The sequence below is a fragment of the Euprymna scolopes genome, chromosome 12 (assembly GCF_053919585.1).
Source record: "Euprymna scolopes isolate OS-2025 chromosome 12, ASM5391958v1, whole genome shotgun sequence".
Taxonomy (NCBI): domain Eukaryota; kingdom Metazoa; phylum Mollusca; class Cephalopoda; order Sepiida; family Sepiolidae; genus Euprymna; species Euprymna scolopes.
In genome coordinates this window covers 493,189-565,277 of record NC_136493.1, presented here as the reverse complement: position 1 = coordinate 565,277, position 72,089 = coordinate 493,189, and the positions used below count along the sequence as shown (strand labels likewise).

The window sequence follows — 72,089 nt, the reverse complement described above, 5'->3', positions numbered from 1 at the left end:
TGGATGATTTTGTTTTTGTGTTTTGAGACGTTGTTGCAGTCAGACTGGGAACACTGTTTGTATCAATCGTTGCGTTGCTATTTTTGGTAGGAGATGAGACTGACTGCTTTTTATTATTCTTTTGAACTTCCCATGTTGAACTGGCATTTGATTTGCTGCTTGCCTGCACTTGCCAGGGAGATGACTTACAGCTCCAGCCGGAGGTAGGAGAGGTTGATAACACAGGAGAAGTACGACCCCATGCGGCAGCCGACAATGGCATAGAGACTTTCGGTGTTGGTTGTTGAGATTGGGCGTTGTTATTTTTTTTCTTTTTCTTCTCCTCTTCCAATTGTTTTGCCTGTTCCTGTTGGATTTCAAGCAACGATTTTGCAGCTTATTTCGACACAGTTACTTTATTGTTGGCCCATATCTTCGCCTGCTGTGCAGATGAATTGGTTGCTTGTTGTTGTTGCTGTTGCTGTTGTTGTTGCTGTTGCTGCTGCAAAAGAAGTTGTTGTTGCTGCTGCTGACGGGCTTCTTGCTCCTGCTGCTGTTTCCGCTGCTGTTCTTGCTGTTTCCGTAATTCTTCTTGTCTTCGTAATTCTTCCTGTTGTCGTAATTCTTCCTGGCGGCGTAATTCTTCTTGACGCCTTAACTCTTCCTGCCGATGTAATTCTTCTTGTTTCTGAATTTCTTCAGCCCGGATCCGTTCTTCTTCAAGCCGTTGTCGTTCTTCTTCTTGTCTCCGCACTTCAAGTTTCTCTTCATGTAGTGGTTGCGTTTTCTTGAACTCACCAATGCGGTCGAATCTGTCGGGGTATAAACGCATCAGATCATCTATGCTGTTGATAGGTGGTTACTGAACGGATATGGCACAGTTCATTGTCACAACGTTGAGGGCTACAGATGTTGGCAGGCCCAGTATAGCTGGTCCTGGAGTGTTGACCACATAAAATTGCGTGTTGAGCCATGAAGAGTCCTTGTATTTGCACCTGATGTTTGTGGTGCCATAGCATTTTATTTCAGTGTTGTTGTATGCTGTCAGTACGCATTTCGTTGGGTTTAGTGATCCAGGTATTGGGTTTCCATCTTCGTTTATGGCGGAGAGGCACATACTGCAGAATATGCGTAAAGGTAGTGTGTTTGCCTGTGCACCCGTGTCATCTACCTTCAGTTTGAGGCTGTGCGTACCTGGGTGGTCTGTCAATATAACGTTGATATTGACAAACGCTTCATTTTGTGTTGTTTTTTGTTTGTGCAGTGGATGTTCACTGTTAATAGTGCTGAATGTGAGGTGCTCCATCGCCGCATGTAGTTTTGTTGTGGCTCGGTCGTCATGTTCAGCAACGCTGTCGACTTTTCAGCCTGTTCCACGTTGTCTGTGCCTTGGCTGGCTGCGGCTTTTGTGCCAGGGTTTTTCTTGTTTCCTGGGTCTGAGTCTCGCTGAGAAGCACAATTTGGCCCAATGGCCCATTTTCTCGCAGGAGCTGCATATGTCGTTCTTGGCAAGGCAATGCTCCTTGCCAAAACGGTGGTCCCGTCCACAATTTTTACACAAGTTGCTGGTATTTCTGTTGCCTTCCTGGCGTTCGCGACCACCGCGATTTATGGTGTCTATCTGTGACAGGCCATGTAGTTGGTGTATTTTGTTTATATACACGGCTGAAGCCTCATATGTGCGTGCTAATTTCACAGCCTCTTCTATTGTGTAGCCCTTCGGCTTGTTCAACAGTTCTTTTTGTAAGTCCGGTATGGGTGTGTTGGCTATCAGTATTTCTACTAAACGTTCGTTCATTTCATGGGCTGTGAAATCGCATTTCTTCGCCTGTAAGCGACACCTGTTTAGAAATATGTCTGTCGTCTCGGTAGGTTTTTGTTGGTATCTACTGAGTTCGAGCTTACATATACGGTGGTTGGTTGCCGGTTCCAGCTGCTCCAAAAATGTGTTGAAAATTTTGTTGGCGTCTCTCCGGTCTTCGTTTGACATAGACCAACTGTTGTATCTACGAATTCCTTCCTCGCCAGTTGCGAGTACAATGATAGGCACTTTCTCTTCTTCTTTAGTTCCCTTCGCTGTAAAATAAAGTTCCAAACGTTGTCGGAATATCTTGAATGACTCTGCAGTGTTAGGCGAGTCCCAGTCGAGAATGGGACTGGTATCGATATATTAGCCATAGTAGTAGCAGTGTTGTTGCGAGCTTCAACGAGCATGTGTGTGTGTGTTTTACGAAGTTTTGATTCGAAAAGAAAAGAGAAAAAAAAATATAACGTCTTACTTTTATCGTTGTTTTATTTTATTTTTCCCTTTATCTCGCCGCTGTCACCATGTCACGCTGTGTTTGCTCGTGTTGTGTGGTTGGTTAATAGAGCGAAACGAAAAGACGCGTGTTGTTAGTTTTAAATATAAAATATGGAGGCCTTTATTTCCAGTGCGCACCATTTTGCACGACATGGGATACCAGATCAGGTGGTCACTAATAATAGACCACAGTTTAGTAGTTATGAATTCTCCACCTTTGCAAGAAAGTGGCAGTTTTGCACATACACCTCTCAGTCCTTACAATAGCAAGACAAATGGAAAAGTAGAATCTGCTGTAAAGATGGCAAAGAACCTTTTCCGGAAATCAATAGAAGATAAGGCTGATCCATACCTAGCGATGCTGGATCACAGGAATACGCCAGCCAAGGGTCACTTATCACCTGCGCAGAAGCTAATGTTAAGAAGAACAAAGACACTTCTTCCAACCAGAGAGGACCTACTCAGACCAGAACTACACAAAAATCTAAGCAAAACATTTTTATGTTTTTCATTCTTTTTTTTTTTTCTTTGGCGGGGGAGGGGTATTCAATTAAAAATTATACAAGTTCTATAACAGGTGCTTCTGCAGTTTAATTTACCGTTTTTCATATTACCTTAAAGTACTTCCTTTAAACTCCTCGACCTAACGCTTACAGGGAACATGAACTGGAATAGATACATTGAGAGCATTGCCAAGGCTGCTATGAAGAAGGTGGGCTCTCTCTACTGTGCTAGAAAGCTACTTATGTCTGAAAGTATCCTTCGCCTCTATAAGGCCACCATTCGCCCATGTATGGAGTACTGTTTTCACATAAATGAGATGAAAACTATTTTTTTTTATTTTATGAAAAATATTTCCTGTCATTTATGTATTCATGCGCCTTGTGAAAGGTTACGTGACTAAGCATGTGCACATACATTTCAATAAGAACTGCTCATGTGTAACGTTAACGAATACGGTGATGTGGCGCAAAATAGTGCGATGGTCCAGAGGTTAATACCATGCAAACGGTAAATTTTCGGCGGGTTTGAATATCAGATTCATTGTCAGCGACCCCGAAAACCTCTCAAAAAACAAAATTTATTAGTCGGTGTTCCGTTGTAGTTAAAATAAACATTTACCAAATTTCCTAATCATCAGCTATTTGTAGTAGTGGAGAACTTATGGGAACACTCATGGTTTGCGAGGCTAGTTTTCCGAGTAAGGATAGGTGACCGTGAGCTGGTTAACATTTATCTGTTTCTTAGGCCATTTGCACCACGGTTTGTACGTCCTTGCCTGTGCAGCAAAGTAAAGATATGCTCTCTACACAGGGGGGGAAATAGTTTTCTGTTCCTGAAAATATGGTCTTAGTCCCAACGAAACAAACATGATGCTTTTATTCATAAATATATTTTTTCGTATTCTGTTAAGTGATGAATGATGTTTCATTAATGGTTTATGCAGCAAAGACATGTTTATCCGCTACTTTTACAAGTTCTGTAGAATTTAACACCTTTTGTGAAGCAATAACTAGGAAAAGTGTTGCTGGTAGAGCGTGAAGTAACTTGTGTAGCACAGTTTCTTCTCCGATACCTATTTGTTTTCCTATCGACAGCATTACTTCCGCAGAAACACTTTCATTCCGCTAAAACCTGATATTGTGCATAATCTCCTGAAGAGGAGGTGAATAAACACACCGGTATTAAATCAAGGAAGGTGTTGCCTGTCGTCTCTTGTTTTCTCGATTAAAAGATTACAATATTGCAATAAATAATATATATATTTTTTTTTACCCGTATTATTCAGAGATTGGTCCTGTTTCAAAATGGTTTATTTAATTTTCATTTTCTGCGAACCAGCTTTTCGGTCGCCATCTTGAATGAAAACTTTCCACCCATCAACTTAGTCATATTTTCTAATCTTATAATCGTTTCTTTCTGAAAACAAATTGACAAACAAAAAGTAAGTATTAATTGAATTTACTTTCTTTTTGCCGTTCTCTTTTTATAACAGAGGCGCACCTTTTATTTTAGATATTTGTGTCCCAAATTAGCGAACGTTCCAATTTTACATGCAAACAAAAAACTGATTTGTTTTACAATACACATTGTACAAAATGGTAAAAAAAAAAAAAAATATAACAAATAAATGTTATCAAAGATAAGATAAGTTACTCTTCTACCTATCTGAAAAAGTTTTAAGTGGTTTTATTCGCTTTACAACGTTTATTCGATTTGAAAAACAAATAGTGTCGGTGTCGGGCGACCGGGCGTTAGCTGAAAAACAAAACAAAACAAAAACAACATCTAAATATTTGAAGTTTAGATAATGACTTAAACATAAAACAAATACTGATAGAAATCCACCCAATGAATGTTACTGTGATATTTTTTTTTAATTAGAAAAAAACCCCAAAAAACCGCCACCATTGCATGTTTTACTGTTGTCCATTGAGTTTCATAAAACTTTTTTTTAATAAAAATGGCGCTTTTCATCCCCTTTATTTATGTCTTTGAACTAATGTGTTTTATCAAAAAGAAAGAAAAGAAGCTTTTGATAGTTTTATGCAGGTCCATCAGGGGTCCATTCTGAGCCTAACTCTCTTCTTGATCTACATTAACGATCTTCCAAATCACATCCTTACATCATTTGTAGACATTTATGCTGATAACAGTACTATCTATGGATCTTGAACATGTGGTACAATGGGAAAAGAGGTGGCTTGTTACTTTTAATGCATCTAAAATCATTTTTTTATCTTTACATCATCAACGCTCTGATCCCCATCTGTCATCAATTGACATGAATGGCTCTCGTCATGTTTTGACAAGTTTCTGAGCTTGACCTTTACTCCTGATCTGAAATGGAACACATACATTAAATCCGTTGCCAAGACCGCTGGAAAAATGGTGAGATCCTTCAATCGATCCAGTAGATATCTCACTGCTGATGCAATTCTCTATCTATATAAGAGCCAGGTACGTCCAAGAATGGAGTACTGTTGCCACATCTGGGCAAGAGCTTCTAGAAAGGACTTATCCTGCTTTGATAGAGTTCAAAATAGACTTTGTAGCTTCGTAGAGGATGTCCTTTCCTCTTCCCTGCAACTTCTTTTTCACAGAAGAGATGTTGCGAGCTTATCTCTGTTTTATTGTTATTTTCATGGCAAGTGCTCGACTGAGCCCCAATCTATGGTCTCTCCTCATCAAACTTTCACAAGTAACCCACGTCTAGCAGAAAACACTATCAATAATTTCCCCCCACTCTTTAACTGTAAATGTAAAAAATAAGGTCAGATAATTTATGAACCCGATGTGCAGATTTACTTTTTAAAAAAGTAATCTACATTTGAAGTAAGGTAAATCGGTAGATGATGACTCTCTATTATCCCTTCCTCAAATAAATACCTCACGCTAATCATACTTAACTGATATAAGAATAAGGGAAATATTACTTAATGTATAAAATTTACACCATGGGCGGACCTTTATTATAATTTGCTGTGAATACATATACATTTGTAATTTGGTTGAATTTAAGAACAGTAACACAGAAATTTTTTCATACTTAGAAATTTTCTCAATCTTCTTTTTAGTGAATATACATTAATACTCAAGGGAGATAATTCCAGATAACCTGTAAAGAGTTATGTCCCCTTAACTGTGTCTTGTTTTCGCATGTTAACTTAAATAAACTTTTAATTTAATCCATAGATCCCTCTTCCTTTTTATTTATTTTTTATTTTTTCTAGTTTTTTGTTTCTACTTTCCTCTTATCTCATATCAGTCACTAGATAATATATCCAAAAATATCTATATGAAAATTTAAAAACTGCATCTTGTTACAAATTAAAACATAGATAACACATGATTTAACATTATGTCTCACTGGCAATCTTTTGTAAATTTAGATTTTTAAAAACTTACAATTAGTTAATGGATCTAATTAAAATTTTAGTCATAAATAAATTGGAAATAATACCCTCTGGTGTTTTGCTTGATAACTTTATTGACTTTATAATCTTTTTTGTAAATTTCTTTTATACTAGAACCAAAAATATGAAACCTTGTAAGTGTAGAGTTAACATGGCGACTTATACACCTCAAGAATGGTGGAGATTACATCAGTTAAACCATTGTGCACATAACATTCAAGATGATAACAATTGTCTAATTAATCTAAATAATACTTCAAGTGACTTTAACTTTTAAAACAAGTAATCACGTTTTATTATAAGGCCAAGCTTATTTTAACATGTATGTTAATTACGCAAATTTATTAACAAATTGGATGTATAAAACCGTTTATACTGTTTTACTGATGTATTGTATTCATTAATGAAAACTTAACCTGAAATTATCTATTAAAACAATTATAAACATTCTTTTCCCAGTTGCAATTGCATATATACGAAACAATAAAATTATCTTAAAAATGTGATCTCAACTATTAAAGTTATCTCAATTTTAAATTTCTAATTAGAACAATGAACATCTCATTTGATTTCAATTTTTCAGGTAAAGTAGATATTTTTCAGGGCTAATAACATGGCCTAGGAAAACAAGTGAAGCACTGACAATGAATTTACCAAAGCTAATTCTAACCTGCTATTGCTGAAAGGTGTTGGGCAGAGATGACTGAAATATTTTTCAGGTGAGGCACATGCCACAAGATTGTCATCTATACAGTTATTGACATTATGAAAATTTAGCATTACTTCATCCATGAAGCTGAATTTTATAAACCGGAAGACTTGTAAGCAATTGAAAGTTGATATGGAGGTTTTATCACAGTTTTGGGTATATCAACTGGATTCACTAGGATTTAACAGTAACCCTTAACTGTGTCGAGTTGGGAAAAAGTCTTCCAACAAGGCAGACATAAAGCAAAATGCTTTATATGTAAAACTGTGTAACGATCAAGTATAGTCATTGCATTCAGTCATCGAGAGTTCTCAATTCGATAGCAATTTCTGGAGTGTTTCAAGACCATGTTAAATGGTCATTAACTGGACGAATGTTATATTATTCCATCTGCAGTGTATGGTTGAACTTTGTGACTTTAGGAATTCAAAACGTAGTCTTGTAAAACTAAATATTTCTTCAAACGAAAATACCTAAAGAAAGAAATTATTGGATTGGAAATTAAAAAAAAATGAATTTCATTATATTATCATACTTCTTTACATGAAAATCTTTTACAAAGTAATTGTTTTGACTTAAAATTTTTTTTTTTTTAAATTTTTTTTTTAATTACATTTTCACCCCAAACAAGGCACATTGCCACTTTGGTGTAGGGGGCTACTATCAGGGGAAACATCTACTGGGGTACTATGTAGGGATTAGGGCAGCGAGATGTTGGTTCACGTTGCACTTGAACTTATGCATGTCAGTACAGTTGGGGAAGCAGTGACCCGGAATGGAATTCCAAAGTCTAGCAGTTCTGGGGAAGAAACTACTGGAGTAGAAGGATCTTTTACATCTAGGGATCTCTACAGTGTGGGGGTGGGATTTTGCAGCTTGTCGGGTCTGTCGAGGGTGTTCACGTCGTGGGGGCACAAGTGCTTGCAGTTCTTCAGAGCATTCACCATTATAATACTTGTAGAACAGGCAGAGGGATGCAACGTTTCGACGATGGGACAGAGGCTGAAGTTTTGATGCCAGTTTAGGGCCTATCAGATTTGCGACTCTCTTTTGAACCCTGTCAAGGAGCGAGAGACAAGTAGCTGAGGCACCGGCCCAAATATGACAGCAATACTCCATACATGGGCGAATAGTGGCCTTATAGAGGTACAGGATACTTTCGGGTGTTAAAAGTTTTCTAGCACGGTAGAGAGAGCCCACCTTCCTTGCAGCGGCCCTGGCAATGCCCTCGATGTAACTGTTCCAACTCATGTTTCCAGTGAACGTTAGGCCAAGGAGCTTGAGAGACGTACTCTCAGATAAAGAGTCGTTGGCCATTGCTATAGGTGGTAGAGAAGGTTTCTTGTAATTATTGAATGAAACCAGTTTTGTCTTGGTGGCATTGAACGTTACCATCCATTTTTGTCCCCATTCCACTACTGATTGGAGGTCATCCTCTAGTGTTTCTGCCATTACTTTAGATATATGTTCGTTTGTTTTCCTGTCGTGCCTGCTATAGAGTGTGGTGTCATCAGCATATATCCCCATCTCAGAGGCAATCTTGTCGGGGAGGTCGTTTATGAATATCAGGAACAGCAGAGGTCCCAGGATAGATCCTTGGGGCACTCCCGCATTTATATCATATTGTTTAGATGTACGACCGTCGAGGACAACCTGGATTTTTCTCTTATCTAAGAAGGATTTAATTACGTTAAGTATTCTACCAGTGATACTGTAAGATCTAATCTTCCTGAGGAGACCCTCATGCCATACCCTGTCAAAAGCCTTAGATATATCTAGAGCTACCGCTCGTCCCTCTCCCGCTTTGTCCAGTGAATGGTATATGCGTTCAGAGATTACAGTGAGGATGTCTGCCGTGGAACGGGCTTGTCTAAATCCATATTGACGGTCAGTCAGAAGAAGAGCATGGTTAATTAAGGTCTCAAATATTTTGGCAAAAAGTGGGAGGAGGCTAATAGGGCGATAATTTAATGGGTCAGTTCTTTCGCCAGAATTCTTGAATACTGGTACTACAGAAGCAGTTTTCCAACAGCTCGGAAAGCAAGATTCATTAAGGCATTTGTTGTAGAGTTTGGAGAGAACTGGAGCTACTTCGGCTGAGCACTTTTTTAATAGCACAGCTGGGATGAGGTCGGGTCCACATGCTTTTGAAGTGTCAAGGTTTTTTATGATAGCATGCACCTGAGCAGGGGTGATTTTCAGGTCGTCTAGCGTGGCGTCTGTCCGCATAGGAAATTGAGGTAGGGGTTGGTTTAGAGGGTCCAGTGTGGAGTTTGAGGCAAACCGACTGGCAAGCATGTTAGCCTTCTCGGTTGCTGAGCAAAGAACCTCGTGATTGTTGGTTAATGGGGGAATTGTTGATTGCCCATTATTTACTACACTGTTGTAGATTTTCCAGAAGTCACGAGTTCCTAGTTTTTGTGCTTCGATGCGTTTTTTCGTGGTTTCCGTAAATTCCCTCTTAGCTGTCGCTATTTCTTTCTTAACGTTACTTCTAGCTTCTATGTACTTCTGTCTGTTTGAACTGGACTTATGTCGATTAAACCTGCGGAATGCATGCTGCCTTTGAGCAATGGCAGTTGCGCAAGTCGAAGTAAACCATTGGGGAGAGTGGGGCTTGCTATAGAATTTCCGCATGGGAACATGCGCTTCGATTGCAGTTTTGAACCATTCAGTGGTCTCGGTTGCACACTGTTCAGCAGGAAGAGAAAAAATATTTCCCCATGGGGCGTCTCTGATAAGATCTCTGATAGCTTCCCAGTCAGCCTTTTTATAATATGTCGTTGTTTTGAGCACTGGCTCTTCAGTTTTGGCTCTAGAGTTTAGGGCGATTTCAACCATTATCACCGCATTATCGGCGTTCCCAAGTGGGCTGTCGGCTTTCGTTACACAATCATCAGGAACTGTGGTCAAAAACAGATCTAATAGTGATGCGTGTTGTTCTTCCTGATCAGGGAAGCGGGTTGGAAAAGTAACAATTTGCGATAGGGAGTGAGATACAGAGAAGCTATGAGTTGCGCTGCCTGCTGCATCTGTGTAAGTAGAGAATCCAAGCCAGTTTTTGTGATGGACATTAAAGTCGCCAAATACATGTACTTGGGCGCTAGTGTCGAAGGAGAGTGCTGTGTCTATGCTGTCAGATACTTTGTTTATTATGGTGCAGTCTTGGGTCGAGGGAGAGCGGTAGAGAAAGTAAAAGTAGCTAATGTTGTGTTGCATGATTAGTCTAAAGCACATAAAGGCTTGATCATCCGTTTCTAGGTTTGTTTCTCTAGTCAAGGGAAGGGTATTACAAATGTAAACTCCAAGTCCGTGCATATGTCTGTCAGAGTCCTTACGGCAGAGTGGGAGATATCCAGGCATGTTAAAGTAGTTAGAGGGGATGGAGGAGTGTAGGTTAGTCTCACTTAGTGCTAAGATATCCGGGGTATTTGTTAGGAGAAATGCTTCAACATCAGCTAAATTAGTTCTAAGCCCACGGATATTTGTGAATGCAAGCCTCAAGGGAGGAGGCAAGTTGGATTTGTTTGACCCTAAGCCTGGTTTAAGCTTATTTTTAGATTGTACTGTCATCATGTTTTTTTAACGAGTTTCAGTTGGGTTAGGGGAAGCCGAACAGGAGGTTATGCAGAATATCACACATGCATCACAAGTAGACCATCAGCTGACCCTCCATCAACTAGGACTGTGGCCTCAGGAAAGCCCACCGGGGATGAGTGCAGGGTCCCTTTCCATGCGTGCCATGGCACTGCAAACATCCCGATATTATTCAACTGTTGATGGAGCAGCCGCTCTAAGCGCTACCAAAGAGTTAGGGCTCCTGTACTACCAGTCGGAAACAGCAGCCAGTAACTGTCAATCCGGTACCCTCAACCCTTCGGAGGAAGGTCAACCCAATCTAATTGCTCAGGCATATGTGGTACTCAAGCATTCTCAAGTTCCCAGCTTTAGGGGTGGGGTGTGTCGGGAGTGGGGAAACGGCGTTCATTGCCCTAGACAAGAAACAAGATCTACCACTGGGTGTTTCTGTCGAATCACTGTGATAGTATCTCTGCGCCTGACTAATAGGCAAAGAAGGAGTATGGAAGCCGGGCGATAGGCAGAACCTATCTACTCCTTAAGCATTTTAGGTTTGCAAACCGGTAATTTGATTGAGTCACCAGCTCTAGGAAGGTTGTCATCCAAGACTGAAGAGGCCTCCCTCCTCTTTGGTTTGGTTTCAGAGTTTTCCTTCTCTTAGACGGATGATCTGGAAAGATCTACTGGGTCCGTCACCACTGAGAGGGTTTGCTCCGCGCCTGGGTTCTAATCCAGGTATTTCTGCGACCCCGCGTGGTTAGTTAATGTTATTGGGTTAGTTTGTAGAGGTTATATCTGCTAAAATAGTTACACTCCTCAAAGTGGATTAGGGACATTGTTATTTCATTGTTACTGGATAAAGAGGTTGAGTAGAGCTCATGCAGTGTAAGCAACTATGATTGTAAGGAGGCTTGTTAGGAGGAGATAATGTGGTTTGAGGCTTTCTCTTTTGTATATATATATATATATTTTATTTTTTCCTTTTATTTTTATTTATTTATTTATTTATTTTTTTTTTATTCATGTGAGCTTGGGTCTAGTATAATATTAGAGTGTGAGTAGGTGTTAAGAATTGAACTACGAGTTGTGCCCAAGCTATATTTTAGATGATAGCAGGGCATGAGATGCGAGTGCAAATATAGTACGGGTAAAAACAGTAAGTTTTGAGTCATGTGTAATTTGGTAAATAGATATATGGGCTGGTTTTAGTAGGTAACCTGGTTAAAAAAGGCATTACTATGCTTCCATTTCCATTGTTACTGGGAGAGGGTATAGGTAAAAATTCGTGCTGTGAAAGCAGCTAAATTTGCTACAGTATTGGATTGAGAGAGACGAGTTAATGTATGGTTAGATATAGTTTTGTAAGTTTAGGGATGGATGATTAGATATGGTTTAGTAGGTTTAGGAGAGGGATAAAGTGTTAAGGTATGATTTACTTATTAGAAATTCTGATTTGGTGCCCAAACCGAATATTTAGTAAGACTGAAATATAAGATATGCTCAGTATAGGTACAAGAGAACATTTGATATGGAGTACAGTTATACCTGATAGATATAGGTTATTGCATATGTTGTAAATATAGTTAAATATAGATGGATGGATAAGTAGTAATGTATACGAATGCATGGAATTTTGGACACTTTGAGTAAGTTGCCTTTAGACTACAACGGAGGAGAATGACTTCGCCTTTCTCTTAATATCCGGAAGTTTTTATTTCAATGAGTACCGGTTTAGTTTGTGTAATGATTATTGCAATACTATCTCTTAATAAAGAGATATTAATGGTTGCTGTTCATTATAGATTACTTTAAGTCAATGTATAGGACTATGGCTAGTAAGTATTTACTTAGAAGCTTGGTTATGGGTTAGGAGTTTTAATCAGGGGCATACCTAGGAAATTTTGGTTGTTAATGGGTATCGATTTTCGAGTCTGTTAGGGTCAAGGGCGGAGAGCAAGGACCTCTCTAAGTTACGTGAAACGGATTAGGTTTAGTGGCAACTTGAGAAATAGAGCAGTTTGATTTGTTAGTGATCAGGAGAAAGAGAATTTAAGTAAAAAATAAAAAGGTTTGTCATGCAAAACAGACGATGCAGTCATCTTGGAGGTAAAGTATCTATAGGGGGTACTTAGTATACAACTAGCAGTATTTTTCAGTTTTGAGAGGAATTTTAGGTGCAATAGTTTCATGGTTTCTTGTACAAGTCCGTAGTCTAGGTCAGGGACGAAGCACTTCTAATATTGCAACTGGGTGTATCTAATTTTAAAAGTAGTTGAATAGAGTATTATGAGGTGTTCTACTTAGCTTAGGGATAGAAAGGAAATTTAAGGTAATATTCAGAGTGATATAAGCAATTTCATGAGGATCAGATATATGATCACTGGATGTTATGCTGCTCAGAAGAATTCTTGTATCTATTCAGAAGGATGTCTTGGTGATATAAGGTCTGATACATTAAGAGTCTGAGGATACAGGAGGTTGTGAGCTGATGAGGATTCAGTACAGGCGATTATATATAGTTAACAAAGGTGGTTTAGTTAGTACGCACGTATTGTACATATAAGTATACTGCTTCAGTTCTATCCTCTATTGTAAAGGAAACCCCGTCTGCATTTCGATTGGCAATTTTGTCAAAAGAGGAAATGTAAAACAGCTTATCTAATTTTTCGTATTTTGATGAAATGATGGATCAAGAGCATAGGTGTCCGGAAAGGAAATGGCAGTGTACAAGTAAGGGGGGGGTCACTGATATCTTATTAGCGTTATTTTAATTGAGTAAATTAAAAAAAAAAAATCGCCTTGCGATGGCTGATTTATATTAAGTAACGTACTTAAATAAAGTTTTCATATCCTCTAAATAAATTAGCATTTTTTTTTTTTAACCGAGTTTATCTTTACTATAGCATTGACTTATTATTTAAGTGAGATGGGTTTTGTAAACTGCGAAATGGTCTATTTAAATGGAGAAAATTATCGGTTACAATATGCCTGGAAATGTAAAGAATATTTGCTTTAAATTTCATGCTAAACAGTTAAAGATTTTACTTATCTTTGGTTTTCTTTTCTTGGACACTCGAGACTAAAGACCAGGGTGGTCGTTTCTCTTGGCCCCGAAAGGTCAAATGGCATTTGTGGTACCAAGATGCTATCTAATTCAGTAGAGGACTGGGTAGGCTACTTTAGGGGGAGGGGGGGTCACTTGGTGAAAAGTTTTCCAATTGGCGGCGCGACGATGCTTCCTCGCTTGTGTATCGTTTTCAGAGATATTAATGTTAACAATTGAAATACGCGTTCCAAACAAATATGATGGAAATAAAATAATAGCATATATAACGTAAAATAATAGCATATATAACGTACAAGGTGAAAAGCGGAAAAACTGAAAAGGAAATGTGCAGTTACTACAGCTTTCGAAAAGAATTTAAATCATATTCACCGTAAGGATTTGTTGAAATAAGTTAAACCGCCGTGAAGAAAAACCATCAATAAATTAACGAATGGTAGAGTTTCAGGTTTAACTCAATAAATCTAATTATTTATATACATTTTTTTTTTTTAAATATATGCAATAATTGGACATGCAATAAGTCTAGATTTCTAACACGGTGGAAATGATTTTGAAATAAAGTTTTCATATCCTCTAAATAAATTAGTATTTTTTTTTTTTTTTAACCGAGTTTAATACAATTTAAAATGCATTCAAATTAAAATGTGTTGATTCTACCAAGTTAAATATACAATCAATTATGTAAACCACGTTTTAATGCACGTGACTAGGCTAAAATAATGAAAGATGATTTTAACTTTTTTAGGATAATTGATAAAGTATTTGTGTGGTATTTAATATTATCTAATTTTTTCTTTCTTAAATTATAAAAAGATGGAAATTATAAAACACTAAAATCATTATGGTATTTTGTTTCTCACTAATGAAATGTTTGGTGATTTGTAGCCTACTATCTTTTGAAAAAGAAAATTCATTGTAGTAATTGTTCTGTATATCAAATGTCCTAATATTCCAATATTCAGGAAAAACGATTTGGAGGATATTAAAAATAGTATAAATAAAGTGTTGAATTTTTTTATGTTTACCTACAACATTACAGCAGATCTCATTTAATCTCTTCAAAAATAACTTTCAACATCAGATGGATATTGAAAAATATATTTTTGTACTAGGAACATTTATAAAACATTTTATGAAATGTATCATTATTTTTTATATTTGCAGAATCTCCACCAATCAAAACAAAAGCATAAACAAATGCATTATTGAATTTGAATAGATCTTCTTTGACAACTTGAATATGAAAATATTTTCAGAAACAAATTTAAAAAATGTATTGATGTAAATCGCATAAAGTTTGAAGCTTGCAAGAAGAGAAATACTTTTTTGTGAAATGTATGAATATTCTTTTCATCAACTTTCATATTGTGATAATATATTGAGAAAACATTTTATTGTAAATTGTTCATGTATTTCGTTCCCCCAGTCTTATTCAGGAGAAAAATAACTGAAAATTGAGGAGAAAAGTAATAAAAAATTTCAGACATCCACAATAGTTTAAAAATCCAAACAAGTTTTCTGCTATTAATGAAAACTGAAATTATATTTTAATATGGCTTTGCAAAGCTCTGTTTTGATGAATAATCGATTAAGATACTTTTAAATAGCCTACATTTGAACCAAATTTTGAGAAGTTGTTCTCTGTGTTTGTTTCCTGAATATGGAAAAATACAGAAAAACAAAGAGTAAAAAATCCTCAAGTACTTTGACTTCTAAACTGAAATTAAAAGCCGATTCTGGAGAGAGACGGTATTCTTGTGAAGTATGTGGCTCTTCTTTCACACAGAAATCTAATATGGTTAGACACATGCGAACACATTTTGTAGATAATCAATATTCTTGTGAAATATGCAACTGTTTGTCTTCAAGAAAATCTGATATGGTGAGGCATATGCGAACTCATAGTGGAGAGAAACCTTTTAGTTGTGAAATATGCAGTTCAGCATTTTCAGAAAAATCTAATATGCTGAAGCATATGCGAATACATACTGGAGAAAAACCATATAATTGTAAAGTATGTAATGCCTCTTTTACATTGAAACAGACGATGTTGCAACATATGCAAACACATACAGGAGAGAAACCATATTCTTGTGATTTTTGTAGTTCCTCATTTAGACAACAACACCATTTGTTGCGACATATAAAAACACATTCTAAGGAAAAACCATATTCTTGTGGAATATGTGGGTGTTATTTTTCACGCAAAGATCATATGTTCACTCATATGCAGACACATACAGAAGAGAAGCATTCAAGTTCTCTCCAGTGAGAGAAGCCATATTGTAAAATATGTGCCTCTTCGTTTCTAGGGAAGCACCATCTGTTGTACCATATGCGAATACGTACTGAAAGGAAACCATATTATTGCAAAGGACCGCATATTATTGGGGACCGCTTGTGAATTTCATACTCCCATGAAACTTCCTCCCTTGGAGGAAGCCGGTTAAACCCTGAATAGGGTTGGTGCTGACTGCACACACACACAAGGTATGTGGTTCTTTTATATGCAAAGATGATACATTGCAACATATGCAAACACATACAGGATAGAAAAATTATTCTTGCGAAATATGTTTATCATTTACATTGAATGTATCTTTGTTTCAGCATATGCGAACATATTTGAAAGTATGAATTACAGAACACTATATTCTATTGTCCTTGCTCAAGGACTTTTCAAGACGACCTTATATGAAAGTATATCACCCTTCAAGTAAATTCTAATTAAATATTCAAAGCCCAAACAAGACACTCTCTACACAACTATACATCGGTTCATACAGAAAATGTTGCACTTTCTAGTCATCTATTACTCATATAGAAATCAAGTGTTATCTTCAGAATATCAACCATTTGATACCTAAGAACTTACACTGAAATAAAAATAAGAAAAAAACAACAAAATTCTTCTGAAGAATCTTGCTCGCCTATTTTTTCAGAAAATGCATGGAAAAATGCGAAAACATGCAGAGAGAAATCATATTCTTATAAAATATATCGGTTTAATTTTACAAATAAAGTTGAAGTTAGTCACAAGCAGATCCATATGGGAGAGATCTGCAAAGTAAAGTACTGAATAAATGCAAAAATGCTTAAAACCTGATCCAGGACCGCCAACAAAACCCAAACAAGAGTCGAACATCCACTGATCATGAATGACTTAAAGCTGTAGACCAGCCCCCAATGATGACATACGTCCACGTGATGAAAGTTGTGCATACTTTCTTTAAAGATATTGGAATGAACTTTGACTTGGACAAATGTGCAAGCATTTCTTTCATTGCTGCGAAGATCAAAACAAAAAGCACACAGCTTGATGAAGTCACTAACATTAAAGTTCAAGAAATGCAGGAACAATAAAAATACCTTATCATAAAGGAAACGATACAATTCAACATACTAAGACGAGAGAAAAAAGTGTCAGAGACTATGCCATGTAAAAAAATTGCAAAATACAATTCCCAAACAAAAAATAACTGCCATTACTCAACTAGCCATGTCCATGATAATACAGCTATTGTATTATTGACTGACTACAAAATGACCTACCTAATCTAGACAGAAACGAGGAAAATGTTGACACTGTACAGAGTAATGCATAGAAACTGGTGTCTACAAAGGCTTATTTGGCAGGAGGAATAAGAGGTATGCATCTCTAAGAAATTCACAGTAAGTGATTATAAGCATTAGTCAATATCTTATGATCTAGAGCTTAATATTTATGATGACTTATTTACTGAAATAATTAAAGACGCCCACAAACTCAATAAGGATAACCCACCACATAGCAGCAACAAACAGCCCACAATAACCCATCTCAACACAGACTTAATGGATTTATCTTGAACTCAAATTTTCCCTACTCGAAGATTCAATAACATCATCAAGGTAAACATGAAGACGGTTGTGCAGAACATCTTACCACCTCAAATAACCAGCTACCAATAATCACATAACACATGACCACTAAACTGACAGGTTTCCTCTATACAAACTTGATTACCCACTACATCTGCCACCAAGTATCCACAAATACGACCTGAAATTCAAACATCTAAAGCAGAACAGATTCTCTATGATACAGATGAGAGAAACAAACATGTTACCCAATTTTGACCAGATCACAACAAACAACACTTAAAAAACTGAGAGATAAAAACATCATCTTTTGAAAAATGGAAAGAATTGTGTTACTTCAAGTGTTACATATGATAAATACACTTTTCACAGATTTGATGGATTCTATTTCATAATCTTGGACCATGATCTTACTGATCCATACAAATGCTGTCCTATTTTAAAAAGGGTTCTGGAAACTTTATCCTAGACCTCTGCATTATATTCCCTGCTACTAAGTTGCTTCTCTTTTTACACATCATATTTAAAAGTTAACGAAGATGGCCAAATAAAAAAACTTGTTATGAATATTAGAAATGGACTCTGTCCTTTTTACCATAGTGCATACAGCAGTTTTTCAACTACATTAAACAGTTTCGTTATTTCTTTTATATTAAAAGTAAATTCAGGTTTATAACAAGTAAACACAACTCTATTGTTTTCATAAAATAAAGAGAAACGTTAAACTATATCTTTCCAGTAATAATTGTTACGATACAGTCGGTGGAAGTATATTTTAATAATTACAAAATTTTAAAGAACAAAACACAAAAATATTATTGCCATTTATTTGATTTAATTTTGTGGAGATTCGATTTGATAATCTTATAGACGTAATTATAATCAATTTTCTTTTGCACTAAGATATAGCTGAATAATATTAAGCTAAAATAAATATGTATATAAAATAAAGTGATTTTAAAATGTAAGAAATTTATGGAGAACTAATTAGAAAGAGAAAATTAAAAAAAACTTGTAAGTTTTTTTTTTGGTGTTCTATGAAGAAAAGTTATTTTAAATGGGATATGGGATAATTGACTGCTATTACTGGAAGTGATCACACAAACAAAATAATGTTCATTCGAGGTAGGTGTAATATTATATTGCCCAAAGTGTTAGTTCAGTTTTAGGAAGGAATAAATCAAACATGGAGGTTAGAAACATATCCGAGTATGCAATTCATTTTCCATGCCTGATTTGGAAATCTTGAGAATGTTAAGATATAAAACAACAAAGTTGTTCAACTACAGCTTTCATTCGATCACAATCAATCATTTTTGACCAGCCAGGGCAAAGAGTGTTTTCGGAAAACAAGAGCAAACAATTCTTGACACGTCCATACTAGAACAACATTCATTCCATATACATGGCATATCTTTAAGCAGGTTTATGTAACCTTTGCCGTTTTTCTAGTAAAAGCAGCATCAGATATCGGTAGTGCTATGTCTGCTATTTCATTTATAAGACCTGAAATACAAGTATGTAAGAACTCACCAGCTTGGAAGCTTATCACACACTGATGTGAACATACTTGTTTCACTAAATACAAGATTTGAAACAAAGGTTTGTGTAGTGTTTCTCACCGAGAATGCAAATGCTGGGTTTGAGATTTTATTCAGCTGAGACTCTGCTGTAAGTATTTACATTCTATTTTAGCCCGAGCCAGAATTCCCTGCTGTCTTGCTGGTGTCTGGCTATTATAGTCCCCTGTGTACATACGTACATCACATCTCCCCCCCCCCAAATACTTTTTTTTCTGAAGGTTAAGAAAAAGTAAAAGGTAATTGTTCAATCTTTAGTCAATCTGAACTAAAACGATTCGGTGGTCTTATTGTACGGCCCGATCGTAGTGGCTGGGCTGGTGGGGTATGTTCACTCACTTGTATATTTGGCTGCTCATAATCAGGCGAATTCCCATGTGTCAATGAAGCTGTGGATGTGTGTTATTTTCAATAGCCATATCTGGAGGCATGTTTAGTTCCATGAAAATGCGTTCTGAATTATTTTCACTTGGGGATTGAGGTGCTGGCTCAGTGGTGAAATGGAGAGACCTGATGTGATCCTGGTGACGGCGAACTCACCAGCCATCCTGCAATCTGATTAGAAAAGATAAGGGAGATACTCTTTCCAGAATATGACCAGCCAACCACATGGGTCCGGAACCAAAGTTCTGTGCAAATACTGCTTGATCTTCATCAAATGAATGCATCTGGGCAGATTTGTCATGGTAAAACTTTTTACTTTCTTGGTTGTTATATACAACACTTGAGGTAGCAGGCTTGAGGTAGTTAAGCTTGGTGAATTTTTTCCCTGTGCCAACTTTGCATACAAATCATCAATCCTGGGGATGGGATACTGGTCGAGATTTGAACATTTGTTTATTGTAGTTTTATAATCTCCACGCAACCGTATTGTTTGGTCAGTTTTGACAACTGCTACTATTGGGGCAGCCCATTTTGAGTATTGTACTGGTTCGATAATACACAGAGACTCCAGTCGATCCAGCTCCTTGTCAACCTTTTCATGCAATGCAAAAGGCACATGTCGAGCCTTGCAGAATATGGGCTTTGTTCTCGGGTCAACACTAAGTTTTGCTGTGAAACCCTTCAGTGTGCCCAACTCATCCTTTAAAACATTGGGGTATTCTGCAATAATGCCTTAAATTGCAGGTGTTGCATTTACTGCTTTTAGCTTATGGATGCCTTTCCAGTTTTTGAGTTGCACTACTCATAGCCAGTTTCTACCAAGATGCAGGGCCAGAACCAGGAACAATCACTAATGGTAGACTAAACTGTCGGCCATCATAGTCCACCGACACTTGACATGCACCACATGGCATGATACTTTCTCCCATGTAGATTGCTAGTTTCTGTGACATAGGCTTAAGTACCGGCTTATCAGATTCGCACCATAGGTTTTCAAATGCATTGTGGCTTATCAGTAAAGCAGCAGCTCTGGTGTCAATCTCCATCTCAACATTGCGGCCATTTATGCTCACCAACACCATCAGGGGCTCGGTTTTGCTATTTGCTGTCAGGTTAAACAGCCCATGCAACGAGGCACAGTCGCTACTAGTATCTTCTTCTACTGGTTCTTCACTGGTGACCTTGTGGGTTTTCCGATTTCCAGCTCTGTCTTTGTACTTCCGGTCAAACAGGCTGGTAAAATGTGACCGGTTTTGTGACAAAAATTACATGTTGCCTCTTTAAAACGACAGGAGTCGGGGTAATGTTTTCCGTTACATCGGAAACATGGTCTTTGTTTTTGTCTCCGTAGTTGAGTAAGTTGTTCAACCTGGTTGAATTTCGTCTGTGGTATAAAACTGGACGTTGAACAGGCTGCCATGTCACTAACATCTGCACTTTCCATGTCGTGCGTAAGGAAATGTTAGTTTCCTCTTGGAAAGCAGTCGCCGACGAATTCGGTCATCCACTAATCCAACGAGTAAATCTCTCAACATATCTTCTATCGTATTTCCAAACTCACAAAACTTCGTAATTTTTTTAAATGTGCAATAACATCCGTTGGTTGTTGACGGCACATGTAAAAGTTGAATCGCTCAACAATTTACAATTTTACGTTCAAAATAAAAATGCTGACTTTGAATTTTTAGTGCCCAATGATAATTTAGGTGGAAATTAAGATACTGAGCAGGAAGGTAGAGATTTTTTTCTCGACTGCGAAAACCACAAAGGAAGAATTAGATTACATATTTTTATTTTCTCCGTGAATAACAAGACTCATAGAAAATAAGGACAACATAAACGAATAAAAATAAAATTAGTTATCAAAACTATTTCAATAAACTATTTATATGAAATTAACAATAAAAATGTATACATTTTAAAAAATCGTATTCACCCAAACAAACATCGTATCACTTTGACATATGGGGTTACTATATGTGACTATGTCTACGGGGACATTATATAAGGGGTTAAGTAGCGAAAATTTCCTCACATTACACTTAAATATCGGCGAAAAAAGTGACCCCCTGTTGAAAAGTGCCTAGTTGAGTGTGAAGAAATCAATGTTTTTAGCCAATTTTTCAGTATTTGTCATCTGAAGGGTCGAGCTTCAAAACGATACTGATCTTGTGAAAATTTGCCGCCTCTGTCGAAGTTTTAAAACTTTGACCCCTTGTTATATAGGGGGTCTTATTAAAAGAGCGTCTTAGAGAGAGATGCTTTTATTAAGAGGGATGTTTATGTAGAGAAAGAGAGAGAGAGAGAAGTTGTATGTTGATTTTATTGTAAGAGACTTAGAGAGATTGTTCATGTTAGGAGAGATTCTTATATATTAAATGTTCATTCCTTAGATGTGTAGAAGAAGAAACTCTTGGAGTGAAGGGATAGTGTTCAGACAGTTCGGACATTGTGTAGACATGATGTTGAGACGTGTATGTAAAGACATTTTAACACAAATATATAATACTACAATTTCATTTTACCTTTTTGTAAGAATCATAAGACAAGACGAGCTTTACAGAACACATGATGGTTTATTTCGTCACGGCCGGCCGTTTCCATCATCAAGAATTCAAAGTCTCACATTTTAGTTTCAAAGTGACGTCTCGCTTCCTAGACGCCTGACTGTCTCTGAGTTTTCTCACTGACTGTCTCTCTCTAAAGTTTTTTCTCTATTCCTAGAACTTTCTATTTTCCATGACGTCATACACATGTTAAAACATGTGCCTTCTTTCACGTGTTCTGGACATACGTGTCCAAAACTTTTCCTATTTCTCAGTAACCTATTTTTCCAATATGTTAAAAACATTATCTTATAAGCTGCATTCTTTCAATTTAAAATTTCATAACAAACTTGAGAGTTCACATTCTTTCTTTGAAATATTTATCTATATTCTAAACAAATGTTTGTTTTACATTTTTAAATTCTCACACGTAATCTATTTCTAAAACTAAATTACGAGGTTCGAATTTGTCTATTGCTATTTTATTTTCATTTTAAACTAAATTCTCTATTTTTATACTTACATGAAAAGGGGGACAGCCCTTATGTAACACCCTTATATGACCATTTAACATTTATTGTTTTAGGCTCAATTAAATCATGTCCAAGGAATCTATGTCTAAAATTTCAAGTGTTTAAACCCAAAATTGGCGGAGGAGTTTGGTAGAGTTCTCCAAAGTCTAATCGTTAAACGTTGACCCCTTAATAGCAAAATTTCTTCCCGAAAATGGCTTACAAAGATTTTCCCAAATCTCACTACCCTGTATATTAAATGTCGAGTCTGTAGATTGAAAATTGACATAGTTATTGTGTAGGGGAATGTACACAGAAAGATAGACAGACAGACACTTTCACTTTTATAGACATACTAGCATTTCAGGCTGGCATTGCCCGGGTATTTGGATGTGTGTTGATCAAAAGAAAAAGTGGTAGTAGGAAGGCAGGCTCGAACTCGTACCGCAAAGGAGGAAAAGAACGGGGAAAAACATGACGTCTTGGCTGTTACGACCACCGCCAAACAAGTAGTGACGTAAGTTTTGATTAAGGCTAGTCAATCGAAGAGAGGGTATGACTTTCAAAAATATCAGCGAAAAAGGCGACCCCTCCCTGTTGAAAAGTGCCCAGTTGAAGCTGAAGAAATTAATGTTTTTAGCCAATTTTTCGGTATTTGTCATCTGAAGGGTCGAGCTTCAAAACTGTGCTGATCTTGTGAAAATCCGTCGCCTCTGTCGAAAGTTTTAGGCAGACATGCAAACATACATAAATTTATATATTGATAACTCAAATTTTCGACCCAAAACGATTAAAAAGCCTGCCTTATCTTTGAATGCCCTTTATATAAAATTTCAAATGTTTAGACCAGAAATTGTTTGAGTAATTTGGTAGAGACTGCAGAGGTCAATTTATTTTTAATTTGACCTCTATTATGACCCTTTAACATTTATTGTTTTGAGCTCAAATCAAGTTACATTAGATCCATGTCCAAGGAACCTACATCTAAAATTTCAAGTGTTTAGACCCAAAATTGTCGGAGGTGTTTGGTAGTTCTCAAAGGTCAAATCGTTGAACTTTGACCCCTTAACAGCCAAATTTCTGGCCGAAAACCGATCACAAAAATTTTCCAAAATCTCAGTACCCTTTATATCAAATTTCTAGTCGGTAGACTTAAAATTGACAGAGTTATTGCGTACGTAAATGTACACACACAGACAAGTTCACTTATATATATATATAGAGAGAGAGATAGAGATAGATTGGTTCCATAGTATCTTATGATTACATTTTTATACGGTTTTAATGCCAGATTTTTCACACTTTATGCAGTGCATGTTATATGGGTTAAAACATTACCGTCATGGTATCCACAGTAGAACAAGCTTGCCTAAATCCATACTGTTGGTCATACTAAATTTTAGTATTTTTAGGGGATTGGTGAATGACTTAAATATTTTAGCGAAGGAAATGGCGAGACTGATGAAACAATAATTTAACGGGTCAGAATTCTGTAATACTTCACCCATAGACGCAATTTTCCAGCTATCATGAAAGCAAGATCTGGCAAGCCATTTTATGTTGAGTTTAGAGAGAAATGGAGCTAGCTCAGTGGAGCATTTATTTTTAACATTGTAGGGAGGAGATAAGGCGCTCATGAGAGGTATGTAGTTTTTTTTTTATTTAAGATGGGGTTGTATTTTCATCTCTTCGGTTGTTTAACTCATAGATAATAACACTATAACTCAGAAAATGTTTAGTAAATTATGTTAAATTATTGGATAATTACATTGATCAACGTTAATTTCAAATCAGTTACAATTCAATGTTGTGAATGTTCAACTTATAAATTGGTGCTAATGTGACGCCACGTGGCACCACCGACAAGTTGCAGAGCTTTACGTTGTGTGCTGTGGATTTCTCTTTTACTTTTCTCTCATTCTGCTTCTGAACGTGTAATCATCTTTTACATATTGGCGATCGTCGAGAGGAGCGAACGGGCTCAAAAGTAAAAAAAAAATAACGGTCAACAGAAAAATAAAAGAAAAATCACAAACGCTGAGGCTTTACACATATATCGTTTGGACTCTGGATGTTTTTGTAATCATCGACCTCTACATGCTAGTCCACATACACGTTTTCTTGAAGCCATGTTAGTCAATTACTTCAGTTCATCTCCCCATCTTCAACTGTGTCCAAATTCCGACTGTTAAATTAAATTGTTAATTCCAACTTTGTTGTCTGTCAATCGCTTCTATTTTCGTTAACTCATAACCACTCTCCAAATTGCCCACAGATCAAACCTAAATATATCTACAGGTTCATTGTTCAATCACTTTGATTGTCATGTATTACGCCTTAATCAACAGTCCCATATAAACTTTCTTTAGTCTACATTATTGTCTGTTGCCTACTGATAAATTCTATGTTTTTTGTTACCTGATGACGTACTTTTCTTTTGTTAACTTTGTCCTTTTCTCCCACGCCCTAACACTTGGGAGCAGAAATGCCTTTAGTATCGCATTTTCTATCAAGAATCGAGTTTAACAACGCAAGCATTAACGACAGCCTAGATTACCACAGAAAATGCATGGGTGTATAACCACTGTATCTTATAGTATATACTGTTGTAAAAACCCGCCACATCCAGCCGGAATAAATGACAAGCAGGAACATTTCTACAGCGATCACTGCTTTGAATCACTGCTATGCATAGGAACATGACATTGTGATGCGACTACATGCACACATAAAAGCAAAGGAACTATGTTTACGCTTCCTTCTATTTAAATATAGTGGTCAGTCCTGAAACAGCAGATGGGCACTATAAAGGCATTCACCTGCCCAAATCAAAGCAGCTTCTCTCCAAGTTTGCAAGTGCAACACATGTTCGAGGAAGCTCGTTGTCGAAGAATATTCTTTTCCTTTCAAAAATTCGGTTTGACTGCATACTCGTCACAAAAAAAGAGCATATAAAAATATGCACTTTTCACAGAAAAGCAAAAACATTCTTCAAATGTCGCTTACTCATCTATGAGAGTTCTCTAGAACACTCTTCTACCACCGGGTATTCTCTTTGCTGAAAACAAAAACAAAATATCAACGCTGGACACTTAAAACTAAAAAAGCTGAAATATTTTCAAAGACACGTGTCTCATAAACAAAGCTAAAACATTTTAGCGGAAACACATTTCATTAGAAATACTTCCCGCATTTTCACAGAAAATGATAAAACGTTTCGACCTCATACATTTTCTCAAAACGAACAAAACCAAGAAAAGAATCTTTACTTTTACAACGGCTACATACAAAAAAAAGAGTAAATATTTTCTTTGTGTATGAAAACACTCTTAACACTTGACTTTTATTTGTTTTCGTGCTACCTTTTTCTATTACCAACTCCCTGCCTTATATGCACACCATGGATATTAAAACAACAACAAAAACATGGGTCAACTCGACTCCATTTACACACGTGGCGTAAATATTCTCTGCTACGAGAAATATTCCCCTCACAAAATTATCACAAAAAATTCTTTTCATAGAAAAGCAACAATTTTTTTTCCACAGAAAAAATAAATGACTGTTTACTGAAAAGTCGAGTCTTTTATATGATGGGTTGATACAGGTGAATATTAGTTAGAATCATGTTAGTAATTTGTTAGGGAAACATTCATTGAAGAGGCAAAACGCACGTGGTATTGTATCGAGGAATTTATTTACACTGAATAGAAACAAAGCAGTTTACTACTAAAAAGAGTGTCACTCAACGGTAGTGGGAGGTTGCAGCCAAGAGTGACGGTGGCAGTTACTAAGTCAAAGGGAGATGGTTAAATATGTTTTCATAGTCATGTCTGACTTTAAACGTTTGATTTTCTTTTGTTTTTAAAATATGATTCTGTTACGCCGTACATATTTTCCTTGTTCTGTTTTTATTAGATATGAACGAGGCTCTTTTAATTTTTTCACAATCTTACCTTTTAGGTTCAATTTTTCTTGTGAAAGAATACGGACAGTATCGTCTTTCTTTAGTTTTTGTAGTTCTTTGAACTTTTTATTTATTTGATACCTTTTCATTGTTTTGTTATGCATGATATTTGGAAGATTTGTCCTTAGCGTTCTTTTCATCAACTGTTGGGCTGGTGACGGGGTTTTATCTTTTAATGGTGAAGTCCGTAACGCTAATATTGCTAGGTATGGGTCTTGCCTACTTTCAAACCATTTCTTTAATGTTCTTTTAATTGTTTGAATGTTTCTTTCTGCTAAGCCATTGGACTGTGGGTAGTTTGGACTTGTCGTGATATGTCTGAAATCCCAATCTTTAGCAAATTGTCTAAATTCTGATGATCAGTACTCGGGTCCATTGTCATTAATCACTATTTGTGGAATGCCAAAGTTTGCGAAGGTGTTCTTTATTTTATTGATCACCGTACTTGATTTGCAGTCATCAAGTTTGTGGATATCGAAATATATTGTCGTGTACTCTATTATCACTACATATGCTTTACTATATAAGTAAAATACGTCTGTCACAACTTTGGTCCATGGTGTTACAGGTATTTCATGGTGTATCTAGACAATGTGTGCATGTGCTAACCATTTCTTTTATTTGATTGTTTATGTTAGGCCAATATACGACCTATTTCGCTCTTGCAATGCACTTTTCTATGCCTAAATGTCCAGTATGTATTTTTTGTAGGGTTTCCTTCCTTAAGGAGGTTGGGACAACTATTCGTGTACCTTTCAATACTATTTCTTTCACGACCGATATGTCATCGCAGACTGGCATATATGGTGCTATTGTGGGTGTTACGTCCTTATTTTCTGGTATGAACTTTCACAGGTAGTTGGTCATTCCCAAAAATCGTTGGATATCTTTTTTTATTTTCGGGTAGAGGCATGTGTATTAGCGCCTTTATTTTGGGAGGGTCTAGTTTTATTCCTTCATCAGTGATCAAATGACCTAAATATGTTAGTTGCTTTGTTGCAAATTCACATTTATTTTTGTTTAATTTTAATCCAGCTTTACGTAGTTGACTAAATACTTTATCTAATGCTTTTATATGGTCCTCTAATGTTTCTGACCATATTATTATGTCGTCCTGTGAGTTCTTCGTTCCAGGTATGCCTTCTATTATTTTTGCAACTTGTGCTTGAAAAATTTCAGAGGTACTATGTATTCCATATGGCAGATATGTGAACGAATAACGACCAAATGGTGAATTAAATGTTAATAGCTTAGAGCTTTCTTCATCAACGGGTACTTGCCAATATCCATCTGATGCGTCTAATTTCGTGAAATATTTTGGATTTTCCATTTCTGCAAATATTTCTTCGGCGGTTGGTAATTTGCAGTGTTCTCTTTTTATGGCTTTGTTTAGGTCTCTAGGGCCCAAACATAGTCTTAATTTTCCGTTCGGTTTCTCCACTATTACAAGAGAATTTACCCAATCTGTCGGTTCTTTAACGGGTTTTATTATTCCCATTTTTGTCATTTTTTCTAACTCCTTTTTTAATTTTGGTTTCATCCCAAACGGTATGTTCCTTGGAGGATTTATGGACAGGTTTTATGTCCGGATTTATGGTTATATGATGTGTGACTGGTTATTTTCCGATGTCACCAAAGCATTCTTTATATTTTTCTTTTAATGTTTCTATGTCCGTCTTTTTTTATTTCATACGCTCTTCCGCTGTTTCTGCGCCAATTACTGCGTTTGCATTTATATTCGCCACAATGAAATGCGAACTTATTTTTATATTTTTATTTTGTAATTGTATAACGCAGCTCCCTATCGTGGGAATTTGCGTACAATTGTAGGCGGTTAATTTTGTAGACGTTTTCTTTAATTCTGGCTTTGGTTCAATAGTTTTATATATTTTTTGCTGGTAATACATTTACTTCAGCACCTGTATCGATTTTGAAGTTGTTGGGTGTTTCATTGCCTCAAATGTTTACTTTCCAATTTGTCAGTTTGTAGTGCGTCTACATCTTTTTTCAATATGGCGTCCATTTTAAAATGGTTTTGCTCCACGTGGTCTGAATTGTATGAATGTCCGACATTGTATAGTTTTGTTCTTTTTCGTTCGACACATTCGAGCGAAATGTCCTTTTTTACCACAATTTGTGCAGTTTTTATTGTATGCTGGACAATTTGCTTTCTGATGTGACCCAGCGCAGTAGGTACATGTTTCAATCCATTGTTGTGTTTTGGCGGGCCTTTCGTCTTTACGTTTGAACATGACGTTGGAAGACAGCTTGTTTTTCTTTGGATTGCGAATTGTTGAAATATTTTCTGTTTCGTATGTAGCCATTATCTTGGAGTGCCTCTTCGTTTCTTCAGCACTCAGGCCTTGTATCGCCTTCTGTAAATCCACAAATTAGAATGTCTTTTATTAATCTTTCAGTGAGGTCACCGAATTCACATTTGTTTACCTTTTGTTGTAATTCCATGACGTACTCATCAAATCTCTGTGTTTCTTTCTGTTTGCACGTGAGAAATTGATATGTGAGAAACGTCAGGTTTTGTCTTGGTTAGCAGTGCGCGTCAAATTTTTCTATTACTTTTTTCAAGTTTAGCTTCTCGTCGTCATTTTAAAAGTTGAACGTATAATATATTTCCCTTCCCTCGTTTCCTATGCAGGTCAGCAATATTGAAGTTTTCATCTTCTCCGGTTTCTTGTCCGACTCTGTAGCTTGCAAGAACAATTGAAATTGGTTTTTCCAAGTTTCCCATTCCTGTCCAAGATTATGCGAAGAAAAAATTTAATTCTTTTGGATGTGGTAAAATTTCCATTTTTTTTTTTTTAGAAGATATTGATATACGGCTGTGAGTGTTGATGATTCGATGTTTTATTCTGGCACCATTTTATATTATGGGTTGATACAGGTGAATATTAGTTAGAATCATGTTAGTAATTTGTTAGTGAAACATTCATTGAAGAGACGAAACGCACGTGGTATCGTAACGATGAATTTATTTACACTGAATAGAAACAGCAGTTTACTACTAAAAAGAGTGCCACTCAACGGTAGTGGGAGGTTGCAGTCAAGTGTGACGGTGGCAGTTACTAAGTCAAAGGGAGATAACTCGTGTTTACTCCATATGTAACAGAGTCCAACAAAAACGCGTTACTGGCGACTAGCCATCCAAAACACTCTTCACAGAAGAACACACTCGAAACATTTATTTTTTCACAACCCTCACCGAAGCAAACTCGTCAACAAAACAATTCGCCACTGACGTTTAGCAACGATCAACTTAACAACTTCAATTTCCATGGAAATAATTCAAATTTAAAGAAATTTTATGCAATTTTACGAAACAAATTTGAACACGGTCACAAGCATCAAACCTCGTGTTGACACACAAAAAATGGACTTTATGACTGTCATAGACGGACATATTACTAAATCCTCACTACTTCGAATTTTCTAAATTACAACTTACCAACATAAAAGAACCTGAAGAAAACCAAGTTCCTGACGAGCAATCAAGGGAAGGCTGCACGCGTGTCGAAACCCCTCCAGAAAATGAGATGCGGATGCATTGAAAGCGACTTTGATTGTTTCTTTTTTTTTTTTTCTCTCCTCTTTTTGTTTTATTGGATATCAACCTGATAGTTAAATCGACACTGACTAGCCGACCAACGAGATCCCACTGTGCCGATAGGACTTGCAGAGAATTCCCTGTGAAAGACGATCACAACGCATGTGTGAGGGTTCACACCTGTTACCAGTGACCTGGAAAGGTCACATTTGGTGACCTGTGATAAGGACCTGTTCACAATAGGCCATGGAGGAAATTGCTTTATCCTGATTTCGCAGGAGCACACAAAAAAGAGGCCTGCACTCAGCTGCACTATTTGTGATAATCACATCGGGGGAGGGGATAATGCACAACATGACTTACATAAGTGATAGTGACTTCGTCTATCCTGTGGGATGAAGGAATCAAGGGAGGAAAAAGAAAAAAAATTCTTCTATAGGAAGTTTATTAATATACATGTGGCATTCATTTGCATACAAGGACAATGAGGGATGTGAAAATAAATAATGGGAAAGCACAGAAGAGTCTTTTTGGGGGACAACTGAGACAGAGATAACAGTCGCTGAAGATTACAGTTGAAGTCAGGAATTAGCATGAAGGAGTTTGGACGAACATTTAGTATATTTTTAAATCTTAGTTTCATTCTGATTCCAATCTTAGATATAAATATGATAAAAAAATAACCAAATCGATGAACGGATGAACATTAAAATTAAGAAGCAACTACAATACTTAAAAAGAAATGCAAAATATTTTCCCAAATTGATGATAGGTAGCAAAGTGTTAGTTCTTCAGGAAAATGACACGTGACAACCAGCGGCGGTGGTAGATAAATGCACTGAACCTCCCAGCGGCATCGTCAAAATGCACAGCAGCGGAAAACTTGACCCATTAAATTATCGCCCCATTAGCCTCCTTCCTCTTTTCGCCAAAAACTTATTCAATCAAGCACTAGGCCACCATTTCACTGCTACTAAACCTCAGTTCAACCAACAGAATTGATTTAGACAAGCATGTTCTATTGCAGATATCCCAACTGTAATCACTGAAAGTATATACCATGCACTAGATAAGGAAGGGGTGGCTAGAGCAGTAGCCTTAGATATATCTAAGGCTTTTGATAGGGTGGAATTACCTCCCTGGGACTGTTAACCCTCTTTCCTCTTATTGAACTCTTTTGGAACGAGAGACAAAGAAATGTAATGCAATCGAGCTCCACGCGGGCTGTAAGAGTGAGTCAATAAATCCGGTCTTATTTCATATTTCTCTTTTTGTTCTGTTCTTATACTAAACTCTTCAATGCCTTCCATGGAGTCAGAAGTGAGATCGAAAAAAAAAAAGAAAAGAATTTTATATATAAAAGAAAAAAAGAAAAACATCAAAACAGCAAACAAACCCGGATAACCGAAGTAAGTTACAAAAAAAAAAGAAAAAAAGAAGAGTTTCGTCAGAAAAATAGTATGTTTTATTTTTACAAAAAAAAATAAAAATGAAAAAATAAAATAAAATTATGGCTCAAAGAAATTTCAACGCCAATATACCGCCCCCGGCAAAAATGTCTCTGTCAGGAAATATTGCGAACAATTGGAGGAAATTTAAACGAATTTTTTTTAATTATTCTGTGGCCAGTCGATTGCCAAACGAGGTTGATTCAATATATCAGACTTCTGTTTTCCTTTCTATATAATCGGCGAGGAATGTTTCGATATTTTTGAAGGGTTTCATTTTAATTCAGAGGAGGATCGAAATAATCTTCAAAAAGTCTTGCAAAAATTTGAGGACTTCTTTGTTGGAGAAACGCATGAAGCGTACGAGCCATACAAATTTCACCTTCAAAGCAGGAACCGGAAGAAAATATAGAAACATATATAGCGGTTCTACGCCAGCTTGCAAAAAGTTGCAATTTTGGACAATTAACGAACAGATTAATTAGGGATCAAGTTGTTGTTGGGGTGAAGGATGATATTTTAAGGCAAAAATTTTTAGCCGATAAAACCTTAACTCTAGACAAATGCCTGCAAATGGGTAGAGCACATGAAACCTCAAAGCAACAGTCGCAAGCTATATCCTCAGCAGAATCAGATACACAAATAAACCGTGTATTTAGAAAAAAGAATTTGCAGTACAATAATAAAATGACTAAAACAAAGTGCATACGATGTGGATATTTTACCTCACACGGCAGAGATGACTGCCCAGCGATACATGCAACATGCAATAAATGTAAAAAACTAGGACATTATGCATCGGAATGTAGAACAAAATCGGTAAGGGGAGTTGCAAAAGAAGAAAATGACTTTCTAGGGTCGATCTCATTGGGAAACATTAAAAACGGTGAAGAGGAAGGAAAAATTGACTGGCAAGCCAATTGTTGTGCAGATGTATGACGTAATGAGACTGAAGATTTATAAAGCTTGTATAAAGCTTTATTCAGCTAAAAGAGCGCCGGCAAAAAACAAGGGAGAAAGAAAGATGGCCGATCGCTGCTACTACTGTCTCCCAGAAGGAGAGAGAAACAGGGGAGGTAATTCGGGGTAGGGAAGAAAAAAGAAAAGTTCTTTTATTTTCAGGTCATTCTCCGCCGCCTAAGAAAGTCCAGTATCACAAGGTTCTTCCAGAACATATTTTCGGACAGCTTCTGCTCAAACTGAAAACAGAGAAAAGGAACAAATTCAAAGCTGGTAATTTTCAGCTAAATATGGAGGTTTGCGACGAACTCGAGACGAGCGTCTAGGATTTAATGCATCAGCATCTTCAAGGGAAGTTCTTTGCAAATCATCTAAATGTGAGCGGCGAGGAGATGAAGGAGTGCCAGTTTCGGGGGCATAATTTTCGATGTCTGCCAGAGTTATCATAGCAGAGTCTTTAGTGGCGCTTGGTGGAGGAGGATGATCAAGGCTAGACTTGATAGGGTCCTCCGTAACAGCAAGTTCAGGCTGTGAATAGTTGTTTCCGTCACCAAGTGGTGCAATATGGCGTAGTCACACTGTTGTTTCTCGCCCATTATTAAGTCGCACATACGCATAGTTCGGATTGACATTCAGAATTTCCACTGTCTCAACTAAGGGTTCATATTTACTTCCGCGTACATGGCGTCTCAGGAGCGCAGATTTTGATTTGGCTAACCAAGTTGGTATAGAATTGCCAGACGCAGATTTCCTTTTGAAATTAAACAGACGTTCATGAGGGGTGCAGTTGGAGGCGGTAGAGAGCAATGAGCGTATGCAGTGTAGTGCTACATCTAGCACCTTTTCCCAGCTAGTTATGGGGAGATTGTTCGATCGTAGAGCGAGGCTAACTGTTTGCCAGATGATTCCGTTATATCTCTCCACTTGGCCGTTGCCTTGTGGATTAAATGCAGTTGTTTGACTGGTATCAATGCGCCGAGAGAGAAGGAATTCCTTGAGTTCGTCGGACATGAAAGCAGTACCTCGATCCGAATGTATGTATGAAGGATTTCCGAAAATAGAAAATTGACTAGTAAGGTGTTTCTTGACAGTTGCTGCCGAGACATCTGCACAAGAGTAAGCAAAAGGGAAACGGGAGTATTCGTCTATTACAGTTAGCAAAAATCGATTTCGAGAATTTGTTGGCAAAGGTCCCTTAAAATCTATACTTAACCTCTCAAAGGGTTGACTTGCCTTAACGAACGTTTGAGGCGGAGTTTTAACAAATCTAGGCTTTATCTCAGAACAGATCTGGCACGATCTGGTTACCGCTCTTACATCATCTATGGAGTATGGTATATTCTTGCTTCTAACAAAGTGCACCATTCGGGTTACTCCAGGGTGACACAAATCCCTGTGCAGAGCGTATAGTTTCTCGATAGAAATTGTGGCTGAGCAAATTCGAGATAGAGCATCCGCAACTGCATTTTGTTTTCCTGGACGATAAGTTATGTCATAGGTGAAGCAGGCGAGTTCTAGCTTCAATCTTGTGATCTTCTCATTTTTTATTTTGCTCTTGCTTTTGGGTTTGAACATAAAAGGAACATATTTTTGATATGTGACAAGTTTAAAACGCGTTCCAAGTAGTAGGTGTCGCCATTTTCGAATGGCTTCTACGATAGCGTAGGCCTCTTTTTCAACTGAAGATGGCATGTTCTGAAGCATCTGTTTCGACCTCAAATGGTAGAGTTGAGTCTATGGCTACCAGGGATGCTTTTGCAATTTCTTTCTTTAGATGCTTGAAGGCATCCGTTTGTTCCTCGTTGAGGAGAAAGTGGGTGACCCTAGTTAAAGGATGTAGTTTTTCTGAAAAGTTTGAGATCCACCTGGAGTAGTGGGAAAACATCCCCATAGCTCGCCGAAGAGAAGTATGATCTAGAGGTAGAGGGAGGTCCACCAATCCCTTAAGTCTGTCGGGGTCGGGTCTTACTGAACAACTGCTTATTGTATATCCGAGCAGATTCACAGAGCTAAGCAAATAATAGCATTTGCTTTTATTCAGTGTCAAACCGTATTTATCCACGCTATTCATGAACTGCTTCAGATGGTTATCATGTTCTGCCTGGTTTTGGCCACAGATAGTGACATTGTCAATGTAGGCATAAGTTCCTTTGAGGTCTTCTTGCTTGATTATGTCATCCATAACTCGCTGGAAGCTAGCTACCCCATTGGTCACTCCAAAAGGTATCCGACAAAATTGGTAGAGGCTCCCTGCAACTTCAAATGAAGTATATTTTCTTTCTTCTGGTCTGATGGCAACCTGGTGATACGTACTGGTTAAACCCAGAGTGCTAAATACTTTATAACCAGCAATCTCGTTTACCATGTCCTCTATCCGAGGTAGGGGATAAGCGTCCAGAAGAGTAAATCTGTTTATTGTCTGGGAATAATCTACTACGAGTCTCTTCTTGTGGTTATCAGGGGATATCACAAGCATTTGAGCTCGCCATGGAGACTGAGAGGGTTCGATAATCCCTTCCTTAAGCATGCGTGATATTTCAGATTTGATGAATTTAGCATCTGGTAGGCTGTGCCTCCTTGATTTTACTGCTATTGGACGACAGTCGGGGGTTAGGTTCGTAAACAGAGAAGAATAAGGGATATTATTAATTGCTGTCAATCCACAAACCGTAAGAGGGGGGAGCGGTCCTCCAAAAGGTATTTTCACAGAAGAGTGTTGGCGTAGGAAATTATGTCCGAGGATGACGTCGTAGCATAAGTCGGCCATAACAGCTAGTTTGACATCATCATATTTTCTTCCGCCCATATTGAGGGATACTATGCAATGCCCGAGAGTAGAGGACGAATGTGAACTGCTAGCCATAAAATTTTTTCTCGAACTTGCCATGGTCGACGGTCCCAGCCTTTTTACCTTATCAGGATGAATGAAGTTTTCCGAGCTTCCCGTATCAATGAGTATATTAACAGACTTGCCCTTAATTTTACCACACAACGATGAGTGAGATAGACTCCCTGTAAAATTGTAAGATGGAATAGAAGCAAGAATTGACTCATCGTGATTTATAGCGGCTGCTGCAGGGGATCGGCAGACATGAGCAAAATGTCCATTCTTGTTGCAATTCTTGCAAACGGAGCTTCGGGCAGGGCACCAAAATCTATCGACTGGTCATCACTCTCTGTAACTTCGGTCCAGACAGTGGAGGCAGATGCATTCAGAGAGTTCTGTAGGGAGTAAGAGGCTAATTGCTTTTGCGCCATTTCGAGGGTTAAAGCCTGGTCATACGCCGTGCTTAAATCCAGCTTCTTGTTCTCCAGGAGTCTCTGTCGTATATGATTGGAATAAATTCCATTGATGAAGGCGTCTTTGACGTAGTTATCCCTCGCCTGAGTAGCTGTGACAGCTTGGAACTAGCAGACCTTGGCGAGTTTATTAAGGGCCTGCAAATATTGGTCTACACTTTCGTCCGTTTGTTGACGACGAGTAGCCAGTAAATGTCTGCAGAATATAGTATTTTTAGGCTGCACGAACACAGCTTCGAGAGTATCCATAGCAGTGTTGTAATCGTCCATGTCCGATATATATTTGAATATAGTTGTAGAGACAAGGTTAATTAGTAAACGTAGTTTTTGTCTGTCTGTTAGAGGAGTCTGTTGCGTTTCGCCGACCGCGCCAAGAAAGATGTGAAAAGATTTTTTCCAGTGACGCCATGTGTCTGCCGCGTCCGATTTACTGGCGTCCACATCTAGTCGGTCTGGTTTCAGATATTTTTCCATCTTTTACTTTTTAGCTGAATAAATTGTTGTGCAGATGTATGACGTAATGAGACTGAAGATTTATATAGCTTGTATAAAGCTTTATTCAGCTAAAAAGAGCGCCGGCAAAAAACAAGGGAGAAAGAAAGATGGCCGATCGCTGCTACTACTGTCTCCCAGAAGGAGAGAGAAACAGGGGAGGTAATTCGGGGTAGGTCACCAATATAAAGGTAACCACCGCGAAGAACAGCAGAATAGTCAACTTCAGGTTGGACACAGGCGCTGATGTTACTGTAGTGCCGGACCGGTTCTTTAGGAAAAATTATCCTATAATAAAGCAGACGGATAAAAGACTATATGGACCAGGTCAGAACAAGATAAAGGTGATTGGAAAAGTAGATGCTACACTTTGTTATAGACAAAAAAAAAAAAAATTCACTGCAAGAGTTGTACATCATTAAGGACTTGATGGAACCATTGTTGGGTGGACCAGCAATTTAAGCTTTGAACCTGTTGAGCAAAATTAACTCTATAGAAGGCAGAGATCACCAATACAAAAACATTTTCAAAAGTATTTACGGGACTAGGAAAAATGAAGCATGTTTATAAAATACATTTGGATAAGAATGCTCAACCTTTTTCAATTACAACTCCCAGACGACTAGCACTTCCTATGAAACAAAAAGTCCAGGATGAGCTTAAAAGATTAGAAAGTGAAGATATCATCCGCCCAATCGAAATGCCTTCTGATTGGTGTGCTCCTATTGTAGCAGTTTCAAAGAAGGATGGCAAAATCAGACTTTGTGTTGACTTCACTAAACTTAATGAAAGTGTGAAGAGTGAACATTTCCCACTACCTTCTTCAGACCAGTTATTAGCTCAACTTGATGGAGTCAAGATATTTAGTAAACTGGGTTGCAACAGTGGATTCCATCAAATTATGTTGCATGAAGATTCTAAGAAGCTTACCACTTTTATTACGCCATTTGGAAGATATTGCTATAAGCGCCTACCATTTGGAATAAGTTCAGGCCCTGAAATTTTTCACCGCGAAATGACACACATTTTGTCAGGAATACCAGGAGTCATCTGTGACATAGATGATGTTCTTGTCAGTGGGAGAAGCCAACAGGAACATGACCGGCGTTTAAAAATAGTGCTAGAGAGAATGGAGGCAGCAGGAATAACATTAAATGATAAACGTGTATTCTCTGTCAGTAAAATTAAATTTATTGGGCAACTCATTTCAGAAGAAGGTATCCAAATAGACCCAGAGAAGATTAACGCAATCATGAACATGACTAGACCACAAAACGTGTCTGAACTGCGACGACTGCTAGGGATGGCAAATCATGTTGGTAAATTTGCTGAAAATTTAGCAGAGACCACAAAACCACTCAGAGATCTCCTGAGGAAAGACAATGCATGGATTTGGGATAAGCCTCAGGAAACTGCATTTAAAACACTAAAAAAAATCCGAGTTCTGCACCGGTACTGCTCCATTATAGTGTTGATAAGCCAACAAAAATTTCGGCTGATGCATCTTCCTATGGCTTGGGAGGAGTACTGCTCCAGAAACAAGGGAATGACTGGAGACCTGTATTTTATGCATCTAGAGCACTTACTGAAACGGAACAGAGATATGCTCAGTTTTAGAAAGAAGCCCTTGCAGTCACTTGGTGTTGCGAAAAATGTGCCGACTTTTTGATTGGGCTGCATAAGTTCATAATTGAAACGGATCACAAGCCATTATTGCCATTATTAAAAACAAAACAGCTTGATGAACTAACCCCAAGAATACAGCGTTTCCGTATGCGCTTAATGAGATTCACCTATGAAATCATGCATACCGCTGGGAAAAATCTCATTACAGCAGACACTCTATCTAGAGCTCCAAACAGCCTACCAACCAAACATGAATTTGAGCAGGAGACAGAGATAGACATGTTCATCCGTTCAATTATACAAAACATCTCAGTTACCGACAGGAGATTGGAAGAAATAAGGGTGAAACAACACTCTGACAAAATCTGCAGTCAAGTCATGAACTATTATAAAATGGACCATTGGCTTGAAACCGCTTCACAAGACCCTCAGCTAAGACCCTATTGGTTTATAAGGCAGGACCTTACAGTCTGCCAAGGACTTTTACTGTATCAGAACCGACTAATCATCCCTGTGGATATTCAAAAAGACATCTTGGATCGTCTTCATGAGGGACACCAAGGTATAGGTAAATGTAGAGCGTTGGCACGGAGTAATGTTTGGTGGCCAGGACTTTCAAAGCAAATAGGGGAGAAAATAGAAAAATGTAGTATTTGTGAAAGAGAAAAAAGATATCCGCCAGAACCCCTACAACCAACCAAGTTGCTAGACTACCCTTGGCAAAAAGTTACGATGGATTTATTTCCATTGAATGGCCACAAATACCTCATAGTTATAGACGATTATTCAAGATGGATAGAAATATCACATCTTGAAAATACCAATGCAAGTTGTATCGTAAGCCACTGCAAATCAATATTTGCTAATTACGGTATACCTGAAATGATAATAAGTGACAATGCCCCTCAATTTATATCTAAAGATTTCCTGGGGTTTGGAAAAATCTATGGTTTTATTCACCTTACCAGCAGCCCACACCATCCTCAAGGCAATGGCGAAGCAGAACGTGCTGTTCAGACAGTCAAAAATCTTTTTAAAAAGTCAAAGGATCCTTACATTGCTTTACTTAATTACCGTACTACTCCACTACAGCATGGCCAAAGATCTGCAGAATTGTTGATGAATAGGAAACTCAGGACTCGCATTCCAGCACTTCCTCGCCAAAAGGAAAATTATCAACAAAGTGTCGAAAAATTCAAAGAAGCAGACGCTCGGGTCAAAATGAAACAGAAGTTGTATTTTGATAAACGTCATAGAACTGGAGAACAAACCCCTGTTACCCAAGGTCAGGCAGTTTGGATGAAAACACCCAAAACGAGCCCAGCCAAAGTGGTAGATACTGTTACTTCAAGATCAGTACTGGTTGAAACGGACTCAGGATTGTTTCATAGAAACAGAAACCATCTTCGAAAAAGAAATGAGCACATCGATTTTCCTCAAATAGCTGCACCGATAGAATTGTCTGCCTTACCAAATGCATGCAGAGGCATTCCTGTGTGCAGCTACAATAATTTAATGGGACAAACTAACCATACAGATGTGCAGTCAACTGTACACGAGGATATCAAATCCTTTAACTCAGAAGGTCCCAAAGTAAAATATACAAAGAGTGGTAGAAAAGTTCAACCACCAGAGAAACTTTCAGTATGAATTTGGGACTTGAAAGGGGGATGTGGAATAATCGGAATTACCTCCCTGAGACTGTTAACCCTCTTTCCTCGTATTGAACTCTTTTGGAACGAGAGACAAAGAAATGTAATGCAATCGAGCCCCACGCGGGCTGTAAGAGTGAGTCAATAAATCCGGTCTTATTTCATATTTCTCTTTTTGTTCTGTTCTTATACTAAACCCTTCAAAACCTTACACGGTGGTCTTCTCATGAAAATCAAATCGTATTACTGGACGAATAATTAGCATAATTAAAAATTCATCTATATATATAAAAGCCAAACGTCTGTGTGTATGTATGTATGTTTGTTTGTAACGCTAAAACTTTTGAAAGACGGAACCAAACTTGACAAATTTGGTATCATATCGAAGCCCCATCACCCGGATGACAAATATCGAAATTTCACGTCAAACGGACCACTAGAAGTTGGTCAACTGATCAGTTATCTTCGAGGGGGGGCCCAAAAAAAATCTGTCATTATCTATATATATAAAAGACAAATGTTTGTTTGTAACGCTAAAACTTGAGATGAAAGATTCCTCTCCCCTAAGAATAAAACATATGTTCAATATCTGCTTTTGTTTTTTCATTGTTTATACGGTCCCGAGCAACGCCGGGTAGCCCTGCTAGTCTTCTATATATATAAAAGCCAAACGTCTGTGTGTATGTATGTTTGTTTGTAACGCTAAAACTTTTGAAAGACGGAACCAAACTTGACAAATTTGGTATCATATCGAAGCCCCATCACCCGGATGACAAATATCGAAATTTCACGTCAAACGGACCACTAGAAGTTGGTCAACTGATCAGTTATCTTCGAGGGGGGGCCCCAAAAAAACCTGTCATTATCTATATATATAAAAGACAAATGTTTGTTTGTAACGCTAAAACTTGAGATGAAAGATTCCTCTCCCCTAAGAATAAAACATATGTTCAATATTTGCTTTTGTTTTTTCATTGTTTATACGGTCCCGAGCAACGCCGGGTAGCCCTGCTAGTCTTAAATAAGAGAAGAATCCAGGTTGTTCTCGGTGGCCGTAATTCAAACTACATGATATAAATGTGGGTATGCTTCAGGTATCAATTCTTGAACTTTTATTATTTCTGATATTTACAAATGATCTCCTTGATGAAATTGTTTCCAAGATGGGTATATTTGCTGACGACACCACACCGTATAAAAGATTGATATATCCTGTGGTGGGTGGCCGTAATAAAAGGATATTCAAGAAAGGTATTCCACAAGGAAAATAAATGGGTAAAGAGGTTCTGAAGTAATAAAGAAATAGAGAAGTTTATTGAGAATATTTACAGAGACAGCATGTTACGTTTTTAAGTGTTCCCGCCCAGGGAAGGCTCTCACAACCGGTGACCGGTGATAATGTTCTTTCGATAAAAAGTTCCGGCGGTGAATTGCTCATCTCGCCATTACACAGATACAAGAGGAAAACGAATGAACACATATCTAAAGCAATGGTAGAAACCATAGAGAAAGACCTCCAATATATAGTGGAATAGGGATAAAAATGGATGGTAACATTCAATGCTGCCAAGACTAAGCTTAATAATTACAAGAAACCTTCTCAACCACCAATAACCATGGCTAATGATACATTACTTGAAAGTCTTTAGCTCAAACTCCTCAGGTTAACCTTTACAGGGAACATGAATTGAAACAGATACATTAAGTGCATTGCCAAGTTTGCTGCAAAGAAGATGGTCACTCTCTACCGTGCTAGAAAAATATTTTCACCTGAGTGTATCCTGTACTTCTACAAGGCTGTCATTCGCCCATATATGGAGTATTATTGCCACATTTGGGCTGGTGTATCTTCTACTCATCTCTCACTCTTAGACAGGGTTCAAAAGAGAGTCGCCAACCTAATAGGCCCTGCACTGTAAGCTATGCTTCAACCTCTGTTCCTCAACGAAATGTTGCATTCCTCTGCCTGTTTTACAAGTATTTTAATGGTAGGAGCTCTGAAGTTCATGGCCCTGTACCACCTCGGCGTAAATACTCCCAGCTAAATTCCACCTCTACACAGTAGAAATCCCTAAATGCCAGATAAGCCTTCTACTTTGATATTTTCTTCCCTCAGACAGTTTAACGTTGGAATTCCCTTCCGGGTCCCTGCTTCTCTGACTGTACTGACATGCAGAAGTCCATGTGTGATGTAAGCAAACATCTTGCTGCTCGATTTCCTACATATTTTTCCTGCAAATTATGTCTCTGAAAGTAGCCCCTTACATCAAAATGGCACTGTGCCTAGTTTGGGGTGAAAAAAAGGGGGGGGGGGAGATGCAACGAAAGACACTTACAAGATATATTGAGACTACTGAGAAGGACTACTTTTAATCTACCAGCCCAGGGGATAAGATGGGATAAGGCAACATCACTATTCTAACAGAGCAATGACTTCACAGAAATAAATAACTGGTAACTGTATACTAGTGGCTACTGAACATGTAGTCAGACGTCAGTGGGCTCTGGAAACTAGTAGCCGGAGGTTAGTAGGCTCTAAAACAGGTAGTCGGACACCAACAGGCTCTGGAAAATGGTAACTGGACGTCAGCGGGCACTAGAACAGATAGCTGGATACAAATGGGCTCTGAAAACTGGTAGTTGGACGTCAACGGGCACTGGAATAGGTAACTTGACACCAGTGGGCTCTGGAAAATGGTAACTGTACATCAGCGGGCACTGGAAACTGGACACCAGTGGGCATTGGGATAGGTATTCCGACATTCGTGGGCTCTGGAAACTAGGAACTGGGTGTCAGTGGCCACTAGAATAGGTAGCTCAACACCAGTGGGCACTGAAACTGGCAGCTGGACGTCAGCAGACACTGGAACAAGTTGTTGAACACCAGTGGGCACTGGAACAGGTAGCTGGATATAAGTGGGATCTGAAATGGGTAACAACAGGAAGGTGGAAACTGCAGAAAATGCTGGAGGCTGCGAGAAACATTGAAAGCTGTAGAACGCCCTGGGGATGCAGGAGTTTGCATTTAGGTAGTTTGTAGTAGTTGTCCGATTATGTTTGTTTCATTATATGATACGGGATGAACCTTATTAAAAAAGACACTAGAAGACAAGATACATTTAAGCGTGATAAGCCATGGAACAAGTCCATGTATTTATTTTTACTAACCACAAGGGACGCAACTCTTGTATTGTTTTATATTAAAGAGTTGACTGAAGGGGACATAACTCATAATATGACAGTAGTTAGCCCTGAAAAGGGTTGTTTGATTCGCAAATAGTAAGTTGTAATAAGCACTGAAAAAGGGCTGTTTGACTACTGCTGCTATTGCTGCTGAGACCTTCAGCTGCTGGGCTTGGATGACTGGACTGAGAGTGTCAAAGTCACATTTAGGGAGGCTTCTTACTTCCTAGCCGAGTTAAAGAAATTCTTATCGAGGAAGTGTTCTCTGAAAGAGTGCTGAAGTTACAGGAAGGATTCAGATAAACAAACAACTGAAATTAATTCCCAACCGAACTAGTCTCAAATTAAAAAGAGTTTTAGGCTTTGTTTATATTAATTTCGGCTTGAAATCAAAAGTCTCTTGTCTTTGTTTATTTGTAAAAAGTCAAATTTTATGTGTGATAAAACAAAATGAAAGTCGTTAAGCATGCATGCGCACGGCGACTTCGAGGATTGACAGTCATGTGTGTCTGTTTCTGCTGACAATCGTAACCATTTTTGTTTCTTTTTAAATGGGAGCGATGATCTGACACCCACCGCGACAAACCCGACTAAAACGCTGCCACAAGTTTTGAGTGCTTCCGTGCCCGTCACAAACAGCATTTCTTCTAAAGAAACACTTTCATCTAACTAAAACCTTTCTTGTGTCTAACTGTAGAGTTGAATGTAATAGTCAACGAGGAAAGCACCCCCGTGTGTGTGTGTGTGTGTGTGTGTGTGTGTGTGTGTGTGTGTGTGTGTGTGTGTGTGTGTGTGTGTGGTGCGGTGCGGTCATACAACTTACCTTTGGATGGGATCTGAGAGAAAGAGAAATTAAAGCCATGGATTTATAAGGTGTAGTCTCATGGAATCTCACGAGATCTCATCTTCCACTGCACACGTATGCAAATGGAATGGGGTCAGTTTTCTGATAAAATGTCTGTTGGCAGAGGCAGTGGGGAGAAACGTGCTGGAAGTTGAGAGAGAAAGTTGTCAGTGACTTTTGCGTATTGTATTTGGTTTATTTTGTTTTGCTGTTTACCAGCCCATTTTACGTCGAGCTATTTCTGCATAATGGGGGACAAATTCGACCTTTAATTAATACCAGAATTTGACAACTCGACCCCGGTACTTGACTGGGTGGAGAAGGTGGAACAACATTGCCTGTTGTCTAGTGTGGAGAACATTGAACATGTGGTTCCTCTGCGTCTGTCCGGCAGGGCTTTCGCAGTATATAAACAGCTTAGTCCTGAGGAAAAACAGGATTATGAAAGGATCAAGGCGGCATTATACAAGGCGTTTGCTATCGACCCTGTCACTGCTTGGGAGCAATTTGAGGCAAGAACCTTGCATCCCGGTGAAACTGTCAACGTTTATTTGGCCGAGTTGACGAAATTGACGGTGTTGGTTTGTGGGCTGTCTGAGCGCGGGCCTTGGCATGCACATTTATGACAGGGCTTCCAACAGGAGCAAAGCAACTCCTGCAGGCTAGCTCAAGCATAACTTCATTATCCCTTAACGACTTGATAGACCAGGCCAGGAGGACCGTGCGGAAGAATACTTAAGAGATAAGAGAATCAGTAGTCGCTGCTGCGCAGTGGAGTGCACATTAAATGAGGATAGACTGTCCCAGGAATTCGTCCTGTGCGATAAAGTCATGTGTTATAGTTGCAATGACCAGGGCCACATTGCGAGGAACTGCTGGCGGCGACTGACAGCTATTCGCTGCTACTGATGTAATAAGACTGGTCATATGGCCCGGGATTGTGTGGGAAATGGGGTCGGGGACAAGATGCCAGCGTCGACCTCTTCCCCAAACAGGAATTAGATGAGGCGCTTCCGATCATTCAGGTCTATGTCAATGAGACATTGTGCTCAGCACTCTTCGACTCTGGGTGCTCTTGCACCGTAGTGAGTGCAAGCCTCTGCCACACTTGGAAGAAGGCTACTAGATTAACCACCCTCAGTGGAGTGACACAGACATGTTGCGGGGTGGGCACTGTGACCATTCACACTAAAACTGGAAATTCAGCTAACATCGAAGCGCTGGTAGTACTCGAGAAACCACTCAGCTTTGACCTGCTCCTAGGCTATGATGCCATCAGAGCCATATGTGGTGCTCACATAATGCAGACAAGGGCGATACAGTTTTAGGAGAAGGTTCCAGTGTGTGCTGCTTTGAAGATTTATCAGCCAGACTTTATTGTTGAGTTTGACCAGCAGCAGAAGGCTTGGACAACCGCATGGAAGTGGTCGGAAAACCAGGAACCAGCCAAACTGCAAAATGAGGTAACAGAGTACCATGTGCCCAACCAAATAAAGCCTGCATATGAAGAGGAACTTCGTGATTGGATCAAGGATGACTGGTTGATTTCCTACCCCTATGAGAAACTTGGACCTCCCAAAGGCCTGATTCCATTGATGGCGGTCGCTTAGCACAACAAAGCAAAGGTGAGGGCAATGATGAACTATGAACTGAACGCGCATGTTGATGCGTTCGCAGCAGATGCTGACGTTTGTGCCAGCAAGTTACGAGAGTGGCGCCAACAGGGTTCCAATGTGTCCCTGCTGGATCTAAGAAAAACATACCTGTAGGTCCGAATCAGTGAAACAATTTGGCCATTTCAGACGGTAGTGTTTGCTGGCAGGAGATACTGCCTTACCAGACTAGGCTTTGGGCTGAACGTGGCACCCCAAATAACGAAGACCATTATTAACACTGTTGTCACAGGAAGAGACAATAAAAGATGGGATATCGGCATACCTTGATGATATATATGTGAACAAAGACATTGGGTCATCATCATGTGTGAGGGCCAAAATGACTGAGTTTGGTTTGACGTGCAAGGATTCAGAATGTTTGGTGAATGGCGTTCGTGTCTTGGGCCTGAACGTTCGACAAGAGCGAGAGACTTTGAAATGGAGGCGCGGAACTGCAGTCCCTGAAGTGCCCGATGTCTTCACGAGGCAAGCAGTATTCTCTGTGTGAAAAACTTGTAGGGCACCTACCAGTGTGTGGATGGACTCGTGTGGCAACAGGCATCATCAAAAAGGAGGGCAAGCACAGTCACCAAAGGCTGGGATGATGAAACAGCCGACGATCTGTTGGTTTGCATGGTGAAGGAGACCATCGCAAGGGTAAAGCAGGATGATCCCGCTAAAGGAAACTGGTGCGTGCAAGGAGACAAACTGAATGTGCGGGTGGATGCGAGCTCTCTTGCAATTGGTGTGCTGTTGGAGAAGAATGGTGCTGCGATTGAGGATGTTTACTGGTTGTGACCAGCGAATGACGCTGCTCATATCAACCTGGCAGAGCTTGATGCGGTGATAAAAGATATCAACCTGGCACTCCAGGGAAAAGTCAAGAAGTTATGCATACACACAGATTAACTATGCGTGTACCACTGGATATCAGACACACTAACAGGCAAGACTAAGATGCGCACTAAGGCAGCCAGTGATATGTTGATCAGACGGTGGTTGGAGACCGTATAAAAGCTGGTAACAGAGTACAACCTGTCTTTGGATGCGGTACTGGTCACTTCAAATTACAACCTTGCTGATAGGCTCACTCGGGTGCCACAGAGATGATATGACACCATGAAGAAGAAAGCCGAGCCAGTACCATTATGTGACGCCTCTATTGAGGTGGCGGATGAAATCAGGAATATACACCACCTCAGTGGGCACCCAAGAGTGAGATGGACGTGTTATTTTGTGCAGTTGTCGAATCCGTCGATGTCCAAAAGTGCAGTGAAAGTGGTAGTCAAGGAATGTCAAACATGCCAGTCAATTGACCCCGCCTCGGCCAGATGGCGGATAGGTCAGCTGGGAGTAAGCACAACATGGAGCCGTCTGGGTATGGACATAACCCAATACAGCAACCAGCACTTCCTCACCCTGATCGATTGTGGACTGACAAGGGTTGCAATCTGGCGCCCGTTAATAAGACAGGATTCATCCAGTGTAATCCGTGAATTGGAGTCCATATTTTATGAAAGGGAGCCGCCTGAAGAGATCCTCACAGAAAATGACATGAGCTTCTGCAGTGGGGGGTTCAGAGGTTTCGTAGACGATTCAGCTCAGAAACAGCTGTGCATATGTACCAAGTGGTAACGGAATAGAAGAACGGTGCCATCGAAGCGTGAAGAGGATCGCAGCAAGAAAACAATGCCCGATCGCAGAGGCGGTCTATAGATATAATGCAACTCCAAAGAATGGCATGACTGCTTTAAGCACACCCACCAATGCGATCCATTGCTATCGAGTGCACATCAAGGACATTGACGCCCATCTGCCTGATCGGCAGGAAACCCAAGGGCCGTATGAGATAGGGGACACTGTTTGGGTGAAGCCTCCCAATAATCGATGCACCAACAGCTTTCAAAGAGGGCGAATCACTGGCATCATCAGTGAGCAAGGCGTGCTAGTCAATGGTTCTCCACGCCATGTGAAGGATATCCGGCCTGCCCTGAATACAAACCAGTTGGCGAGTAGCAGTAATGGTGAATTATCCAATGATGACCTGTAGATCCATCCTATTCCCCGCGATGGTACAACTATGAACCCCAACGCTGGTGGCGATAGTTCCAGCATCCCTTCTGAGAGCTCTGATGAAGATGAGGGAGTCCGGCCTGATAGTAGGACTGTACGCCCTAACGCTGATGCTAATTGTTCCGACACATCTTCTGAGAGCTCCAATGAAGATGAAGTAGTCAAACCAATCCCTCTTCATAGGGATGCTCGCAACAAACGATCATGTCCACCATGCCAAATTTGTGGTCTGGAGACCAGGGGGGAGTGTAGAGTTGAATGTAATAGTCAACGAGGAAAGCACCCCCGTGTGTGTGTGTCGTGCGGTCATACAAGTACCTTCCAGTGGCTTACCTATGTAAAATGGCGCCCATAGCAAAGTTTGAATGTGCGCCCCTTCTTAATAATTTATACCTTAGATATACCTAACCTACATAATATTATAATACAGGCACAATTTTAACGAAAGATAAACCATGAAATGAATATTTTAATAAAGTAATTATATGGTTAATCTTGCTTTAAGAAATAAAATTCTAAATTATCCAAAAAAAGAAAGGACAACAACATACTTCATTTATTTTTATTATGAAGAAATTGAAGGATAACAAACATACCACAACAAACCTCAATAAATCCGGCCTTTTTTATTTCAATAATAACATTCTAAAATAACACTTTTCGTGCCTTTATGGAAGCAAATTCATCTATGATTTTATCAAAGTTAGTTTTCTCTAATTCTTCCCTTTCTATACTCATCAAAGCTAGATCACACAATCTGTCCTGACTCATTGAGGCTCGGAGACATGAAAGAATTAGTTTCAGTTTACTAAAACTTCGCTCGCAGCTTGCAATAGATACTGCCATTGTCAACATTATTTGCAAAGCAATTCGAACATTGGGAAATACGCTCTCATCACCATATTCAACTATGAATGTTAGAAGGTCTTCAGGACGCGATAACTTTAAGTTGGCACGACTTGATATCAACATTTTGCAATCAATAATCTCCTCATATAATTGCTTGCCATCTATGTCTGAACTGTACACAGCTCCTAAATTTTCACACATAGACTCTAATTGTTCACAGTCAGATGAGTCAGGACCGTAACAAAGGCCTTGGACATCCAACAGAAAGCCAAATTTGGAATCGATGTCAAATAACCGGGAGAATCGATCATCCATCTCTTTGTGCAGGCGGTCTAGAGCTCTCTCCATGACTCGTTTCATTTCATCTGTTCTTGATAACTCGGTGTTGTGTAAATGAAGAAAAAAGAAACAAGAACGACCGACCGCGTTTTCGTGTGGCTTACCTCGTGTTCATAATGAAGAAGAAAGAAACAAGAATGGCTGCCCTGTTTCCTTATATGCCTACAGGGTGACCACGAGGTATGCAAATGAGATGCTCCTGATTGGAGATAAAAGAGGAGTGATTTGAGGAAGGAAGGGATTCTGAAGTTAGATTGCGAGCAGAGAAGTTGTATTTGTAGAAGAGAAAAGTCGGATTCGGGGAGAGAAAAGCTAAAGTTGCAGAAGTTCGTTTTGGAGTGGAGAGAAGACGCGTCAAGTGGTGACCAGAAAGTGAAAGTTCGGACAGCAGTGTCACGCAAGCGACAAGCTATTTCGGCGCATCAAGCAAATTAACATGGCTGAGTGGAGACTGAGCACTCAGATGTTGAGACTCTTTACTGGGGAGGGTGACCTGATTAAGTGGCTGGAGGAATTAAAATGGTGGCGAAGCTGCAAAAGATAGAAGATGTGGTCACCCTGCTGCCGCTATACTTAGAGGGGGAAGCCCTCACGATTTACCAGCAGATGTGAGATGAAGACAAGGAAGACCTGGCCTTAGTGGAGCAATGGCTGAAATTGGCCTTCGCTGAGGGCCCATTTAAAGCACTTGGCAAGCTGTCAAGTTTGAGGTGGACTGGCGAGTCCGTTGACGTCTTTGCGGCAGAGATCAGGAGACTGGCAGGGTTGGCTGGTTACGTGGGGAGGAGCCTGGAGATGACGGTAAAGCTGTACCTAGTGAACGGCTTCCCAGAGGACATCTCTGCGAACATGCAGAGAATCACGGGGATCCATTCTATGGAAGTGGACGATCTCTTGGTCCACGCCAGAGTCCTAGTGAAAAATGTTAAAAGCCCAATCGTGGCTGCAGCTGTGAGTGGAAATATGTGCATGAGGCCTCACTTGAATGAGAGGCAGCCGGCGAGGCGACAGGAGGGGAGACCTGCCATCAAGTGTTTCCGGTGCCAGGGTCCTCATTTGATCAAGGACTGCAAAGAGCCGAGACCGGGGATCACGTGCTACCGATGTGGACAAGTGGGGCATATTAGCCGCTATTGTGTTGCTGCACGGGACCAGGGAAACGAGTGAAGGGGAACTATTGCGCCAGTGGTTACCCCTTCTGTGTGGAAATGGCGCATGATGGAACATTGCCTCGGTTACCGGTGGTAGTCAATGGGAAGAGAGCCATATCCCTTGTCGACACAGGCTGCACTACAACGTTGTTAGCGAGGAATGTCGCGAGGTCATGGAGCGGAACCAGGATTATTAGGACCGTGGATGGCAGGGATGTGAAATGCCTAGGAGAGACGACAGCGGAAGTAATGGTGCAAGGGGTGCCCATTGGACTGCAAGCCCTAGTGTTGAATCATCTGGTCGGTGGTGTCGACGTGATTATAGGTATGAGTGCAATTAACCGACTGGGGGGCGCTACGTTAAGAGGGGGCCAAGTGACGTTTGGACGTCTCGGCGCAGTGGGGATGGCAGGAGTGGAAGGTGATAGAACCGTCAGAACCCCAAAACCGGAGGTTTGCTGCATTGAGGACAAAGATTTCCTGGCGAAGTTTGATGGCGTGAGGTGGACGGTGGAATGGAAATGGATCTCCGGGCCCCCAAAACTACAGAATAAGGTGGGCTGCTACGAAAACACCCTGCGAGGAGAAATAAGAAAAGGATTCGAGGAAGAAGTGGAGAGGTGGATAAAAGAAGGAATTCTGAAACCGTGGACAGGGGAAGAAAAAGGAGTGTTGACACTACTGGCGGTTGTTCAGCCTACCAAAAACAAGATTAGGCCCGTGCTGGATTTTAGGGAATTGAACAGACACGTAGCCTGCCACACTGGAACGGGGATCGACGTATGTGAGGAGGTCATGAGGAAATGGAGAAGAATGGGGCGGGCCACTAAGATTGTCGATCTGAAATCGGCATATCTGCAGATCCATGTAGATGAAAAACTCTGGCAGTACCAACTGGTCCGGTTCAAGGGGCGGGTGTATTGTCTGACGAGGTTAGGCTTTGGGCTGAGTTCAGCCCCCCAAATTATGACTGCCGTGCTGAAGACAGTGCTGAGCAAAGACTGTACAGTGGAGGAGGCCACTAGTTCGTACATTGACGACATCCTGGTGGAGGAGGCGGAGGTGACAGCAGAGAAAGTAAGAAGCCATATCGAGAAGTATGGGTTAACTGCAAAACCGGCGGAGGCCCTAGATGGAGGAGCGGTGCTGGGGTTGAAACTAAGACGAGATGGAAAAGAAAGCCTTGTCTTCGAAGGAGGGAATGCAATACCCGAAGTCGGATCTGAGCTGACGAGGCGAGAACTCTTTTCAGTCTGCGGAAGGCTGGTCGGGCTGGTCCTATCGCTGGCTGGCTCAGGATAGCATGCAGCTTCATTAAACGACAAACAGGCACTGATGGCTGGGAGGGCAGTGTGACGAAGGAGGTCATGAACATGCTGCAAGAAGTCATTGCGAGAGTGAGGAATGAGGACCCAGTGAAAGGGAAATGGTATGTCAGTGGCGAAGACGCGGGTGTGGTTTGGTGTGATGCCAGTAACCTGGCGTTGGGCGTCGTACTAGAGATAGGAGGTGTAACTGTGGAGGATGCGGCGTGGCTAAGAAAAAACAACGACTTCTCTCATATAAAAGGAATCAATCTGGCCCTGAAATGGGGATTGAAAATAATTGAAGTCAAAACCGATTCGGCAACGGTAGCGTCGTGGATTCGGTCGGCAGTAACTGGCGATAAGAGAGTTAAGACCAGGGGTGCTGCGGAAATGCTGATCAAGCGCAGACTCGGAGCGCTCACCGACCTAATAGCGGAATTCCAGTTGAGAGTATTTGTTGTGTTGGTCCCGTCAAAAAAAAAAAACAAGGCGGATTCGATGACGCGCGTGAAGAAGGCCTGGCTGCAGGACGGAAAGGAGGTCTCCTCGGTATGCTGTGCAGGGGAAGAAGTCAAAGAGTCACACGAAATGCACCACTTTGGTCGAGAACGAACATTATTCCTAGCCAGAGAGGTTTACCCAGAGACCACTGAGGAGGAGGTTAGGGAGGTGGTGGAGAACTGTCGAGAGTGCCAATTAATTGACCCTGGACCGTCCAGACACGAAGCAGGAGAGCTACACGTTGCGGAGGACTGGAAGCGATTGGCCATTGATGTGACACACTATCGCCACAAATTGTATCTGTCGATGGTCGACTGTGGACCGGGAAGGTTTGCCATATGGAGAGAGATCAGGGCAGAAGCTGCATGGGTGATCGGAGGGGTCATCGAGGAGATATTTTTGGAGAGAGGGCCGGTTGAGGAACTCTTAATGGACAATGGCCCCGCTTTCCGATCAGAAGCCTTTAAAAGGGGTGTGCGATAAGTGGGGAGTAAGGCAATTTTTCAGAGCAGCGTATCGGCCGAGTGGCAATGGAATAGTGGAGAGGAATCATCGCACCATTAAAGCCGCTGCGGAAAAAAGCAACGTATCACCCATAGAGGCGGTGTTTTGGTATAACATCTCGCCGAAGACCAAACAAGATGAGACAACTGTGCCTCATAGGGCCGTTTTCACATATAAGTGGCGGCATCCGTGCAACAAAACAGCGGGAATTGAGAGTGAAGAAGCCACTATCAAAGTAGGTGAAGAGGTGTGGGTGAAACCCCCCAATGCACAGTGTACCACTCGTTAGAAAAGAGGGGTCGTAACAGGATTGCAGTCGAAGAACAATGTGATGGTGAATGGCGTTCCCCGGCATATCTTAGACCTGTGTCGCGTGACATTGCCGGTATGCAGTGAGGGCAGTGAAGAAGAGGAAATCGAGGGCCACCGAGAAGCAAATGATGCTGCTCGACCTGACTTAGGCCCGCGTTGTAGTGAACCTGAAAACGTTAACCCCCGAGAAGTTGTCCCCCAGAGGTCTCGACGTGAGAGGAGGCGGCCTGCTTGGATGGAGGATTACGAAGTATCCTATTGATCTCGAAGATCAGGGGGGCGTGTGGTGTAAATGAAGAAATAAGAAACAAGAACGACCGACCGCGTTTTTGTGTGGCTTACCTCGTGTTCATAATGAAGAAGAAAGAAACAAGAATGGCTGCCGCCCTGTTTCCTTATATGCCTACAGGGTGACCACGAGGTATGCAAATGAGATGCTCCTGATTGGAGATAAAAGAGGAGTGATTTGGGGAAGGAAGGGATTCTGAAGTTAGATTGCGAGCAGAGAAGTTGTATTTGTAGAAGAGAAAAGTCGGATTCGGGGAGAGAAAAGCCAGTTTGCCAGTTTGCGTGACACTGCTGTCCGAACTTTCACTTTCTGGTCACCAATTGACGCGTCTTCTCTCCACTCCAAAACGAAGTTCGTTTTGGAGTGGAGAGAAGACGCGTCAATTGGTGACCAGAAAGTGAAAGTTCGGACAGCAGTGTCACGCAAACTGACACCCGGCATCTCGTGCATTTTCACCAGCCATTCTTGTTTTCCCCCTTGTCCTTCTTTTGATTTCAACGTCCCATTTTTCACAAAGGTTCTTGCCATCTTCCAAGCATTCATCAACTAAATTTTCTCTTGCATCATTGGAATGATCTCTTAGACCTTTTATGTCTAGGGCAGCATTGTGAAAATTCATTGTCTTGTCTTGCAATCGTTTTTGCACTCTATCTATTGGCGTAAGTATTTTGTGCCAAAAACCCATGTTAGAAACTCGTATGTTAGTATGCGATTTACTAGTTGTTTAGCGTCACTCTGGGTATCAATTGTTTGGCTGACATCTTCTATCGTGCTGTCTAGTACATCAACGATTTTGTCCAGATACATTTGTACAGGCTTCACTGCTTCTGTTCTAGAACTCCAACGGCTTTCTGCTTCAGCCTTTAAAACCAGTGGACAGCATCTTTTAATTTCTCCCACCGCTGTGTGGAACGGGAAAAGAAGCTATACAATGAGTCAATAACTCCAAAGAACGAGACCATTTCTGTGTCTTGCCTGGCTGCCTGAACGCCTACAAGGTAAAGTGAATGGTTATCACAATTTACAAACACTGCCAGCTTGTTTTTTTCATTTATTCTTTGCTGCACACCACTTCTGTGTCCCGCCATCATAGCAGCATTGTCATAACATTGTGACCGACAATCTTCTATCTTCATCTGGTCTTTCTCCAGTTGTTGCATGATAACTTCAACGAAGCTTGCAGCATCCTTCTGACGTATATGGAGAAAACCCAGAAAGGACTCTCTAACACAAACTGTTTTCCTTTCAAAATCAATATCCACAAACCTTACAACTTCTGAAATCTGCTCACGATGTGCCTGGTCCGGTGTTGAGTCGAATAGAAGACCATAATACTTAGCTTTTTTAATGCTGTCTAGTAAATTCTTGCGAACGGTAGATGCCATAATATGAATAAATTCATTCTGAACACCTGGGGAAATGTAAGATAATGCGTAAGGATGACTTTCAATAAGAGCGAGGTGCTCTCGCATCACAGGATCAAATTTATCCCGGGCGCCACATTATGCAGCAAAAACGAAAACAAAAAATGCTCTAAATCGGAAACCGCTTGGAATTAGATGCTCAAATTTTCAGGATTTCCTAGTTTCTATATTGTCTACCTGCACTGCAAATTACAGCCAAATCTGAGGGTATGGGTGTCAATCCCTTGATGATTTTACATGGAATGCATAAAAAAGGGTGGTGGCCTTCCGTTTATTCCGGTTTGAATATATCGGAATTATGCAGAAAAACTCGCTCAGGTAATTAGGCATATGTTCAAATTTTAATTTTTGTCAAGCAATTTTTGCGCCCATGTCAGAGTGGCGCCCATGGCACGGGCCATGCCTGCCATACCCTAGATACGCCACTGGTACCTTCAGATGGGATCTGAGAAAAAAATAAATTAAAGATAGCAGCCATGGATTTATACGGTGTAGTCTCGTGGAATCTCGCGAGATCTCGTCTTTCACTGCACTAGGTGTATCAGAATTTTGTAGGAAATTTTGAGACCCCTAACACAAAACTACGAATAAAATATAAAAAACTCGTAAGTTCTCTTTTAAAAGTGGGTTATTTATTTTCTTTAGGGATTGTATTTCCAAAATAACCTATTAAAGTTGTTTTAAAAGTAATAGAAATATTATTATTTAAAAAAAAACAGTAATGAAATTAATCGAATTTTACGAGTTCAGTATTTTTCAATTTTTAAACTTTAAAAATCTATCAAAATTTTTCTATTGGTTTTATTTTTACGATATTTTCAGGGTCAATGTGAAATTTTATGCTTTTTCCAATAAACCGAATATAATATTTTAGACAAACGTTTTTTTTTTAATTCACGCCCCCCATTTTGAAATATCTATTAAAAACTAAATAATTAATTTACTCACCAAAGTTTAATATATCACAAATTGAAGATAAAAGATCAATAAATGATATATTCAAATTAAAACAAAAAAGTAGTGTTTTTAGAAATTTACCTGTAAAGTCCGAAGTTTAAAACCTTTTTTTTAAATCACGGTGTTGTTGTTTTTTTTGTTTTTTTTGTTGTTTTCGTTTTTTTTTAAATGAAACCTTGGTCCTTGCTCCTTTAATTGAAAAAAAATTAGGGTTTGAATTACCTTTTTTGAGTAGTTATAAGCTTGGAAACACAGGGGGGGGGGTCGAATTATTTAATATTTTTCACAAAGTTTCTGACACACCTACCACTGCACACGTATGCAAATGGAATGGGTTCAGTTTTCTGATAAAATATCTGTTGGCAGAGGCAGTGGGAGAGACGTACTGGAAGTTGAGAGAGAAAGTTGTCAGTGACGAATTCTAGCTGGACTTTTGCGTATTGTATTTGTTTTTTGTTTTTTTGCTGTTTACCAGCCCATTTAACACCACTAACCTCCTGAAGGAGAGGTGAAAATACAATGGTACAAATTTAGGCACCACCAAAAATGGCCGAAAAATCAAGTTGTTGTTGTTTTTAAAACTAAATTACATTTATTAAAATCCCTTATTTCTGAGTAACTTTTTTTTCCAGAAAGATAAAACCCTGAATTTTATCATATAGAAAGCAGAATAATGTAAAACTTTTTCTACTATTTTTAATTAAATTTGAAATGTTAAATTTTCCCAAAAAGTTAACAATTGGCGCTTTTTGTTTTGCACAAAAAACGTATGTAAATAGTTTTTTTTTTTTTTTTTTTTTTTTTAAAAAGGTTTTTGAAAGATTTAGGGTGATTTTCTATGAGGATATGCAAAAATATTATAATATAAGTACCTGGATTTCAAATAATTCACCTTATTCATATAGGCAACCAGTTACTTCGAGTCAATTTGATTACTCTATTTACATTTGTACTTGATAAAAAGCCAACTACGGAAGACCAAAAAGCCAAAGAAAAACTTATTTTTCAGTGACGTATTATTAACGCTGAGGCCGACCAGTACCAGATGGGTGACCATTTGTATGAGTTTGGTTTTTAATGTGTATGTGTGTGGGGGCCAGGCTCTCCAAAATGGGGAGGGGGGGCAATTTAAAGCAGAATAAAAAAAATATTTCAGCGCGTTTGGTCCACCGTAGTTGAAAGACGGCAAACGTTTCCAAACTGGATCGAAAAAATCATGATATTTTTAACACAAAGGGCACAATATTTATCAAGTTTTTTTTTGTATCGATTCTTCAAAGCATGCCCTGTTTAATAATGGTCATGCATTATTCGGCTTGCTAAAAAGAAATTGTTAATTTATTTATCAAAGATTTTAAAATGGCTTTTTTCATATAAATATTTTTTTGTTTTGCTTTTTTCGTATAAAATAAAAATTTTTTTTTTGTTTTGCTTAACTTAAATTAATTATTTTACTTAACATATTCACCGAATTTCACACTTCAAAACTCAAAAGCGGGATAATTAAACACAATCGAAGTTCTGATATTCAGACATCAAAATAAGGTATGCAAATTAGTTTTTTTTTTTTTAAATCTATAATCCCCTCCCTTACAACAACACAATATGTTTTGCTCAATTTCAGATGATTATTTTAAGCATATTTGGAACCCCCTCAAAACGATGGGGGAGTTTTGTAAGCAAGTTTATGAAAAATAAGTACACTCTTATAAAGTTCATTCTTCTCTTATTAATCGCTGAAAATTTTGTATTGATTGGATAATTACCTGACTTTAAGTAGATTTTTAAAAAGACGGTCCGTCAAAAAGTACTTAGCTGCCCCCCCCCCAGTTTTCAAGGAAGATACTGATTGTCATCTTTTGTTTTCTCCATAAAAATATGGCAATAAATAAAAATAATTTTATCCGTATTATTCAGTAAAGAGATTGGTCCTGTTTCAAAATGGTTTATTTAATTTTCCTCTGTTAATGAGACATGTCAAATGTACGTGGCGATCGATATTAGTAAAAGGAAGGGCCGCAACTCGGAAACGGTTATCAACGTCTTCATTTGAAAAGGTTAACACCGGTAAGAAAGAAACACGACTCCTTAAAGGGAGAGTTCTCAAACTAAAGGGACATAACTCAGGATGCTTAGGTTTACTCTGTTAACATCCTCTACTTCATTTTCTGCGAACCTGCTCTTCAGTCACCATCTTGAATAAAAACCTTCCACCCGTCAACTTCGTCACATTTTAGTTGACACATCTTATAATCGTTTCTTCCATGAAAACAAATTGACAAACAAAAAGTAAGTATTACTTGAATTTACTTTTTTTTTCTGTTCTTTTTTTTTTTACAACAGAGACAATGGAGACATGTCCAAACTATTTTGTTTCTTTTTATTTTAGATATCTATGTCCCAAATTAGCGAACGTACGTCTAATTTTATATGCAAACAAACAAAAAACTGATTTGTTTTACATTACACATTGATGCGAAAATGTGTTAAAAAACAATTATAACAGATAAATAGGTAAGATAAGTTACTCTTCTATCTATATGGAAAAGGTTTTGGTGGTTCTACTAGCTTTAAAACATTTATTCGATTTGAAAAACAAATAATGTCGGGCGGTAAGTGAGGTAAAAATAAATTGACGCCTAAATATTTGAAGTTTTGATCATGACTTAAAAATAAAAATAAAAAAATACGAAACCCACCCAATAAATGTTACTGTAACATTAGGTGTGTAGAAATTTCGTGAAAAATAGTGAATAATTCCAACCCGTCTTTCCAAGCTTATAACTCCTCGAAAAATGTAATTCAAGTCCTAATTTTTTTTCAATTAAAGGAGCAAGGACCAAGGTTTTATTAAAAAAACAAATAAAAAAAAACAAACAACGTGTTTTTTTTTATTTGTTTTTTTTTTTAAGGTTTTAACTTCGGGCTTTACAGGTAAATTTCTAAAAAACACTACTTTTTTTGTTTTAAATTTGAATATATTATTTATTGGCCTTTTCTCTTCAATTTCTGATATATAACACTTTGGTGAGTAAATTAATTATTTACTTTTTAATAGACATTTCGAAATGGGAGGTGTGAATTATTCGACACCCCTGTCTTTCCAAGCTTATAACTACTCGAAAAATGTAATTCAAGCTCTAATTTTTTATTCAATTAAAGGAGCAAGGACCAAGGTTTCATAAAAAAACAACAAATAAAAGAAAAAACAAAAACGTGGTTTTAAAAAAAGGGTTTTAAACTTCGGACTTTACAGGTAAATTTCTAAAAAACACTACTTTTTTTGTTTTAAATTAGATAGAACAGTCCATTTGGAGGGTGATTCCTCCACAACAGCGAGAAAATAAATTATTTACTTTTTAATAGATATTTCAAAATGGGGGGGGGGGGCGTGAATTAAAAAAAAAACGTTTGTCTAAAATATTATATTCGGTTTATTAGAAAGAGCATAAAATTTCACACTGACCCTGAAAATATCGTAAAAATAGAATCAATAGAAAAATTTTGATAGATTTTTAAAGTTTAAAAATTGAAAAATATTGAGTTCGGAAAATTCATTACTGTTTTTTAAAAAATAAAAAAAAATATTTCTATTACTTTTAAAACAACTTTAATAGTTTATTTTGGAAGTATAATCCATAAAGAAAATAAACAACCCACTTTTAAAAGAGAAATTACGAGTTGTTTATATTTTATTCGCAGTTTCGTGTTAGGGGTGTCAAAAATTCCTACAAAAATTCTGATACACCTACTGTAACATTGTCTTATTTATTTATTTATTTTTATTTTTAAATTAGTTCAAATTTTTTAAAAAATCGCCACTATTGCACGTAAGGTTTTACTGCTATCCATTAAGTTTAATATAAAATTATAAAAATTAAGCTTTTATCCTTTTATTAAAGTTTTTGGATCTAATAATGTGTTTTATCAAAATGGAAAAACTTTAGGTCATAAATTTCCAGGCTAGTATCCAACGATATTGCGTTTTAAGATTTTTTTTTGTTAAGGGAGATAAATTTTCTACGACTTTTTGTCACAAAAGATTATATGTTATGCTTTCAGAGAAGATTTAAAAAAAAATAATGCATTTCTTACAACTAACCCTATTTCATGGTGACAACAGTCCTCTATCTTGCAAATTGGCTATCCTTTAATCCTACCTCTAACGCTAACTCTAGTTCACAACTGTTCTACTCCATAAAACGCTTTCATAACTCTACTTATAAACATAAATACGAGTGGCAATACTTCCATTCTTAACAAAAACAAACAAAACAAAACAAAACAAAAAAAAAATCAAGAACATTTTTACATTTAAGATTTAATGTAAATGGTTCCATGTTAAATCGCTACACAGTAAGAAAGTGGATGGTAATCTAGGTGTGTCAGAAGTTTTGGGGAATTTTTGACACCTTTAACACAAAACTGCGAATAAAATATACAAAACTCGTAATTTCTTTTTTTTTTTAAGTGGGTTGTTTAATTTCTTTATGGAATATATTTCCAAAATAAACTACTAATGTTTTTTAAAAGATAATAGAAATATTATTTTTTATTTAAAAAAAGTGTTTACAAAGTGCTTGCGTGCTCATGCAGCCATTGTTTTCTACTTAGTGAAATGAATTGAATTTTACGAGTTAAATTGTTTTCAATTTTTTCGATTTAAAAATCTATCAAAATTTTTCTATGGGTTCAGTTTTTAAAATATTTTCAGGTTTAATGTGAAATTTTATGCTCTTTCCAGTAAACCAAATATAATATTCGAGACAAACGTTTTTTCACCCCCCCCATTTTGAAATGTCTATTAAAAAGTAAATAATTAATTTTCTCACTGTTGTGGAGGAATCACCCTCCAAATGGACTGTTCTATCCATTATATAAACCATAAACCTTTTGATCCCAGGTGTGGATTAAACACCAGAGTGACCCTCGCCTGCTCGGTGACGTTTACTACTCTTTTCAGTTGTAACCTTTTTATGTTGTTGTTCCAGTAATACATTGTTTAAACTCTATTCTGTTCTGTTTTCTTTGTGGCTTATTGCAAGCTATAACACTGGCAACATTGGATTTGGAGAACATACTCATGCTTAAAAACAGTATTCTAAAAAACTAAACACTGACGACATTGGATTCAAGGAGTATACTAAAATCGAAACCAGTAACGACATTGAAAAAAATACTTGCATTGAAATAGTATTCTAAAAATACTAACGATGTCAGACTCAAATGTTATCAAGCCTAAGGAAGTGTCTAACTTAACACTTGCAACTGAAAGGTTCACGGTAAAAAACAAAACAAAAAAAAACGCAGATCATTACGGAAAAAAAAGAGTTGAAAAGAAAAAAGTTTGTCACGATTTTCAAAGATAGCGCTGTACTTTTGCAAAAAGAAAAAGGTTTGTCACGAATTAGAAAGGTAAATTTTTATACTTTTGTAAAAAGAATTCATTCGTCACTTGTTTTCACTACTAAAATTGGGCGTTATTTTTTTTTTTCTCTGGAGAAAAATATACCCATGCTTTTTTTTTTCTTTAGACAATGAACTTTTTATATATTTATGTTTTTTTCTGTTCGCTTTATTGTCTGGAAGAAGAAATAAGTAAGAATAAAACGGTTTTGTAAAATTCAGCAAACGTTTTGAAATTGCTAATGTTGACAAAGCAAAATGGACGAATTGAAAGTAGCGTTGGAACATTTGACTAAGTTGCATATCGATGCTGCAAAGCGTCAGTGACGATTCGAGGAACAGCAAAAGGAATTGCAAAAACTGTTAGCGCAATGTCAAATACGAACCAAGGAACAGCAAAAGGAAGTTCAAAAACAGTTAGCCGAACGTCAATTATGAACAGAGGAGTTACTTACAGAAATTGTTAAGAATGTGAACGTGGAAAACAATTTATCATTTTCTCAGAATACAATTCAATTTCTCCCCTCAAAACAACTAGTCCATGCAGACGATCTATTGAGACTGATTCCTGCCAAAATAGAACCTCTTGAAGATTCAGTAATCAAAGCACTACATATTAATAGCGATGTAAAAACCATGATAAACAATATTATCTGCAAACTGATGGTCACACTTCAGGAAATTAAGTTAGAATCCCTAAATGACAATTTCATTCAAACCATGAAGCAGAAATTAGCACTGGGCGACACCAGTTCAGACATTTTTTCTGGTTGCGACGAAATACTGTTATACAGTGAAAGGGTTGTCATCCCCCAAACCCCTCAGAAAAGAATTCTCAGGGATTTTCACATGGGGTATCCAGGAATAAACAGAATGAAAAGCCTAATGAGAAGTTTTGTTTATTGGCCAGCTATGGACCAAGATATTACCGACATGGTGAACAGATGCAAAGGCTGTGCTTTTGCTGCAAAAGCACCATCGATAACATATAAACCTTGGCCTAAGGCTGAACAACCATGGTCGAGGATCCACATCAATTATGCGGGACCTGTGGAGGATTTTTACTACCTGATAGTAGTTGACTCTTACTCTAAATGGCCAGAGGTATTAAGATGCAAAAAACCGACCATGGCAACAACAACAAATATTTTATTGGAATTATTTGCTCGGTTTGGGGTTGTAGACTGTCTGGTTAGCAACAACACTACATAGTTTACCTCGATAGAGTTCAGAGAATTCTGCAAGACGTATCAAGTCAAGCATATTATGACACTCGAGTACCACGCCAGAAGCAACGGCCAGGCCGAACGCTTCATCGATATGCTTAAAAGAGCATCCGGTACACCGACACAAAAGGCCCTTCAGCAATTTCTGCAGATTTACAGAATCACGAGAAATCCGAACAAACCAAATGCGGGATCCCGAGCAGAAATCATGTTTGGATGGAAAATAAAATCTGTATTTGATAAACTGCTACCCAAACACATAGTACACAACAGAACCTCTACAATGCCAACGGAATGGTTTAACACCGGAGATAACATGTATTTTAGACATTTTAGAAATAACGTTTCTTTTTTGGAACAGGGCACGATCTTACGCAGAATCGGCCATGTTACATACATCATTCAGGGCCCAAAGTTCCAACATAAGAGGCACCTGAACACAATCAGGAAACGCTTCTACAAGGATCAAGAAGAACCACTGCAGGACGGCAGTGAGGCGATTGAAACTGTGTATGATTGTTTTGACATAGACCCTCCAAAAGGGATGTCTGAACCGAGATGCTCTGGCAGAAAGAGGAAGCGCACAGATCCCTTGGTGGCCTGCCCCAAAAGGAAGAAATACTGATTTTCATAACCGCGGAAATCAGCTTGGGAGGGGGTTTTGTGAGGGAATCACCCTCCAAATGGACTGTTCTATCCATTGTATAAACCATAGACCTTTTGATCCCAGTTGTGGATTAAACACCAGAGTGACCCTCGCCTGCTCGGTGATGTTTACTACTCTTTTCAGTTATAACCTTTTTACGTTGTTGTTCCAGTAATACATTGTTTAAACTCTATTCCGTTATTCTGTTTTCTTTGTGGCTTATTGCAAGCCATAACACTCACCTAAGGTTTATATATCACAAATTAAAGATAAAAGATCAATAAATAAAATAATCTAATTTAAAACAAAAACAAAAGAATAGTTATGTGCAAATTTATCTGTAAAGTCAAAAGTTTAAAAGCTTTTTAAAAAAAAAACACATTGACTTTTTTTTAAGTCAAACCTCACATTTTGAAAATATTGTCCTGTAAAAATTGGACACCTACATTAATTTTTTCTATTTTATTCAATGTTGTTTTTTTTAGATTTTTGAAAAAAAAAATTCATTGCATAAAGAAGAAATAAAATATTTTAAATCAAAAACTTGTGTAATTCTTTAAGACAATAAAAAAATTGAAAAATTGTCAGTGTTTTTTTTTTTAAAAAAAAGTAAACTTTTCTGAATGAAATGTGATCCATAATTTTATTGTTGACAGTAACCACATGTCAGAAATTCAAAGGGGAGATAAGAAAAATATCAGCACTTCAAGTGTTTGTTTCTTTATATAGTTACTACCGGGAAATATATTTATTCTAATGTGTTGTTTTTACGTTTTTGAAATAATTAATTATGACGCTTCTCAGGCGCCGTATTTGTCAACTGGAAGAAAAGGAGGCAACTCCGCTCTGTGACCACATGTTATTAGATTTGAAAATCGCTATCTTTTCAAATGCTTGCTTAAATATTCTTTTATTTAAAAAGTACATAAAATATAAATATTGACAAATTCTTATGGATGAAGAATGGAAGCACCCATTGATTAGTATTTTTTATAGGTAAGTGATTTTTTGGAATTTATATATATTATAATTGGAGTAAGTAAAAATTTGTTGAATTTCTTGAAATCTTTTTTAAAGAAAACCGATTTTAAAAAATATTGCATATTTTTCTATCAAACCTTTTATTATTTTAAAATTTGGTCTTTGCTCCTTTATGTTATGGACCGGTATGAAGCTGAGTTGGGGTGAATGTCCCCTGGTAAGAATCTTATGACACTAGGTCAGCGCTTCATCCTACGTTGTCAGTAACAGAATGTAAAAATAAAAATAAAATAATGACAAGTGTCGTCCACGATTTGTGACCTATTTGACACGTTGTCTGAGGTTCTCATTAGCACATTTTGTTCCAAACGATTCAAACTCAAAGCAAGAATGGCAACACTAAAATCTTAAAACACAAATTTTATTCAGCATCCTTAAATTTAATATCACACCGCAATAGGTTGGGGTGAGGTCAGATGATAGAAAAAGGAAACATCATAAAAGAAAGAAAAGAAAACAAGGTGACAAACAAAAAAAATGATATAAGAGAAAATGTATATACCATTTCCATTATGGTATGACAGTTCGGCCAAGGACAAGGAGCGGGGATATCAGGATGGGGAAATCATAATAGTCACTTAACTTTATCGAATTGGACTTTCGTGTTTCATAATGTCTCCGCAAAGTTTATCATTCGCAAAATTTTTCCTGTTTGGTTACTTCTTGGATGGGGACGTCCGTCAACATGACAATATTTTTGCTCGTTGCAACCCTCTTTTTATTCATCTTTAATCTCTTTGCCGTGAACTTTTCATAATGTCCATTCACGGCCGAAAGAATTCAACCCTTGTTTATTTTAGGGAAATCTGTTTACGTTGTGTTTTGGGCATTGCTAACCATCACCGGCTCATAGCGAATTTTTGTTATTTTTTTTTTTTGATTCATTATTCGCTCAAACGTAAACAAAACAACTAGTCCATTTGACAACGTTCACTGCTCTCCACAGTCTCTTTTTCTTTTCCTATTTTTATTTTCTTGCCTCTCAATATTTTTATACAAACGCTATCCTTTATCACCGTTAAAAAGAATGCTCAGTTCAAAACTGCTTTCTTTACTCGTCCGCGTTAACTTTCACTTTTTCTTTCTCTCCCTTTCATCAGCTTCGCTGATAGTGGCCTCTCTCACACATTGCATTTTCAGAGGGAGGGAGGGGTGTGTACGCCTCAAATGCTAGTGCATTCGTTTGTTTGTTATTATTATTTATTCATTTATTTATTTATTTTTTATTGAATTTAAATTCACCGTGCGCTGTAGGCATTTCCTAAGAGATAAAAAAATATTTCTTATTTCGTTATGATTATTTCCCAATTTATCTGCGTTATCAACTAGCTTCTCTACCAATATAACACCTCCAAGCATAACAGAAAAAAAAATTTTTTTTTCTTATTCTCTCTTTTTTTTTTTAAATCTGATTCATGCTTTTGTTTATTTATTTATTTGTTTATTTATTTAATTATTTCTTAATCATGTTTTCTCGATAGGGCATCAGCTATCACATTGTTCTTGCCGCTAATGTGCATGATATCTAAATTAAATTCCTGCAGCATAAAGCTCCAAGACATTAATCTTCTATTCTTGTTCTTGATCCTATTCACGTAGACCAACGGATTATGGTCAGCAAATACTGAGATTGGAATAGGCGCTGAGGTCACGTATATCTCAAAGTGAAGAAGGCTTGATATTAGCGCTAATGCTTCCTTCTCTATCGTTGAATAGGATTTCTGGAATCCATTAAACTTTTTTGAATAGAAACTAACTGGATGAAGCTGCTCGTCTTTGCCCGGTTGCAATAGCACTGCCCTGATGCCTTTGTCACTGGCATCTACGGCTAAGCTAAAGTGTTGACTGAATGAAGGAGCTTTCAGTATTGGTTCTGTACTCAATGCTCGTTTTATGGTTTCAAATGCTTCCTGGCATTCCACTGACCATCTGAATTTACTGTACTTTTTCAATAGTCCTGTCAGAGGCGCGGCGATGCTCACAAAATCTCTACAAAACTTCCTATAGTATCTGGCCATACCTAAGAATCGCCTTAGGCTCTGAACATTTTTTGGTGCTGGGTATGTTTTGATCTCTTGGGTTTTGGCCTTTAGTCGGGTAATTCTCCCGTGTCCTACCACGTGTCCTAGGTATTTTACCTTGGCCTAACAGAATTCACTTTTCGCTAGATTTATGGTTAGCTTGGCTGATCGCAGCCTTTGGAATACTTTCCTTATTGTTTCGACATGCTCTGCTCACGTGTCATTATAGATCACTATGTCGTCTATGTAGGCATCTACATTTGCTATCCCAGCGAGACACACATTCATTAATCTTACAAACGTGGCCTGCGAGTTCCTCATGCCAAAGAGCATCACTCGGTATTGATTTTAGCCACATATTCCGACATATTGTTCGGCATGGGCTCATCGTTTACCCATCGTTCTTTTATTAGTTTTAGTGGCCCCCGTACTGGGTGGCCAAAAACTAGCTCGAATGGACTGAACCCTAGTGATTCCTGTACTGCTTCACGCACCACAAACAACACGAAGGGAATACCTCTGTCCCACTCGTCATCATGTTCCACACAATATGCTTTTAGCATAGTTTTGAGTGTGGCGTGAAAGCGTTCCAGCGCTCCTTGGGACTGCGGGTGATATGCGCTGGATCTGACGTGCGTGACTCCCAATTGTGCCGCCGTCTGCCTGAAGATCTTTGACATGAAATTAGACCCTTGGTCAGTCTGGATTGTTTTTGGTAATCCCACCTTTGTAAAGAAAGTTATCAGGGTGTCTACTATCTTTTTCGCCGATATATTCTGCAATGGGATCGCTTCAGGGAATCTGGTGGACACACACATTATAGTCATTATATATTTATGGCCGGCTTTAGTTTTAGGCAACGGTCCCACACAGTCGACAATCACTCGACCGAAGGTTCCTCCACTGCTAGTATCGGTTGGAGTGGCGCCAGAGGAATCTTCTGGTTGGGTTTTCCTGTCACATGGCATATCTCGCATGTTTGACAGAACATTATCATGTCCCCCATGATTCCTGGCCAATAGAAGTGTCTCGTGAGCTTTTCATGCGTCTTAGTGACACCTAGGTGACCTGCCAATGGTATCTCGTGTGCAACTTTTAGCACTCCCTCACAGTACACTTTATGCACCATCACTTGCTCGCGCACGCTCCAGTCTATCCCCCCCCCCATCACACTGGGAGGATTCCACCTTCTCATTAATACGCCGGTACTGAGGAAGTATTGTCCTGCCCTGCCTGCCATCGGATTCCTCATTTCTGATCCGCCCAACCAGGGGCTTCAAAACAACATCGTTTTGTTGTTCCTTGATTAGTTCCTGTCGCGGTATTAATAGATTGGATCGCAGCCCTATGTCTTCTCTTGTTTGGCCCTTCCTTTCTGGTGACCTAGTAGTAGACTTCTCCCTCTCTTTAATCTTCCCCCTTGTCGTTACAATTGCCGATGCCCTATCTTCTGATGCCTTGAGTTCCCCCATGGATTCAGGCTTCATTTGGCTCAAGGGTTTACCTACTATCATCACCACACCGGTCATAGGTAAGCTACTAATGACTCCCACGATGATCTCGCCTGATATCCAATCTGATTCTAGGTAAATTTTAACTAGAGGAATTTTCATAGGCTTATCTTCTATGCCTCTAATAGTGACTGTCCTATTGGAGGTTGTTTTTGTTCCTGGGGGAACGTGGTTTCTTAGCACTAAGGATTGGGATGCATCCGTGTCTCTTAGGATATTGATGGGCCTTCTCTGGCTCTTTTTGTTTCGGGAAATGTATCCTCTCAATGTGAAGGGTTTATACGCTGCTTCTACATTTGTGTGTACCATCAACTGTGGTTTAGCTGGGGGATTTCGAATTTGTTCCGAGCCTCGCCTCGCCCAACAGTTTGCAGCTATGTGACCCTGCTTCTTACAGTTGAAGCATGTGATAGGTCTGGCTTCCTGTTTGAATGGCGGTTGTTTGGCTGAGAATGCCGGACTCCCCCTAAGCGCTTGCGGACTGCTTCGTTTTTCATGGAGTGGATAGGCCTCTCTACTACGTGGATATGTAGGCTTATGCGATCCCGGTCTACCCTTGTGGGTGATGACGTACTCGTCCGCTAACTTAGCCATGTCGAGTACTGTCGCTACCTCTTTCTCGGCGAGGTGTAGCCTCATGTCTTCGGGGATGCAGTTTAGAAATTCTTCTATTAATAGGAGCTGTTTCAATTTTTTAAAATCTCCCTCCACACCTTTAGAGCTACACCAACGGTTGATGAGTGCTTCTTTTCGATTTGCAAACTCTATATAGGTCTGGCCTTCACTCACCCTTAACCCCCTGAATTTTTGTTGGTATGCTCTTGGGACTAGTTCGTACGCCTTTAAAATCGCCGCCTTGACGGTTTCATAATCTGCGCAGTCCTCTACTGGGAGTACCGCGTATGACCTTTGTGCTTTCCCATACAGCGTTCTTGTAGTAGCATGGTCCAGCATTCCTTCGGTCATCCCATATTAAGAGTTGTCCTTTCAAAGTGGGCGAAGTACTCGTCCACTTCAGTTTCGACGAATTTAGGAACCAGCCTTACGTGTTTCGTCACGTCGAAGTTATTCAGTCTATTCTCGTTTGTTTGGTGCCTTATGGTTAGCTCACTCATCCGCGTTTCTTGTTCAATCCTGGCTTTCTCTATCTTCATCTTAGCTAATATTTTTGCCTTCTCTAATTCTACTTCGTCTGGAGTCATAGTTGTCATTTCTGCTGGCAATTCCTCCAGCGTTTCCTGCTCAAACACCCCATTATCTACCATATGTTCCGTGATAATTCTAACTAGTGTAGTTTTTCTCATCGCTCCCTTTACTTCTAAATCTAACCTTTTCCCTACTTTTATTAACTCGTCTTTCTTGAGTTCACCAAGGATATCCGGGGATGGGTCTTTTAGAAAACTTTCTATGCTCGCCATCTTGCCTTGTGAATCATTCAGGGATTTTTTTTATGAGCTAATGAAAAATTCAACGGCGAGCCCTCAATTTATGTTACAGACTGGTATGAAGCTGAGAGTCGGGGTGGATGTTCCCTGGTAAGAATCTTATGACTCTAGGTCAGCGCTTCACCATACGTTGTCCGTAACACAATGTAAAAATAAAAATAAAATAATGACAAGTAAAGTGTTGTCCACGATTTGTGACCTATTTGACACGTCTAAGGTTCTTATTAGCACATTTTGTTCCAAACAATTCAAACTCAAAGCAAGAATGACACAACGCTAAAATTTTAAAACACAAATTTTATTCAGCATCCTTAAATTTAATATCACACCGCAATAGGTTGGGGTGAGGTCGGATGATAGAAAGGAAACATCATAAAAGAAGGAAAAGAAAACAAGGTGACAAACAAAAAAAAATAATATAAGAGAAAATGTATATATACCATTTCCATTATGGTATGACAGTTCGGCCAAGGACAAGGAGCGGGGATATCGGGATGGGGAAATCATAATAGTCACTTAACTTTATCGAATTGGACTTTTGTGTTTCATAATGTCTCCGCAAAGTTCATCATTCGCAAAATTTTTCCTGTTTGGTTACTTCTTGGATGGGGATGTCCGTCGACATGATGATATTTTTGCTCGTTGCAACCCGCTTTTTATTCATCTTTAATCTCTTTGCCGTGAACTTTTCATGATGTCCATTCTCGGCCGAAAGAATTCAACCCTTGTTTATTTTAGGGAAATCTGTTTACATTGCACTTTGGGCATTCCTAAGCATCACCGGCTCATAGCAAATTTTTATTTTTTTTTTTTGATACATTATTCGCTCAAACGTAAACAAAACAACTGGTCCATTTGACAACGTTCACTGCTCTCCACAGTCTCTTTTTCTTTTCCTATTTTTGTTTTCTTGCCTCTCAATATTTTTATACAAACGCTATCCTTTATCACCGTTAAAAAGAATGCTCAGTTCAAAACTGCTTTCTTTACTCATCCGTGTCAACTTTCACTTTTTCTTTCTCTCCTTTCATCAGCTTCGCTGATGGTGGGCTCTCTCATGCATTGCATTTTCAGAGGGAGAGAGGGGTGTGTGTGTACGCCTCGAATGCTAGTGCGTTCATTTGTTTGTTATTATTATTTATTCATTTATTTTATTTTTTATTGAATTTAAATTCACTGTTCGCCATAGGCGTTCCCTAAGAAATAAAATAAATATTTCTTATTCCGTTATGATTATTTCCCAATTTATCAACCGATATCAACTAGCTTCTCTACTAATATAACATTTTAGTGAAAAAAAATTAGGGTTTAAATTACATTTTTCAAGTAGTTATAAGCTTGGAAAGATAGTGAGTCTAATTATTGAAATTTTTATCACTCACTTTTAATGGCGACATCTGACAATGCTAGTTGTAATCTTCCACCAAAAACTAGATATGTATTATACTTGTCACTTATGCAGCCAACAATTGGTAATATATAAAAACCACTGGCATAGCTAGACTAAATGTCACCCAGTGTGGTCCACTCAAATGTCACCCCACAGTTCAAATCAACTGTTCATAATATCACAATAATAATAAACTTATTTACTAGTATGAAAACCTTTTTAGGAAGAGCAACATAAGTGTATACTACGACGAATCACTTAGTAAATGCATGAAAAAATAAATTAATTGTTGTTATGAAGCAAAAAAAGGGACCTTAAGGACGCAGTCAAATAGAAAGGCCGAAAAAGAAAAAAAGGAAAAATCAGTAAGAAAAGAAATAAGACGCTTATAAAAAATAGACAAAAAGATCTTTTTATTTTATATTGAAATCTACACTAGAAAGAAAAATATGCAGTTTTGTTACTGTGATTTTTCTGAACCTTTACGAGCGTTTACAGGCAGATATCGAGAAGAACTGGGATATACTGAGATGCTTAACTAATCAAATTTAAGTTAGCAGACGCTAAAAAATTTAAATTAATTTTTTTATTCAATTATATTTTATATATAAAGTTCTTTTTTGCCAAAGTTTCCAGATAATTAAGATAATGAATCTATAAACTTTGTTGACCCTACTACACTCGCGATAATGAACCACGTTGAGAGAATGTTGAGGAAAGCAAAGCAAGGAAACGAAATCGAATGTGGGACCAACGGGGAACTATCAGAAAGCTACCTGACAGAATTCATGTGGAGACAGAAATTCAAAGATCTTTTCACTTGCATAATGAACCAGGTAGCTCAATATAACCCTTGGCTTTCTTCCACTTTCTCTACACCCTCTTTTCTATTTCTGTGGTTATCGTCTGCTCTTGCAGCAACAGAAAATTTGCCAACCAACCTACCATTTACATTAAGAAAATAAAAACTAACCAAAAAAAAACAAAGCATAAACATGACCACTAACAATCAGCAAAAAATTAATAACTAACAAGAAAAAACTCATAACAATGTCCTTCCTCGAAAAAACATTGGCCCCCAAACAACAATAAATACAAATTTTAATTAATAGATTTCATAAAACCATCTACAAAAAAATTCATATCTTCTTTACATTCTTTTACTTCATTTTCGTTTTCTTGTTAAAATAAAAGTTTAACATGACCAATGGTGTTTTACTTATTTTATCCTTAACATATATTAGCAACTATTTTACGTTATTTTAGTTTTTGGTTTTCATGTGCTGCATCATCATATACCGATTCTTCCCGATATCTGCTCAGAAGTGCTTAAAAGTTCGGAAAAATCGTATTAACAAAACTTTATATGTAACATAAAAACTCTTAAGCTATTTTACAGTTTTGTTTCATCATATCAAATTTGAAATAGACATATGTAAAAAAAAATGTTCGTTTCTTCCATTTTCATTCTGTTTTGTAGTTGTATTTATATAAAACAAAAAAAAATAGAACAGAGTGTTACAAAGCAGGGACAAAACAAATCCCAATAAATATTTTTTTTATTAAATATCGTAACATTACATAAAATGCTACACCCCATTGTACTTTGATCTTTAGAACAAGTGTTCACTTTCCAAACATTTAAATTCACAAAAGAATATACCTTGAATATTATAGTCCTAGAATTAATGTTTTCTTGTTTTCTTTGTGGCAAACTCGTCAATGACTTTGTCAAAATCTATTTGTTTTGTAAGTTCATTTTCAATAGACAGGACAGCCAGATCTGACAATCTCGACTGGCTCATGGTTGACTGGAGGTAATTTTTTATAAGTTTAATTTTGGAGAAACTTCTCACGATGTCACATGTCAGAAGAAATTTTAGATCCAGCGTAAGATATGGTAACGATTCAACAAAGTTCAACTTTATGATAAACTGTAGGAATTGCGGTACAGTCCAGTGCTTGGATTCCTCCAAGTTTATTTCAGCTTCTTGTAGGTGTTGCCTTAATCGTGGAATTTCCACACAAACATCTTCTATCAATAGCTCATCATACACATTCAAATCAAATTTCAAATAATATTATCTGGCAAAACGGCAGAAAAGGTCAACAAAATGTCATTCATTGCCTGTACTCTGGTATTCAACTCGATATGGAAACGGGCCAGGCACTAACATTGCTTTCTTAGTCTCCACAGTACAAAAACGACCCTTGGATTAATGTCATTGATCTTCTTTTGCACACTATCATGGATTCTGGCCACACTTGCAGCATTAGCGTACCCTTGACTTAACAGGACTTAATATCTAGTCCTTCGTTTTCTAATTTCTCGAGGATCTAGTAAGTCAATGCAGTATCTGTTTTATCTTTCCAATGTAAAAATCCCAGGAATGACTCCCGCACTTCAACTGCAACATCGCTGATATGTACATATCTAATTACTGTTGACATTTGATCTGCATGCGAAATGTCTGGTGTGCTATCAAAAAGTACACCAGAGTACTTTGCATTCTTGATGTCAGCAACGAGTTTTCCAACATATGTTTTGCCAAAAGAGAAATAAACTTGTTCCGTA

General features: G+C 38.4%; 2 protein-coding genes and 1 long non-coding RNA gene across 3 annotated transcripts; 1 reads left to right on the top strand and 2 right to left on the bottom strand.

Moving 5' to 3' along the window:
- The first annotated feature begins 4,133 nt into the window (after nt 1–4,133).
- Nucleotides 4,134–18,142, top strand: LOC145291140 (uncharacterized). Its single transcript, XR_013869335.1, has 2 exons — nt 4,134–4,226; nt 14,718–18,142. It is a non-coding gene; the product is annotated as an uncharacterized LOC145291140 (long non-coding RNA).
- A 29,698-nt stretch (nt 18,143–47,840) lies between these two features.
- LOC145291585 (uncharacterized) lies at nt 47,841–48,392 on the bottom strand. The gene has a single exon (XM_080137661.1). The coding sequence runs from the start codon at nt 48,390–48,392 to the stop codon at nt 47,841–47,843; it is 552 nt and encodes a 183-aa protein (XP_079993787.1).
- A 4,918-nt stretch (nt 48,393–53,310) lies between these two features.
- LOC145291584 (52 kDa repressor of the inhibitor of the protein kinase-like) lies at nt 53,311–53,919 on the bottom strand. The gene has a single exon (XM_080137660.1). It carries the CDS (start codon nt 53,917–53,919, stop codon nt 53,311–53,313), a length of 609 nt encoding a protein of 202 aa, XP_079993786.1.
- Between the last annotated feature and the right edge of the window lie 18,170 nt (nt 53,920–72,089).

Bases quoted from the DNA above. Each gene is read 5' to 3' on its own strand.
- LOC145291585 (XM_080137661.1), bottom strand. From the start codon at position 48,392: ATGGAGAGAGCTCTAGACCGCCTGCACAAAGAGATGGATGATCGATTC.
- LOC145291584 (XM_080137660.1), bottom strand. From the start codon at position 53,919: ATGCGAGAGCACCTCGCTCTTATTGAAAGTCATCCTTACGCATTATCT.